The 69,465-nt window shown below is 38.2% G+C and overlaps 4 protein-coding genes across 4 annotated transcripts; 1 reads left to right on the top strand and 3 right to left on the bottom strand.

Annotated features, from left to right (window-relative positions):
• Positions 1–3,195: 3,195 nt before the first annotated feature.
• Positions 3,196–3,714, bottom strand: LOC145957346 (putative mitochondrial protein AtMg00820). Its single transcript, XM_083073582.1, has one exon. The coding sequence runs from the start codon at positions 3,712–3,714 to the stop codon at positions 3,196–3,198; it is 519 nt and encodes a 172-aa protein (XP_082929708.1).
• Positions 3,715–19,847: 16,133 nt separating this feature from the next.
• On the top strand, positions 19,848–20,456 carry LOC145957345 (uncharacterized). Its single transcript, XM_083073581.1, has one exon. The coding sequence runs from the start codon at positions 19,848–19,850 to the stop codon at positions 20,454–20,456; it is 609 nt and encodes a 202-aa protein (XP_082929707.1).
• Positions 20,457–34,676: 14,220 nt separating this feature from the next.
• On the bottom strand, positions 34,677–35,823 carry LOC109817917 (maternal effect embryo arrest protein). The gene is made up of 2 exons (XM_020383273.3): positions 35,574–35,823; positions 34,677–35,476 (listed from the first exon to the last, which is right to left on the bottom strand). The coding sequence occupies exons 1-2, from the start codon at positions 35,579–35,581 to the stop codon at positions 34,891–34,893; spliced, it is 594 nt and encodes a 197-aa protein (XP_020238862.1). The 5' UTR covers positions 35,582–35,823; the 3' UTR covers positions 34,677–34,890.
• Positions 35,824–39,576: 3,753 nt separating this feature from the next.
• LOC145957344 (uncharacterized) lies at positions 39,577–44,671 on the bottom strand. Its single transcript, XM_083073580.1, has 6 exons — positions 44,152–44,671; positions 43,391–44,055; positions 43,133–43,276; positions 42,136–42,391; positions 41,626–41,680; positions 39,577–39,706 (listed from the first exon to the last, which is right to left on the bottom strand). Exons 1-6 carry the CDS (start codon positions 44,669–44,671, stop codon positions 39,577–39,579), a joined length of 1,770 nt encoding a protein of 589 aa, XP_082929706.1.
• Between the last annotated feature and the right edge of the window lie 24,794 nt (positions 44,672–69,465).

Genomic DNA, 69,465 nt, shown 5'->3' with positions numbered 1-69,465 from the left:
ACGATAATGAAATTAGTCAAAATCTGAACGTCCACAATACATTAATCAAACTCAAGATGGGTCACTCCCCAAACATGCACAAAATTACTAGACTAGAAGGTCGAGTAATCTAACCTCATCAAAAGGAAAACCAAAAATTAACCAGGGGCAAAGGGAGAATAAGAAAGAAGTCCTAATAAAAAAAATCTTGTTAGGATACATCCTAAGAAAAATTAGGGAATTCCCAGATTAAAAATCAAAAAGTGATTTGAATATTCTATCAACAAACCCAAGCCCCCCCGATGAATCCATCTAGAGGAAAATACGCAATCCAAGAAAACTAGGAGAATGACTACTTTTTTTCTAAAAGATATGTTTGTTTGAGCCTAGACATCAGCCTACCTTAGCCAACCCTTCTTACTAAATCCCTTTGTAATCCTCGCTTTAAAACTTTTGATCCTAGTAAGGACATCCTTTCTTTTCATTTCTATTGACCCTGCAAAAATGACGTATTTTATTAATGATTGAATGAAATCGAATGAGTAAAAAAAATGAATAAGAAAACAATCCTGTGTGAACCCCTGACAGGCAGAAATGATATAAAATGCATTAGGGCTCTAGAAGCTAAAAATGTGATGATGAATGAAAATGAATGAAAAACAAAAAATGAAAATGACCCGTTGGGATGAAAACCCGCAAAGGGCATCCTAGGAAAAAATTAGGGCAAAAGAAGAGAGCAAAAATACCCGCTAGGATACATCCTAGGAAAAAGTTAGGATTTCTAAACACACAAAAAAAAGAGCCCCAAGACGATTCAATACATCAAATGGCCAATACAACTAATGTTGTGCATCAATCGAAGCAGAATATTCGTGGGAAGGAGAAAAGGAAAGCCACCTTCTAAAAAACTGAAACCAAACATGCATTGCATGCATCTAGAAGCATTTCACACACTTAGAAAACATTATTTATCCAAGGGAAATTATACAAAGTATGAAAAAAAAACTACCATCCTGCATGAATAGGCATTCAACATTTTTGCATCCCAACAAGAGGCAAAAGCAACCTGAACTAGGGGCATCAACAATCATCAATCAGGAAAGCTCAAATAATCAGTCATCAACAAACCAAAAAGACTCCGTGACAAATGCCTAGAGAGGCATCAGAATTCTCGTCACACACACATCCTCAAGGAACACGCCTGGAGAGGCATCACAATATTCACATGGTAGGGGCAACACCAAAATCCCTGCCATCCATTCATTCCTCTGCCCACCAACATAAGGGCACGTCAAACACCTCCCAATCTGGTACACGACAAAATCGTAAGGAAAAGGTCTAGAGAGACGGTGCTCACCTCCCAAGGTAGTATACGACAAAGCCGTGAGGGAAGGTTTGGAGAGACGATACTCATCTCCTAATCTGGTACACGACAAAGCCATGAGGGAAAGATATGGAGAGACGGTACTCACCTCCCAAGGCGTTATACGAAAAATGAAGTTAGCAGAAAAACACACAGAAAGGGGGGATGAATGTGTGTGTTCTGATTTGAAGGAAAATTTTAAAGTTATTTTCACAAGCGTATTTTTGGTTGGAAGATTTAAGAAAAATTTTTGTCTAGTGATTTTTTGTTTTACCAAACCTAGTTTTCACTATAAACGATTAGATAAACAGGTTTTTAGTTTGGAAAACATTATCATCTGATCAAGTAGTTTTAATAGAATCAAATAGACTTTCGTCCAAAGATTTGTTGAAAACCGAAGTAGATCAGGTGCAGAGTATGAAATGCTGAAAAGAAAAAAGAATGCACAGACAGTTATACTGGTTCACTCAATCTGAGCTACGTCCAGTTTCCTTCTACATAAGGGTTCCACTAATCACACAAGATTACAAGTATTTTCAGCCACTTCTGGCTCGTCAACTCGACGCTAGTATTCTTAACCACTTCTGATTCTACAAGTACTCTCGACCACTTCTGGCCCGTTGGCTTCACTTACCAACGCTAGTATTCTCAACCACTTCTAGTTCACAAGTATTCTTTCTACTAGCCTCTTCAAGCTTTACAGCAGTTACAGGTTTTGAGTGTGTCTATAACTCTCATAGAAAGGGTATGGTAATTTCCACACTCACTAAGGTGTGTAACCTTATTTTTTCAGAGAACAGTGTCTGAGTGTTTGGTAACTCTCGTAGACAGGATGAACTATTGGAAACACTCACTAAGATAAGCTATCTTAGTTTCTACACAGATATACAGGAAGTGCTTTTAGAAGGAGAATGGTTGAAGCTTTGAAACTTTTGTCTTTCCTGATTTATTTCTTTTTCGTTCTCTATCTTCTTCTTCTTTGTCTTGATGTTTATATACATCTGATAAATCTGCCCGTTGTTTAAATTTGAATTTGGTCGTTGGAGCTTAATCTTTTTCTTGATGCAGATGAAGGCTTCGTTCATGTTCATGCAGATCTTCTCATTTAATGCATTTGATCCTTGCATTAAATGTTTGCTTGTATTTGTGGAGCTTTTTTGTGTAGTTGATTTCTTTGATATCTGACTCCAATCATGGTCTAGGTATATTTGTACTTTTCTGTCAGTTTAGCCGCTGCGGTGCTATCTTTTCTTGAAAAGTAGGTGTCCTTTCTCTGACGCACTCAGCATTGACTTGTGAATCCATGCTTGCCCTAATTTTCATTTTCGATGATGTCCTTTTGTGCTTCTTGTATAATTCCTTTCAATGTGATTAGTGGACTTTAGATGTGCTTTAGCATTCTTGACATCGTCTGGTAACAAGATACTACGCCTGATTTTGACTATCCTTTTCGTCTGGGTGTCGAAGTAATAATTTTGTCATTTATATTGGACTTTTCCAATGGTCACTTCATGTTGATTCCTTGGCTAATTTGCGTCTAATGCTCCAGGCTTCTTTTTGATAGACTTTGTATTTGATTTGAGTCTAAAACAGCCTGATGCTGGTCTTCCTATTGTCTGATGTTTTGTCTAGTCAGATTTTACTTGAACATATTCCAATATTTGTACTTTTCGTTGTCCGACTGAAACACTAATGCACTTGTTAGAAGCAACAATATGTATTATATTTATCATTTTTAAAACCTTAGTGGGAATTGTGAAATGTACTTCGTGTGAGTTTACTTTCTCATACCAAGCACGAGGTGCTTGTTTTAATCCATATAAAGCTTTGTTTAGCTTGAAAACATAAGATGACTATAGTTCATTTTCAAAACCTGGAGGTTGACATACATAAACTTCTTCTGAAATAGTTCCATTTAAAAATGCACTTTTAACATCCATCTGATATAACTTCATACCAGTACATGCAGCAAAAGCGAGTAAAATTCTAATGGCTTCTATTCGAGCAACAGGTGCAAAAGTTTTAGTAAAGTATATACCTTCATGTTGAGAATACCCTTTTGCGACTAACCTTTCTTTGTTCCTTACCACGTTTCCAGATTCGTCCATTTTATTTTTGTATGCCCATTTTGTTCCTATGATCTTCCTTTCTTTGGGCTTTGGAACAAGTTTCCAGATGTCATTTTTCTGGAATTGATTCAATTCTTCTTGCATGGCCTGAACCCTATTTTTGTCTGATAATGCTTCGTCTATGGTTTTTGGTTTTGTTTGAGATAATAGAGCAATTTGTGCTTGAGTTCTGAACGAGCTTCTAGTTCTTACTACATCTTTTGCTTCTCCAATTATTTGCTCTTGCAGATGATGAGCCTTCATCTACTAGTTATGATGGACTAGCTCTCTATCCTCTCCTTCGTCTTGTTGAGTTGTTATTTCTTCAGACTCAGGCTTTTTCGACTGATCATTGTTTACCTGCATATTCTCAAAGAAGTTGCCTAGCTCTGATACTTTTTTATCAGGCCTGTGTTCGTCAAATTTAACATGAATGGCTTCCTCAACAGTTTTAGTTCTATTTTTGAACACCCTATATGCTCTTGACCTCTCAGAGTATCCAAGTAGAATACCTTCGTCGGTTTTTGAGTCAAATTTTCCTAAATTGTCTTTGGTGGTTAGAATAAATTATTTACATCCAAATGGATGAAAATATGATATGTTGGGTGCTCTTCCTTTCCACAATTCATAAGGAGTCTTTTTCAGTAAAGGCATAATATATATTCTATTTTGAATATAGCAGGAGGTATTAACTGCTTTTGCCCAGAAATGTTTAAGGGAGGAAAAATCGTTTAGCAACATTCTTGCCATTTCTTGTAAGGATCGGTTCTTTCTTTCTACAACCCCATTTTGTTGTGGAGTTCTAGGTGTTGAAAATTTATGTTTTGTTCCATTTTCTTCACAAAATTCTTGAAATTGTTCATTTTCAAATTCTCCCCCATGATCACTTTGGATAGACGCAATTGATGCCCCTTTCTCATTTTGAACTCTTTTACAGGATACATGGAATACCCTAAAAGACTCATCCTTGTGAGTTATGAATAGTACCCATGTCCATCTAGTGTAGTCATCCACAATGACCAATCCATATCTTTTACTACTCACAGATGTAGTTCTAGTGGGACCGAATAGGTCTATGTGGAGCAATTCAAGAGGTCGTGAGGTGGAAACATGATTTTTTCTTTGAAATGAATTTTTAGTTTGTTTCCTTTTTTGACATGCTTCACATACACCGTTCGTCTGATGCACAAGATTCGGTAGTCCTCCTATGAGGTTATGCCTTTTCAGTTTTGAGATTAATCTCTGACTTGCATCACCAAGCTTCTTGTGCCAGATCCACTAAATTTCATATGAAACTAGACAATCAACATTCTGATTTTCTAGTTCATTAAGCATTATTTTGTACAAATTGTTGCATCTGTTAGCCGTGAATAATATGGATGAATCAGGTTGAATCAGTGCATTTATTTTTGTTGAAGGATACTTCATAACCACTATCACACAATTGACTTATGCTTAGTAGATTATGTGTTAATCCTTTAACATACAAAACATTATCAATGGAAATAGAGGAGTTGATACCTATTTTACCTATTCCCATGACATACCCTTTCTGTCCTCCTCCAAATGTGACTTTCCCTCCTTTCTTGGACTTGAGGTCTAGGAACATAGACCTTTCGCCCATCATGTGTCGTGAGTAGCCACTGTCCAGGTACCATGATTGGGCACTTTTTATCTTTGTTAAACAGATCTGCAACAACCACTATTTTAGTTTTTGGTACCCAAATGGATTTGGGTCCATGAATGTTAGTGTTAGAGGTTTTGGAATCCCTCTTCTTATGCATGTGACTGCATTCAGACGTAAAGTGTCCATTCTTTCCATATAAGGAAGATGCATAAGTTTTTGTCTTGGCTTCGGACTTAGATTCAACAAATCCTAATCCTGTTCTATCTTTCCCACTCCTGGAATGTTTTAAAAGATGCTCAAGGTTCTTAGTTCCCAGTGTGAACTTTGATAGGTCAGATCTTAATAAATCATTTTCTTGGGTTAATTTGATTACCTCTTAAGAAGTTGAAAGAAGTTTTGTATTTTCGTCTTTCAGTGGACGGTTTTCTTCAAGTAATTCCAAAATTCTTTTCTTTTGTTCCTTATATGTTGTATAAATTTTTGTTGAATCTGGTAGAAGTTGATTGTATGCATGCTCAAGAATTTTTAAGTCAGATTTAGTTACCTCCTCATTATCTGATTCTGATGATGAGTCTACATCTAGCATGAGACAGATATTTGCTTCTTCGTCTTCTTATGACGATGTTGTGTCAAGATCCTCCCAGGTGGCCATCATGGCTTTCTTCTTTTTGAAGGGGACCAACTTCTTCTTCTCTTTTTCTTTTTCTTTCTCCAGTTCTGGACATTTCGTTTTGTAATGTCCAGGTTTCTTGCACTCATAGCATAATGGTTGTGCCTTTTCTCTAGAGGGTCTATTGTATTTTCTCCATCGTATCCCTCCCTTTTTCTTCATCATCGAATGGATTTTTCTTGACAGGAAAGATATTTCATCGTCTGTGTCACAAGTTCCCTCACTGCAGCTATCATCGGACGTATCATTTATCTTTAGTTCTTTTGAGGAGGATGGTGTTGGTTTTGTCTTTTGCACAGTTAATGCAATAGACTTCTATTTTCTCCCAGCATCATCCTGTTGAAACTCCAACTCATGAACTTTAAGGAGTCCAATGAGTTCCTCCAGGGAGAGCTTCTCCATATTTTTGGATTCCCTCAGAGCGGTGACTTATAGTCTCCATTTTATGGGTAAACTACGAAGTAATTTGTCAATGTGGTCAAAGCTATCATAAGTTCTACCTAGAAAGGAAAGTTCATTTACGATGGTTTGGAATCTTCCAAACATAGTTTGTATAAATTCACTTTCTTCCATCTCAAAAAGTTCATACTTACGTGCCAAGAAGCTTAGCTTGTTGCGTTTTACCTCTAGGGACCTCTCGTAGGTTAGAGCTAGGGTGTCCAACATTTGTTTGGAACCTTTGAAGCTGTGAACTTTAGTGTATTCCTCTTCAGACAGAGCACACATGAGCGCATTGCATGCTTTGGAGTTCAGCATGAATCTTTGCTTTTGCTCTTCAATTCATTGTGCTCTGGGTTTCTCGTTGCCGGCTTGATCTAAAGGAATGTAGTTTCCTTGCTCAACAACGTCCCACATGTCTATATGACATGCATCAAAGAATGCAATCATTATTTGCTTCCAGTAATCATATTTCTCTCCTTTGAAGAGAGGTGGTCGATTTACGGCTTGTCCTTCATTTTCCATGATCGTTACCCCTGCAATGTTAAATGCTCAACCCAAGGGATCAAGCTCTGATATCAAATGAAGTTAACGAAAAAACACATAGAAGGGGGGAGGTGGGTTGAATGTGTGTGTTATGATTCGAAGGAAAATTTTAAAGTTATTTTCGCAAGCGTGGTTTTGGTTGGAAGATTTAAGAAAAAATTTTGTATAGTGATTTTTGTTTTACCAAACCTAGTTTTCAATATAGACGATTAGATAAACAGGTTTTTAGTTTGGAAAACGTTATCGTCTGATCAAGTAGTTTTAATAGAATCAAATAGACTTTCGTCCAAAGCTTTGCTGAAAACCGAAGTAGATCAAGTGCAGAGTATGAAATGCTGAAAAGAAAAAAGAATGCATAGATAGTTATACTGGTTCACTCAATCTGAGCTACGTCCAGTTTCCTTCCACAGAAGGGTTCCACTAATCACACATGATTGCAAGTATTCTTAGCCACTTCTGGCTCGTCAACTCGATGCTAGTATTCTTAACCACTTCTAGTTCTACAAGTAATCTCGACCACTTCTGGCCCGTTGGCTTCACTTACCAACGCTAGTATTCTCAACCACTTCTGGCTCACAAGTATTCTTTCTACTAGCCTCTTCAGGCTTTACAGTAGTTGTAGGTTTTGAGTGTGTGTATAACTGTCACAAAGAGGGTATGGTAATTTCTACACTCACTTGTCGCCACCCACCGAAACGGACATTGGCATTCGCGACGATGGTCGGACTCTTTTTAGTTTTGAAAAATGATGGATTGTTAGAACGACTTATTCTCAAACAGAGACCTCATCGAACTAACAATTTTGTTAAAATGATTCTCACCAATCCATGTTAACCCCAAACGGGACCCTCCATGGATTAGTGGTTTTCGCAAAAAGGGGTTCTTGGAGTCGCCACCAATGTTTTACTCAAAACATTGGAAAAAGACATAAGGCAATTGATTTTCGCAAATCAACTTTGGCCATTACAACCAGAGTTGGGTAAGGGAGTCGATTACGTGCGGGGAAGGTGTTAGCACCCCACAACGCCCCTTTCGGGTTCCCTATGACGGATTATTTCATAAATAATAGCGTAAAATTACTAAACTACCCCTATTTATTGGAACGATTATAAGTAAACTATCTACATGATGAAAGCTTTAAACGTGCAATGCAACAATCAAAAAAGCGATAAATGAAAGCGGTAAAAGAAAGGATTTGGAAAGAAACCTTTGAAGCGTGCTTTTATAGATTCAAAAAGGAATTAGGAGGCTTTTTGGCGCTCCTTCCCACTACACGTTCGCTCGCTCCTTTCCCTAAAAATAATGTTTACTATGGAAATCAAAGAGATTTCCCTTCGACTTGTTCGAGTCTCAAGCTAATGGCTCGTGAACTCAAGAACTTAGTCGGATCGGCTCCCGGAGAGATTTCTAGGGCAGAGAATAGCTCAAAAACCCAAGAATACTCAGCCAGAGGGTGGAGGAATGCTCCAAAAGTGTGGGAGGACGTGCCAATGACGTCCTATTTATAGGATTGAGGCGCAGTACGGCCTAAGGGGTCAATACGGCCCGTACTGAGTTTTTGAACTACAGTACGGCCGTATTGAATTTGGTACGGCCGTACTGAAGTTCAAAAACTTCAGTACGGCCGTATTGATTTCACTACGGCCGTATTGTAGTTCAAATGGCTCAGTACGGCCGTACTGAACCTCTAGGAGGGTGTATTGAGCTCCAATCCTCGCACACCCTTATTCTAAGCTACTCTAAGACTTCTAGACCTACAAAGAATCATCCTAGGGTCTTCCAGGAGTCCTTCCGGCTGACTTTCCTTCGGTCTTCGAGAGTCTTTGAGTCTTATTTCCGACCCGGACAATTTTAGGGGTCTACATCACTAAGGTGCGTAACCTTAGTTTTTCAGAGAACAGTGTCTGAGTGTTTGGTAACTCTCGTAGAGAGGATGACCTATTGGCAACACTCACTAAGATAAGCTATCTTAGTTTCTATACAGATATATAGGAAGTTCTTTTAGAAGGAGAATGGTTGAAGCTTTGAAACTTTTGTCTTTCACGATTTATTTCTTTTTCGTTCTCTATCTTCTTCTTCTTTGTCTTGATGTTTATATACATCTGATAAATCTTCTCGTTGTTTAAATTTGAATTTGGCCGTTGGAGCGTAATCTTTTTCTTGATGCAGATGAAGGCTTCGTTCATGTTTATGCAGATATTCTCATTTAATGCATTTGATCCTTGCGTTAAATATTTGCTTGTATTTGTGGAGCTTTTTTGTGTAGTTGATTTCTTCGATATCTGACTCCAATCACGGTCTAGGTATATTTGTACTTTTTCGTCAGTTTAGCCGTTGCGGTGCTATCTTTTCTTGAAAAGTACGTGTCATTTCTCTGACGCACTTAACTTTGACTTGTGAATCCATGCTTGCCCTAATTTTCATTTTCGATGATGTCCTTTTGTGCTTCTTGTATAATTCCTTTCAATGTGATTAGTGAACTTCAGACATGCTTCAACATTCTTGACATCGTCTGGTAACAAGATACTATGCCTGATTTTGACTACCCTTTTCGTCTGGGTGTCGAAGTAATAACTTCGTCGTTTATATTGGACTTTTCCAATGGCCACTTCATGTTGATGCCTTGGCCAATTTGTGTCTAATGCTCCAGGCTTCTTTTTGATAGACTTTGTATTTGATTTGAGTCTGAAACATCTTTATTCCTGATGCCAGTCTTCCTATCTTCTGATGTTTTGTCTAGTCAGATTTTACTTGAACATATTCCAATATTTGAATGTTTCGTTATCCGACTGAAACACTAATGCACTTGTTAAGAGTAACAATATGTATTATATTTGTCATTTTCAAAACCTCGGTGGGAATTGCAAAATGTACTTCGTTTGACTTTACAACAAAGCCGTGAAGAAAAGGTATGGAGAGACGGTAGTCACCTCCCAATATGGTATATGACAAAGCCATGAGGGAAAGGTCTAGAGAGACGGTACTCACATCCCAATCCAGTATACGACAAAGTCGTGAGAGAAAGTTTTTGAGAGATGGTACTCACCTCCCAATTTGGTACGCGACAAAGCTGTGAAGGAAAGATCTGGAGTAACGGTATTCACCTCCCAATTCGGTACACAACAAAGTCATGAGGGAAAACGTCTGGAGAGACGGTACTCAACAAAATCACAATTGGGATAGCTAAAGCCCCAAATATCAGTCTATCCTAGAGAGGCCGAGCTCAAAATATACTCTCTCTTCAACAAGTTACAAATTAAAGAACACACTACCATGAGACCAGCAGAAGTAGAAGGAAGCATCTACATCAAGCCAGAAGCCTAGATGGTACAATTTACCATCCTTGTCACCCACTGGAGCACGCAACCCAACACTTAGCTACTCCAAAAGGCAAGGACACAGGTAAACACCATCTACTCGAAGGAACGATGTGGGGGCATCTACACTATTGAAGCAAAAGGGAAGATTTAGACACAACAACAAAAGAAGCGACATGGCATAGGGATCCCAAAGCCTAGATGTTATAGTTTATCATCCTTGACACCCGACAAAGCATACAACCCAAGGCTTAGTTTCTCCAAGGGGCAAGGATACAGGTAAACACCATCTACTCGAAGGAAAAAACGTGGAGGCATCTACTATCAAAACAAAAGTGAAGACCCGGATTTCCACCTCACCATCACAAGAGAAGAAATTAGAGCAAATGGCATGGAACATCTACTCAAAGACTGAAGATCAAGTGTATAATTTGTCACCCTTGTTACCTAATGGAGTACACAATCCAACACGTAGCTACTCTAAAGGGAAGGGATACAAGCAAACCTATTTATCCAAGGAAAGCGACGTAGAAGCGCCAGCACAAAGAGACAAAGAGAAGACCCGGATGAAATGTCTACATCTTTACTTGCCTTTGGGAAAGCAACACATAGCTAGCCCAAAGGAAAAGTAAAGAGGGGCAGCTGTAGACACCCAATTTCTTCCAAACCTATAACAAGGAAATGGACCTACATTATGAAAGGAAGGGGCTCTTGAAGTATGGAAACAACATGATATGATAGCAAAGGAGTCTAAAGCCCAACAAGCTCATTTTAGTAGCCTAGAACGGGCTGTTCCAAAACTAGAACGGTCGTTCCTAAACTGGAATAGACTGTTCCAAACTATTAACAAGGCTTGAAAAACCTATTTGAGAACAAGCCAAAACGGGCTATTCCAGCATAGGCTATTATGAGTTAAATGCAAGCCTGGAACGGGTCGTTCTGGAATCAGAATGGGCAATTCTAGATTCAAATTTAACACATAACAAAACGACTCAGAATGGCCCGTTCTAAAACCAGAACGAAACGTTCCAACCAGTTTTGATGTTTATAAATAGTATACTTGGGCACTGCCTTAGTGGCCGGAAAAATTCGTCTAGAAAGTCCTAGTTAGCTCGAAAATTCTCTCTTCCTCTTTTGTATTTCTTGAGAGTTGTGAGGCACATTGTAGTGTGTAAGACTATCACAAAGAACTTAAAAATCTCCATATTTGAAGAATAAATAAAGTTCATTTAAGAGGTATTTCAATCAATATTCTTCTCTTCCTTTTTATTTCTCATCATTAATAGATATTGTGCTAAATTAAAAGAATAATCATGTAGACATTTTAGGGTAAATCGAGTAATTTAAATTTCATGTATATAAATAATCATCAATAAAGGGAATTTAATATTAAAATTATTATTTCTTATTATGCTAGTTTCATCATAGGTTACCGACTAATGGCATTGTAGGGGTGCTTAATACCTCCCCTACACGTAACTGACACCCGAACCCAATTTTGGTTATCAAGGCCATTATTAGATTTTCAAAAACCTCTTCTTTTTCCAATATTTTGAGTAAAAGATTAGTGGCGACTCCTACGAACTATTTTCAAAACTATTAGTTAAGGATTAATTTGGTTTCCGGACATTCCCTAATTAATGAGATTTTTAATCGAAAGTCTAAACCATTAGCCCTAAGCCTAAGAATTTTTTGGGTTATGACACTCACAAGGTTTTTTCATCTATCTTCATTGTCTTCTCTTGTGGTGGTAAGTAACCATTTGACACATTTAATATGAGCATTAAATGCATTTCATCAAATCTTACCTCTTATTTGATCAAGGAGACTACTTATCAACTTTCATACCAAACAGAACTTGTAGAAACAATGTCAGCATAAAACATCTATGATAGTGACTTTATTTGTGTTTTCTTCGTGATTTTTAGGAATTTGGTTCTTTCAGAAAACATGTTTCTTTTCTTTAATAGATATGTGAGTTGCAAAGATCATCTTTTGATCCGATTTATTAAGGAATGAAGCATTCAAAGTGAACTTTATCATTAGTCTTAATAAATGATAAATATTTAATGTATATGAGATAAACTGTATGTTTCGCCTAATTAACTATCGTTTCAAAGATATTTTCATAAACATTTTTTTGAATAAAAATATTTTATTTATTAGTATTAAAACTTTGAATTTAAGACCTATTTTGACATAACATTCCTGACATATATTATTTGTCGATAGATACTTTATATGAATAATATTGTTACCTAAAAAACAATTCACCTTAAATTTTTGTCTAAATTATGTTCATTTTCATTTATTGCTTTTATTAGGTGTGGACACGGATTAGTTTGGATTAAATTTAGGCTATTTTTTTATCCAATTAAATTAAATTTAATTGAATTGATTTGGATATATTATTCTTCTTTAATTGAATTGATTTAGATCAAATCATTAAATTTATCATTTTAAAAAATCAAAAGTTAAAAAATAAATAAATTAATTTTCTATTCATCTCATGCGGTATGAGTGTAGCAAACTTACACTTAAATCTAATTGTAAAATATTGAGGAAGAATAAAAGTATAAAAATGAGTATAGACTGGAGTAGTTATTGAATTATTATAATATTAAGAATGAATGAAAAATTTGACTGATCTTTTAATTCAAACTCTATTTTTTTCCCTTTAATAAATCTTAATTTTTTATAAAAATAAATAATATAGTCTTTTTTTAATATACCAAAATTATTTTTTAAATAGCCAAATATTACACCCCCTTTTATTTACCTAAATATACCAAAACCAAAACCCAAGTGAGAAATCGATTATGAGCGAACCGATTTCTCACTTGGGCCTCCAATTTTTTTTTTAGAAAATTCATTGAGAAATTGATTACTAGGTAATAATCGATTTCTCAACATGCCCATTTTTTTTAGCCTTTTTTTCATTTTTTTAAAATTTGAATATTTATTTTCATTTAATTTAAAATTCAAAAATTGAATATTTAATTATAATATTTTAAATTTAATTTAATTTTTAATATAGAAATTTAATGTAAAAAATATAGATAATTTTAAAAATAATTTTTCAAAAAAATAAAATTATTTAAATAAATCAGTTTAATTTTATTTAAATTTCATAAATAAATTTTTTTAAAAAAATTAATATGTAAAATTTATTTTAAAAATATAGAAAATTTAATATTTTAATTCAATAAATCATTTGTTATATTTTTAAATATGTAAAATTTATTGTATTTTTTATTTTGGTTTAATAATTATAGATAATTAATTAAAAATGAAAAAATATTTTAAATATTTTAAACTAAATTTATTTAATTTTATATAAAACTTTTAAGTTATACAACAAAAAATATGTATATTATGTATTAAATTTTGTATTATAAATGAATGAATGTTAGTATGAAAGTCTAATTTTTTCAATTTTTAGGTGACCTTTAAAAGATGTTCGGAAAATTTTTGAGACTTGAAAGGTGTACTGTTGGATTCATTGACATAAAATCTATAGAAAATAGTAGTGTCAAGGAAAAAATTAGTTTAGTAGAGGCTTAATAAAAGACCACAAAGTGAGTCAATTGATTGGTATACTTTTCTGGTGCGAATAGAAAAGCTTATAACACTTTCATTGAGATGAATAGTTTTGAAATAGTTGTTCAAACAGAATAGGAGATCAAATGATAAGGTAAATAAATAAGAAAAACAACACAATCACAATCCACCAAATTACATAACAGCAAGCTAGGTTAACGGTGTCTACGGCCACCAATTTCAAACCTTGGTAGTTTTCGGTTCCTTGTTTGGTTTCAACGACCAATATGTGGTTGTTCTGGTTCAACTTGGTCCTGATCATGTTCTATTTGAGTATTATCCGTAGTAGGATTCGAGGAAGCATGTCCACTAACCTCAGAGTAAAAAGAAGAAAATAAAGGAAAATTCATACTTTGCATGTAATCATATGCGCTTTGTGGTGTGTATACGTCGACACCAAATAGATTGCTCACGAAGTCCTCCGTGGGTGCTCTTGTTGATGGTGGGGTGTACATGAAATGTTCATGTTGCATATGAATTGGTGGATTCATTGAATAAGACTAGGGATATTGTTCCACATTATAAGGTGGGTCATTATCTCCAACCATTATGGTACGTGATGGTTTTGGATAATGTTCTTGAAATCATATAGTTGTTGGAATTTTTGTTCTTGAAGTGGATGCACCAGATGTAGAATATTGGCTAGAAAGGAATAATTTGAATTTGCACGAAACCATTGCAAATATTCAACAATGTGTTGGAGAGACCCTTGAAGTGGTTGGCCCAAAAGAACATGTTTGCGTTTGTCTTTCCATATGGAAATCTAATCTGCATGTTGTTGAGCCTAATTGGTGTCACTATGTCCTCTCATGTCTATGTCATGCATTTTGTCAATATTATATGCTTCATTGGGAATTGGTTGCCCCACAAGCCAAATTGCAATTGGGCTTTGTCACTTTGATGCCAGACTACAACTACAAATGAAGTTAAAATAGTGCAAGAAGTCCAAATTCTAGAATCCTTGTAAGCACGTCTTGGAAATGTGGACTCAAATTCCCTTTATGGCATCATTGAAACTGAAGAAAAAAAAATTTAGGCTATAAATTAATTGGATAAAAGAGAGTATGTTTGAAACAAGTTGAAATTGTATTACCTCATTGTGATTCATGTTGTCATATCTTAATCTATAGCCAAGTAAATCTTCATGGGGTGTGCTTGTAAATCTTAGCCCTCAATGCAAGGGGATATGTAATTTCCCGTTTGACTCTTGGTTGGATGAAGGACATGCGATACCAAGCCTAAGATTGCAGTAGCAAAGAACATCCACCCATTTTCTTTGACGATGGATAAACTGCTTTACACATTTCCCTGTACATATGTCAAAAAAGTTCTGTATTACAAGATCAAAAAATTGTCCCCAACATTAATTGTTGCACGATGTGTTAACGATGAATGTGGTTGGAGGTGCAGAGTGGCTTTCATAAACAAAAGCCAAAAATGGGAGGTTCGTAGGCTAATAGATGAACATTTTTGTTCATCCCTAGTGATCTCACAAGATTATGTCAACCTTGGCTATGTATATATAAGCAAAAGTATTCTTCCATTGATGGAGAGTGATCCATCAATTTTAATTCCAACAATAATAGCACACATCAAAAGTGCGGAAGGCTACACAATCTACTACCAGAAAGCTTGGATGGCAAAGCAAAAGGCAATTGAAGACTTACATGATAATTGGGAACAATCATACCATGATTTACCCAAGTTGCTAAATGCCATGAAATATTTCTTGATGGATTTGTTGTTGAGAAGTAGACAAGGCCACTATACAACCAACAAGGTGAAATGGTTCCTGATTATGTTCAATTCCATCGAGTATTTTGAACATTTAAACATTGTATCGATGAATTCAAATACTACAAGCCCATTGGTCAAGTTGATGACACATTCTTGTATGGAAAATACAAAGGAACTTTCCTCGTGGCCGTGGCATAAGATGGAAATAACAAAATATTTCCAATTGCTTTTGCCATTGTTGAGGGTGAAAGCAGGTGCATGATATTTCTTTCTACATTACCTAAAAAGACATGTTTGCCCTTAAGATGGCCTTTGCTTAATCTCCAACATGGACGAATCCATAAAAAATGCCTACTCTAGACAAGGCAGTGGTTGGGCACTAGACAATTCAGTGCATGTGTTTTGCATTCGCCACATTGCCCAAAACTTCATGAAGCATTTCAAGAATGCATAAATAAATAAAAATTATCAACATGGGTATGTAGTTCTTTTTTTATGATCAATTAAATATTTATTCATATTTGTTTTACTATATATCAACAATAATAAATTGGTAATTTATTATTATTTAAAATTCACAACTTATGGGATGACTGATCCGAGGTTCAATTACTACTTTAATATATTGAGAAGCGAACTACAAACTAAAGGTGTAATTGATTGGCTCAACACTATTCCTAGAGAACAATGGAGTTTTGCATGGGACGGTGGATGATGAGGGGACACATGATTACCAATTTGGTAGAGACAATTAATTCCATTATTAGGAAAAGCAAAAATTTGCCAAACTTTGCACTTATCGTGTTGACTTATAAGAGATGTAATTCACTATTCATCTAGAGAGGGAAGAAAGTCGACGCTAAACTTAGAGCTGGCCAAGTTTATACTAAAATAATAAATAAGGCCATGAGAGATGCAAAATACAAGGCAAATAGTCATCATGTCCTCGAGTTTGATTGTTAGAATGCACTTCTGGTGCAAGAAACCATTAATCCAAGGGAAGGATGACCAAATGAAACTTTTACAGTAAGACTAGACGAGAATTGGTGTGATTGTAGCAAATTCTAGAAGTTACACACGTCATGCTCTCATGTTCTTGCTGTGTGCATGCTTGTTCACCATCATTACACATCTTACATAGATCCGGTATTCACATTAGAATATGTTTTTAATGTGTATAATAAATTATTTGGTGAACTGCCCAATGAATTTTATTGGCTAGAGTGTGACGAACCGCAAATCATACCAAATCTGAAAAGAAAAAAACATAAATAAAAAAGGTCTTCCAAAGTCATCCCGCATACGAACTGAAATAGATATGGTTGAACTAGGACAACCAAAAAGATGTTCTCTGTGCAGGAATGTAGGTCACTACCGTCAATGGAGTTCAAATCAAGAATCTTAAATCGATGATTTTTCATAGCCTGCATCTCAATTTATATTGTATTTGTTGCGTATTTTCCATCAATATCATGTGTAATTTTATTTTGTCTTTTCATACCAATATTTTTTATTTTTAATAACAAATTTAATATATAATAAAAAATATTACAATTTTTTAATAACAAATTTAATTATCTATAATTATTAACTCAAAATAAATATATTAAATATATTATACATATTTAAAAATATAACAAATTAATTATTAAATTACATCATTAAATTATCTATATTTTTAAAATAAAATTAAAATATTAAATATAATTTTTAAAATTTATATATAATTATAATATTAAATATATAAATTTTAAAAATATTATAATTAAATATTAAAAATAATTTTCATTTTCTGAAATTTAAATTAAATTAAAATAAATTTTCAAATTAAAAAATATAGAAAACAAAAAAAAACAAAAAAACGCCAAAACAAATGGACCCATTAAGGGATCGGTTATCTAATAATTGATATATCAATGTGTTTCCTAAAAAAAATTTTGGGGGACCAAGTGAGTAATCGATTGTCCCATAACTTATTTCTCACTTGGATTTGGTTTAGGTATATTTAGGTAAATAAAAGAGGGTGAGATATTTGGGTATTTAAAAAAAATGGGTATATTAAAAAAAGTCTAATATATAATAATTCATCAGTTAAATCTATTTGGATTAAAATTTTAACATCAAAGCTCGTAATACAATCTAAACTCATTAGATTTTTAGTTTTCGATTCGATCCAAATCAGTCGAAATTTTTCGATTTGAATAGATCGGCTTTCGAGATTTTTCGGGAATCCGTAGCCACCTCTAGTTTTTATCAACATTACTGCTAGTTGCTCTCTAAGACAGGCGCGTTATTTAATATGACCCAAAATTCTTGATCGAAGCTCCTTGACTCTCTTCGTTACTAATCACCTGAAGATGAGAATTGTATAGCAAATTGACCGATATAGGGCATATGTGGAAACTCTTTAAATTATTAATGCGAATCAGTACTCAGTACAAGCAACAATTAGTTGCTTTAGCAAAGTGAATTGAAATCCATTAAATCATCCAAAAAAAAAAACAGAAAAGAAACAGTCTTATATCCTTGTCGTTTTAACTGCATTATTAGTTATTACTAGTAGAAAAATATTTTAAAAACAAATGAAAGCCTTAAGTCCACATCAAACATAATCTCAAGCGTGTGGTTCAGCGGTAGGAGTTGATCCACGCTTAAGCAAGGTCAGGGGTTCGAATTCTGCCTTGTGTATGCAGCCGCGTTAAATCTTGGGGCCAGCTATCCCACCCTTTGAGGTGCCTCCTCGCTATCGGCGGTGGATACTCCAGGGACGAACCACAAAAATAAAAGTTATTACTAGTAGAAAAATATTTTAAAAACCAATGAAAGCCTTAGTCCACATCAAACACATGTAATTATGGAATATGCTATGTGTGTTTGGTTTGGAAAGCTATTAGGACTTAGAGGAGTAAGGTTATGGTATGGATTGGGAGATCTCTTGGTGAGATCAGGATATAATCTTTGGGAAAATATGGAATTTGGGAGTCCCATGGTGAGGATTCCAATATGGAACTTTTCCAAAGATTATATAATAAACCACTTCAGATGTTAGGTGGATTCTGAAGTACTCCTCTAAGTATTCTATTTGCTACCGGTATGAGGGCAAGGTCGAGTCATACCGATGGATGAAGTGGTCGCGATCACCAGGGTTACGTGACGACGTAACCCAACTGTATATTTTCCATGAGAGGTTAGGTGTGTGACATGGGCATGAGACATGTTCACGAATTCAGCACTTGGTTTGGATGTGTTGAGGTCAACATTTGGTTTGGATGTGTTAGCTACTTCATGGGATTATACAGTGGTGTGACTTTGGTTTAGATGTGGAATATGTATGCATTTGGTATGGATTGTATACATTGGTTATGGATTCTTTATTATCATAGAATATGTATGCATTGACATGGATGTGTATACATTGGATTTTGGATTGGTTTATATTTGGCATGGAAATGACTTGTTATAATGTTGTCATTCCCTTGGTATGGATACATACTGTTGATGAATATCTAGTTTAATGATATTTCATTTTATTGTACTATGGTTGGTTTTATACGTGCTAACCCTTATATTTCCATTATATGGACTGTGATGATCTCACTATGTGGGGGAGCAGATCAATTGTGAGGCTTTGGGATGACAAGGCGTGTTTTGGGTAGCTGCTTTGAGAAGTAGCTAGACTTAGAGCTTGACCAGCACTTAGGGTGTCTTATTTTGATACTTTCATGATGTTGTAATTATATTATTTTTGGATAACTGTATAACCTTACTGATGGTGAATCTTTTATAAAATTATATTTTATATGATGAAAATAATTTATACGTTATTGTATATTTACACTCTAGTGTAGTTGGCCTTTGCTCTATTTTCTTTATTATATATTATTTTCTTTTAGTTGTCATATTGGTTGTTGATGTGACGGCCTAAGGCGGGTCGTTACACTTGTTGGTATCACAGCTGGTCAAGTCTCTTTAGGGTTTGTGGGAAATGGTCTTGTTATGTTTCTGTTGTGAGGAAATGGATTTTGAAAAGGAATTACTTATGTGTTTTAGTGTAAACTCATGGGTTCCTTGATCTTTTATCTTGATTAGGATGGTTGGTAGGGGAAACCATTCTATTCCTTCTTCAGGCGTGGATGAGCGGCAGATTACTCAAGCTATGGAGATGATTGTTGCTGCTATTGGACAACAAAATACTTTGTTGGCTCAGATGGAGACCAACCAGGCTGTAGTTGAAGCAGCTAGGGCTGATGTACCTGACGAGTACAGGGGTTTGTCAAAGTTTAGAAAAGGGAATCCTCCTCAATTTACAGGTGTGGACGGGCCTGAAGTTGCTAACTAGTGGATTGAGGAGATGGAGAAAATCTTCATGGTGATGCATTGTCCTGAGGAGAGGAAGCTAGTTTGTGTTGTTTATATGTTGGTGGGTGAGGCTAGTTTCTGGTGGAAAGGTGCTCAAGCTATGATGGAAGCTAGAGGGGAAGTGGTGAATTGGGAGAACTTCAAAAAGGTGTTTCTGGAGAAATATTTTCCAGATAGTGCCAGGTATGCTAAGGAAGCTGAGTTTTTGAGACTACAGCAAGGGAATATGTCAATACAAGAGTATGTGGTCAAGTTTGAACACTTGGCTAGATATTATTCTCAAGTTATCACTGAAGCTTGGAGATGTAGGAAGTTCAGTCAGGGTTTAAGGTATGAGCTGAAGAAGACTATTGTTCCTATGGGAATTGTGGAGTTCCCAGTTCTAGTTGAAAAGGCAAAAATAGTTGAGAGGTTTGAAGGAGGAAATAAAGTGACAAAGGGTCCAGAGGGATCATCTAGATTTGGTAGGGGGAAGCATTCACAAAAGAGACCATCTCAATTTCAGAAGGGGAATGCTAATAAGAAGACAATGGGGACTACTACTACAGGAGCTGTTCAGAGTTTCAGATGTTACAGATGCGGAGGCCCACATTTGATGAGGGATTGTCCCATAAAGGATTATGTATGTTTTAAATGTGGCAAGGTGGTTCACATGGCTAAGGATTGCAATGTAAGAAATACTCAAGTTAGAGGGAACCAGAAAGTGGATTAGCCTACTACAGCAGGTCGTGTTTTTGCTTTAATAGGTGTTGAAGCTGAAACGTCATATGAGCTGGTAAAGGGAAAGGGCAAAGCTGATGGTAATGATATTTCTATTCTATTTGATTCTAGTGCTTCACATTCTTTTATTTCTTATGAATGTCTGGCAATGTTAAATTTGGTTGTGAGTTCCTTGTGTGTGGATCTAGTCGTTTCTACCTCAGCTTTAGGGTCTGTTTTGACTTCTAAGGTTTGTTTAAGATGTCTAGTGGAGTTGGAAGGGCTTTGTTATAAAGTGAATTTGTTTTGTTTACCTTCATCCGATTTGGATGTGATTTTAGGGATGGATTGGCTTTCTTCCAACAGGATTTTGATAGATTGTTCAGAGAAGAGATTAATCTTTCTTACTGTTGAATAGGAGAGATTTATTTCTAGTGGACAGGTGGATGGGTTGTTGAAAGGTGGAGCTCTTGGGTTTATGATCCTATCTTTTATCAGTTTAGAGAATGAAAAGTTGTTGAATAGTATTGATATTGTTAGAGATTTTCCAGAGGTTTTTTCGAATGATGTTCCAGGGTTACCACCAAAGCAAGAGTTGGAGTTTAATATTGATCTTATACCAGGGGCGGGACCAATGTCTATTTCTCCTTATAGAATGGCACCAGGGGAGTTGTCTGAATTGAAGAAGCAGGTTGAGGAACTTTTGGAGAAGCAGATGATCAGACCTAGTGTGTCTCCGTGGGGAGCACCAGTGTTATTGGTAAAGAAGAAGGATGGTGGCGTGAGGTTATGTGTGGATTACAGGCAATTAAATAAGTTGACAATCAAGAATAAGTATCCATTGCCAAGGATAGATGATTTAATGGATCAATTGAGGGGAGCTTCTATTTTCTCCAAGATTGATTTGAGGTCTGGGTATCACCAGATTCGGGTAAAGGAGGAGAACATACCAAAGACTGCTTTGAGGACTCGGTATGGCCATTATGAGTATGTCGTTATGCCTTTTGGAGTGACGAATGTTCCAGCTATTTTCATGGATTATATGAACATGATTTTCAGATCCTTTCTGGATAAGTTTGTTGTGGTGTTCATTGATGACATTTTGGTTTATTCTGAATCTATGGAGGAACATAGAGAACATCTGAGGATAGTTTTGCAGGTATTGAAAGAGAAACAATTGTTTGCAAAGGTGTCAAAATGTGAGTTTTGGCTATCTGAAGTTAAGTTCTTGGGTCATGTGATTTCTGCATAAGGAATTGCAGTTGATCCTACTAAGGTGGAAGCGATTTTGAGGTGGAAGCGATTTTGAGGTGGGAGCGTCCGAAATCAGTTACTGAAGTTAGAGGTTTTGTGGGATTGGTTGGTTATTATAGGAGATTCATAGAAGAATTTTCTAAAATAGTTATGCCTTTGACATAGTTGACCAGGAAGGATCAACCTTTTATATGGACGGAGGAGTATCAGAAGAGTTTTCAAGAGTTAAAGGAGAAGTTGACATCATCTCCTGTATTGATTCTGTCGAATCCTAATAAATCTTTTGAGGTTTATTGTGATGCATATCATCAAGGCTTAGCATGTGTTCTTATGAAAGATATGCGAGTTGTGGCCTATGCATCTAGACAATTGAAGACTCATGAACGGAATTATCCTACGCATTATCTAGAGTTGGCTGCTGCGATTTTCGCTCTAAAGATTTGGAGGCATTATCTCTATGGAGCAAAGTATGATGTGTTCAGTGATCATAAGAGTATAAAATATTTGTTTGATAAGAAAGAGTTAAATATGAGGAAAAGGAGGTGGACTGAGTTTTTGAAAGATTATGACTTTCAGTTAATGTACCATCTAGGTAAAGCGAATGTGGTGGCAGATGCTTTGAGCATAAAATCTCTTCATATGTCTTACATGATGGTTAAAGAGATGGAGTTGGTAGAGAAATTCAGGGATATGAATCTTAATGTTTTGGTTGCTCTAGATTTTATTAGTTGTGGTATGACTAACATTACTAGTGATTTCTTGGAGATGGTGAAACAAAAACAAACTCAGGATGTGGGTTTGAATAAGGCTAGAGAGTTGTTGGGTTCTGAGAAAGCTGAAGGATTTGAACAAGATGTGGATGGGGTTTTGAGATACAAGGGTAGAATTTGTATTCCACAAGATGAAGAGTTGAAGAAGTTGATACTTGAAAAAGGTCATAAAAGCAAGTTGAGCGTGCATCCGGGGATGACAAAGATGTATCAAGATTTGAAGAGAATATTTTGGTGGAATGGTATGAAGAGGGAGGTAGCCGAGTATGTTGCATCTTGCATTGTGTGTTAGAAAGCTAAAGTAGAGCATCAAAAACCAAGAGGTTTGTAACAGATGATGGAAGTGCCAGAATGGAAATGGGATAGTATCGCCATGGATTTTGTTGTTGGTTTGCCAAAGTCTGCTAACAATTGTGATTCTATTTGGGTGCTCGTGGATAGATTAACTAAGTGTGCTCATTTTCTTCCAGTGAATATAAAATGTTCCTTGGAAAAGTTAACTCAGTTGTATGTCAAGGAGATTGTTAGATTACATGGTGTGCCCTCCAGTATCATTTCTGATAGGGATCCTCGTTTTACATCTCAATTTTGGCAGAGTTTGCACCAGGCGTTAGGGACTAAGTTGAGACTCAGTTCTGCTTATCACCCACAGACTGATGGGTAATCTGAGAGGACTATCCAATCTTTGGAGGACTTGTTGAGGGCTTGTATTTTGGATCATCTAGGAAGTTAGGAAGAAATGTTTCCTTTGGTCGAGTTCACTTATAATAACAGTTTTCATGCAAGTATAGGAATGACACCCTTTGAGGCTCTGTATGGGAGTGTCGCAACCCGAAAATTTCCGATCTCGCGACTTATGGTTTAAACATCCTTTTAAAAGTCTCATTAATTAAGGAATGCTCGGACACCAGACTAATCCTTAATTAATGGTTTTGAAAATAGGTTCATGGAGTCACCACCAATGTTTTACTCAAAACATTGGAAAAAGAAAAGATTTTTAAAAGTCCAATAATGGCCTTGATAACCAGAATTGGGTTCGGGGGTCGGTTACGTGTAGGGAAGGTATTAAGCACCCCTACAACGCCATAAATCGGTACCCTATGATGAAAATAACGTAATAAGAATTAATAGTTTAAATATTTAATCCCCTTTATTAATGATTATTTACATGAAAATTAAATTACATGGTGAACCCCTCAGATATCTATATAATTGCGTTTATTATCGTAATATGTAAAATAAAAGAAGAGAAAGATAGAACAAGAGATTGATGAGTAATACCTCCTAACAAGCTTTATTGAATCTTCAACTATGGAGGTTTTAGGTGCTTTGTGGCAACCTTTCACACTACAATTTCCTCACAATATCTCAAGAAATACAAAAGAGAGGGAGAGAGAGAAAAAGAGAGAAATTTCGTGCTCTAAGGAGTCTGGACAAAATTTTGGAGTCCTCAGAAATAAGCCCAAGTAGTCTATTTATAGACTTCAGAAAGGGTCTAGAACGGCCCGTTCCAAAATCGGAATGGCCCGTTCTGGATCCGAATGTTATATGCAAAATTCTTACACTGGAACGGCCCGTTCTGAAATTAGAACGGCCCGTTCTGGACTGCTAGAACGACCCGTTCTGGATTTAGAACGGCTCGTTCCAGCCTAAGGTTTTTAGGCCTTTTTTGTGGCTTGGAATGGCCCATTCCGATTTTGGAACAGCCCGTTCCGGCTTAGGTTTTTAGGCCTTTTTTGTGACTTGGAATGGCCCGTTCCGATTTTGGAACAGCCCGTTCCAGCCTAGGTTTTTAGGCCTTTTTTGTGGCTTGGAACAGTCCGTTCCAAATCGGGAACGGCCCGTTCTGGTTTTGGGAACAACCCGTTCCAGTCTTCTAAAATTAGCTTATTTGGGCTTTTGGGCCTTCTAAAGTCCTGTCTTGTTGTTTGCATGCTTCGGGAGCTCTTTCCCTTCATAACAGAGGTCCATTTCCTTGTTTGTATGCCCCCGGAAGAAATTGGGTGTCTACAGGGAGGAAGTGTCGGACACCTCTGTGTTGGTTTAAAGAGGGAGAATCAATGATGGTGGGGCCAGAGATCATTTTGCAGACTACCGAAAAAGTGAAACAAATTCAGGAAAGAATGAAAGCTGCTCAGAGTCGGTAAAAGTCTTATGTAGACAAGAGGAGGAAACCTCTGGAGTTTTTAGAGGAAGAGCATGTGTTTTTGAAGGTGACTCTTACTACAGGTGTGGGAAGAGCTATTAAAGCTAAGAAGTTGAATCCTAAGTTTATTGGGCCGTATCAGATTCTCAAGAGGATTGGATCAGTGGCATATTAGATTGTATTACCTCCATTCCTGTCTAATTTGCATGATGTGTTCCATGTTTCACAACTAAGGAAGTATATTCACGATCCGAGTCATGTCTTGGAATCAAAGGCAGTGCAAGTTAAGGAGAATTTAACTTTTGAGAAACAACCAGTTTCAGTGGTAGATAAGAAAGTGAAATAGTTGCGAGGTAAATCTATCAATTTGTTAAAGGTTATCTGGGATGAGGTTACTAATAAAGCTACTTGGGAGTTGGAAGATAGGATGAAGGATCAATACCCATATCTCTTTTTGAGTAAGTGAATTTTCGGGGACGAAAATTTTTGTTGTTGGGGAAAGTTGTAACGCCATGGAAATATCGAGCTATTTAGTAGATATACTTATGTGTATATATATATATATATATATGTATATATATATATATGTATGTTGTTTATTTGGATTTGGATTGGATTATGGAGGTGTGGATTTGAAATGTACTTATCTTTGTGCATGTTGTATAATTATGTGTGTTTGATTAGTTTTTTGGACATATTAGTGATTTTCTAGTATGAGATGAGAGGTTTATATAGGCATGTGTGTGCATGAATTTGGTGAATGATGCATTGTACACCATTATACTGAATTGGTACTAAGAGGGAAGAATACTGATCACCTTCCTTCTCATCTTAGTTAAGTGAAGTATTATGGCATGCAACTCATTATTCCAAGCATATGTATCTGAAAGTGATGTTTGTTTGTGTGTTGATACATGTTGTATTTCATATGGTGGTGAGTTGTGAGTATTGCATGGAAAGGAATAGGATGGGTAAGAGATTGAAGGATAGGAACATAAGATAAATCTGGTCTTTTTGAGTGAATTTGAGGGTTTTGTCCAAATCTTGCATTTATGAAGTTTCTAAGGTAAGACTTAATCTAGTATGTATGGGTTTGAAATATCACGTTGATTCCATGATTTATGCCTGATTAAAGATGGATTGAGGGGAAAGGGTTTTGGTTGGGGTTTCTCCATGATTTCCCCGAATTAGTGGTTAAGACTTGATTTCATTGCTTAATATGTTGTTTTTGGATAGTGTTTATGCTTTGTAATGGTTAAAACTTGTGTATTTTGGACTGGGTTCATGTTAGGAAGGAATTTTCGAGGTTTTTGAGGGTTTCTGGTTGTAAATGCGCCGGGCGTGAATTCATCAAGGACTACCATTGCCAAATCACACCGGGCGCAAGGCTAGTCGCGTCAGACGCAATTTGAAATGGGAATCCCTGGGTGAACATTGCCAGGCGTGGGGAGAACCATGTAGGGAGCACTATCAGACGTGGTCCTTGTGTTTTGGTTACTGATATTGTGTCGGGTGTCATCTGAGCACGCCGGGCGTGGAGACTCATTGGGAGTCTCTATCTGGAATTGTGCCAGGTGTAGAATACTTTCGCCGGGCGTAAAGACCTCTGTAGGTCTCTGTTTGAGTTTTGCGCTGGGCGTGAGTATGTTGGTCTTTATGTCTTCATGAAAGTTTTAGCCTTGGATATTAGCTTTCCAATGGTGTTGGAATCACCCAAACAGGAGGTCTAGAACTCCAAATATGACTGTTTTAGTGAACAGGGGTCAATCTGCCAGCATTGGTTATAGCTGTTGCGGTTTTTAGAATTTTGAACAAAGTAGGTGATGGAATTAGGACTTAATGTCTTCATAAGAGTTGTAGGAAATCTTCTTATCATTCATATGAGATAAGTATGAGCATGATAGGAGTAGTATAACTCTTAATATGCTGTTTTATGTGAAGATTGCTATTTCACAAAGGGTGATTTGGTTTTGTTGATAGTTGTTTTGGGTGTTTAATTATTTATGTTGTTATATTGAGTAATTTGGCATGGTTATGGAAAAGTTTGTATGTAATTATTGAATATGCTATGTGTTTTTGGTTTGGAAAGCTAATAGGACTTTAGAGGAGTAAGGTTATGGTATGGATTGGGAGATCTCTTGGTGAGATCAGGATATAATCTTTAGGAAAATATGGAATTTGGGAGTCCCATGGTGAGGATTCCAATATAGAAATTTTCCAAAGATTATATAAAAAACCACTTCAGATGTTAGGTGAATTATGAAGTACTCCTCTAAGTATTCTATTTGCTACCAGTATGAGGGAATGGCTGAGTCATACCGATGGATGAAGTGGCCGCGATCACCAAGGTTACGTGACGACATAACCCAACTGTATATTTTCCATAAGAGGTTAGGTGTGTGACATGGGCAGGAGACATGTTCACAAATTCAACACTTGGTTTGGATGTGTTGAGGTCAACATTTGGTTTGGATGTGTTAGCTACTTCATGGGATTATACAGTGGTGTGACTTTGGTTTGGATGTGAAATATGTATGCATTTGGTATGGATTGTATACATTGGTTATGGATTCTTTATTATCATAGAATATGATGCATTGGCATGGATGTGTATATATTGGATTTTGGATTGGTTTATATTTAGCATGGAAATAACTTGTTATAATGTTGTCATTCCCTTGGTATGGATTGTCGCAACCCGAAAATTTTCGGTCTTGCAACCTATGGTTTAGACATCCTTTTGAAAATCTCATCAATTAAGGAATATCCGAACACCAGACTAATCCTTAATTAGTGGTTTTGAAAATAGGTTCATGGAGTCTCCACCAATGTTTTACTCAAAACATTGGAAAAAGAAGATTTTTAAAAGTCCAAAAATGGCCTTGACAACCAGAATTGGGTTCGGGGGTCGGTTACGTGTAGGGAAGGTATTAAGCACCCCTACAACGCCCTAAATCGGTACCCTATGATGAAGATAATGTAATAAGAATTAATAGTTTAAATATTTAATCTCCTTCATTAATGATTATTTACATGAAAATTAAATTACACGATGAACCCTAAGATATCTACATGGTTACGTTTATTATAGCAATATATGAAATAAAAGAAGAGAAAGATTGAGTAATACCTCATAGCAAGCTTTATTAGATCTTCAAAAATGGAGATTTTAGGTGCTTTGCGGCAACCTTTCACACTACAATATGCCTCACAAAACTCAAGAAATACAATAAGAGAGAGAGAGAGAGAAATTTCGAGCTTTAAGGAGTCTTGGACGAAATTTTTGAGGTCCTGAGAACTGTGCCCAAGCTGTCTATTATAGGTATCAAAAGGGGGCCAGAACGGCCCATTTCGGATTCGGAATGGCCCGTTCTAGGCTAGTCCGTTATGGGTAGAATAAGAATCTAGAACGTCCTGTTCCAAAAGTGGAACGACCTATTCTAGGTTTGAATTTTACTTACAACAAGCTATTCTGGAACGGCCCGTTCCAAACTAGGGTTTTAGGCCCATTTGATGATTTGGAACGGCTCGTTCCCGGTTTAGAACGGCCTCTTCTGGGCAAGTCTGTTATGGGTAAAATAAGAATCTAGAACGGCCCGTTCCTAAAGCAGAACGACCCGTTATGGGTTCAAATCTTGCTTATAACAACCTGTTCTGGAACGGGCTGTTCCGTTTTGGGAACAACCCGTTCTGGCCTTGGGAACGACCCATTCTGGTCTTGGAACAGCCTGTTCTGGGCTACTAAAACCAGCTTATTTAGGCTTTGGGTCTTCTGATATCATGTCCTGTTATTTCCATGCTTCGGGAGCTCCTTTCCTTGATAATAGACTCTATTTCGTTGCTTTTGTGAGCCTAGACGAAATTGAGTGTCTACATGGATACATACTGTTGATGAATATCTAGTTTAATGATATTTCATTTTATTGTACTATGGTTGGTTTTATACGTGCTAACCCTTATATATCCATTATGTGGACTGTGATGATCTCACTAAGTGGGAGAGCATATCAGGTGTGAGGCTTTGGGATGGCAAGGATTCTTTTGGGTAGCTGCTTTGAGAAGTGGCTAGACTTAGAGCTTGACCAGCACCTAGGGTGTCTTATTTTGATACTTTCATGATGTTGTAATTATATTATTTTTGGATGACTGTATAACCTTACTGATGGTGACTCTTTTATAAAATTATGTTTTATATAATGAAAACAATTTATACGTTATTGTATATTTACTCTAGTGTAGCTGGCCTTTGCTCTATTTTCTTTATTATATATTATTTTCTTTTAGTTCTCATATTGGTTATTGATGTGACGGCCTAAGGCGACTCGTTACATATGTGATGGTGTTGGATAATGTTCTTAAAATCATATAGTTGTTGGGATTTGTGTTCTTGAAGTGGATGCACCAGATGTAGAATATTGGCTAGAAAGGAATAATTTGAATTTGCACGAAACCATTGCAAATACTCAACAATGTGTTGGAGAGACCCTTGAAGTGGTTGGCCCAAAAGAACATGTTTGCGTTTGTCTTTCCATATGGAAATCTAATCTGCATGTTGTTAAGCCTAATTGGTGTCACTATGTCCTCTCATGTCTATGTCATGCATTTTGTCAAGATTATATGCTTCATTGGGAATTGGTTGCCACAAGATAAATTGCAATTGGACTCTGTCATTTTGATGCTAGACTACAACTACAAATGAAGTAAAAATAGTGCAAGAAGTCCAAATTCTAGAATCCTTGTAAGCACGTCTTGGCAATGTGGACTCAAATTCCCTTTATAGCATCCATTGAAACTGAACAAAAAAAAAAGATTTAGGCTATAAATTAATTGAAAAAAAAAGAGTATGTTTGAAACAAGTTGAAATTGTATTACCTCATTGTGATTCATGTTGTCATATCTTAATCTATAGCCAAGTAAATCTTCATGGGGTGTGCTTGTAAATCTTAGCCCTCTTCCTGACCATCAAAAAAATTGTACATTGGTTAAAATTTAGCTAGCATGTACTTCTTCGTTGTATTAAAATGGTATATAAGTTAATTCATACCTCAATGCAAGGGGATATGTAATTTCCCGTTTGACTCTTGGTTGGATGAAGGGCATGCGATACCAAGCCTAAGATTGCAGTAGCAAAGAACATCCACCCATTTACTTTGACGATGGATAAATTGCTTTACACATTTCCCTGTACATATGTCAAAAAAGGTCTGCATTACAAGATCAAAAAATTGTCCCCAACATTAATTGTTGCACGATGTGTTAACGATGAATGTGGTTGGAGGTGCAGAGCGGCTTTCATAAACAAAAGCCAAAAATGGGAGGTTCGTAGGCTAATAGATGAACATTCTTGTTCATCCCCAGTGATCTCACAAGATTATGTCAACCTTGGCTATGTATATATAAGCAAAAGTATTCTTCCATTGATGGAGAGTGATCCATCAATTTTAATTCCAACAATAATAGGACACATCAAAAGTGCGGAAGGCTACACAATCTACTACTAGAAAGCATGGATGGCAAAGCAAAAGACAATTGAAGACTTACATGATAATTGGGAAGTGGACAAGGCCACTATACAACCAACAAGGTGAAATGGTTCCAGATTGTGTTCAATTCCATCGAGTATTTTGAACATTTAAACCTTGTATCGCTGAGTTCAAATACTACAAGCCCATTGGTCAAGTTGATGGCACATTCTTGTATGGAAAATACAAAGGAACTTTCCTCGTGGCTGTGGCATAAGATGGAAATAACAAAATATTTCCAATTGCCTTTGCCATTGTTGAGGGTGAAAGCAGATGCATGATATTTCTTTCTACATTACCTAAAAAGACATGTTTACCCTTAAGATGACCTTTGCTTAATCTCTGACATGTACGAGTCCATAAAAAATTCCTACTCTAGACAAGGCAGTGGTTGGACACCAGACAATTCAGTGCATGTGTTTTGCATCCACCACATTGCCCAAAACTTCATGAAGCATTTCAAGAATGCATAAAGAAAAAAAATTAATTATCAACATGGGTATGTAGTTCTTTTTTAATGATCAATTAAATATTTATTCATATTTGTTTTACTATATATCAACAATAATAAATTGGTAATTTATTATTATTTAAAATTCACAACTTATGGGATGACTAAGCCGAGGTTCAATTACTACTTTAATATATTGAGAAGCGAACTACAAACTAAAGGTGTAATTGATTGGCTCAACACTATTCCTAGAGAACAATGGACTTTTGCATGGTACGGTGGATGATGATGGGGACACATGATTACCAATTTGGTAGAGACAATTAATTCCATTATTAGGAAAACCAAAAATTTTCCAATCTCTGCATTTATCATGTCGACTTATAAGAGATGTAATTCATTGTTCATCTAGAGAGGGAAGAAAGTCGACGCTAAACTCAGAGCTAGCCAAGTTTATACTGAAATAATAAATAAGGTCATGAGAGATGCAAAATACGAAGCAAATAGTCATCATGTCCTCGAGTTTGATTGTCAGAATACACTTTCTGGTGCAAGAAACCATTAATCCAAGGGAAGGACGACAGACTAGAACTTTTACAGTAAGACTAGACTAGAATTGGTGTGACTGTAGCAAATTCTAGAAGTTACACATGTCATGCTCTCATGTTCTTGCTGTGTGTATGCTTGTTCACCATCATTACACATCTTACATAGATCCGGTATACACATTAGAATATGTTTCCAATGTGTATAATAAATTATTTGGTGAACTGCCCAATGAGTCTTAGTGGCCAGAGTCTGATGAACTGCAAATCATACCAAATCTGAAGAAAAAAAACATAGATAAAAAAGGTCATCCAAAGTCATCCCGCATACGCACTGAAATAGATATGATTGAACTAGGACAACCAAAAAGATGTTCTCTGTGTAGGAATGTAGGTCACTACCGTCAATGGAATTCAAATCAAGAATCTTAAATCGATGATTTTTCACGGCCTGCATCTCAATTTATATTGTATTTGTTGTGTATCTTTCATCAATACCATGTGCAATTTTATTTTGTCTTTTCATACCAACATTTTTTATTTTTAATACCAAATTTAATATATAATAAAAAATATTACAATTTTTTAATAACAAGTTTAATTATCTATAATTATTAACTCAAAATAAATATATTAAATATATTATACATATTTAAAAATATAACAAATTAATTATTAAATTACATTATTAAATTATCTATATTTTTAAAATAAAATTAAAAAATTAAATATAATTTTTAAAATTTATATATAATTATAATATTAAATATATAAATATTAAAAATATTATAATTAAATATTAAAAATAATTTTCATTTTCTGAAATTTAAATTAAATGAAAATAAATTTTCAAATTAAAAAATATAGAAAACAAAAAGAAAACGCCAAAACAAATGGACCCATTAAGAAATCGATTATCTAATAACTGATATCTCAATGTGTTTCCTAAAAAAAAATTGGGGGATCAAGTGAGTAATCGATTGTCCCATAACTTATTTCTCACTTGGATTTTGGTTTAGGTATATTTAGGTAAATAAAAGAGGATGAGATTTTGGGTATTTAAAAAAAAATCGGTAATATTAAAAAAAGTCTAATATATAATAATTCATCAGTTAAATCTATTTGGATTAAAATTTTAACATCAAAACTCGTAATACAATCTAAACTCATTAGATTTGTAGTTTTCAATTCGATCCAAATCAGTCTAAATTTTTCGATTTGAATAGATCGGCTTTCGAGATTTTTCGGGAATCCGTAGCCACCTCTAGTTTTTATCAACATTACTGCTAGTTGCTCTCTAAGACAGGCGCGTTATTTAATAAGACCCAAAATTCTTGATCGAAGCTCGTTGACTCTCTTCGTTACTAATCACCTGAAGATGAGAATTGTATAGCAAATTGACCGATATAGGGCATATGTGGAAACTCCTTAAATTATTAATGCGAATCAGTACTCAGTACAAGCAACAATTAGTTGCTTTAGCAAAGTGAATTGAAATCCATTAAATCATCCAAAAAAAAAAAAACAGAAAAGAAACAGTTTTATATCCTTGTCGTTTTAACTGCATTATTAGTTATTACTAGTAGAAAAATATTTTAAAAACAAATGAAAGCCTTAAGTCCACATCAAACACAATCCTTGGAAATTTGAACCGGAAAAATCATTTTCTTTGCCTTTCTTCTCATGTTATCATCTAACAAGCAGGGAAATTTTATAATGCATATTTAAAATTAGGGGGCATTCGTGTACCTTGCATGCATTAATGTCAGATCTTAATAAAATGAACACAAATTGGTTAGTTTTTTGAGATCTAATCAAACACATTCAAGACGCAAGAATACACCCTAGCTTACAGAGAGTGCTACTTAACCAGCGCTTATAATTGTTGACATCTTCAACAATTATAGGCTTGAACCTTCAAATATACCAAGTTTAGTTCAGTGGCATTCCTGATAAATCATTCGTGATATTCATGCCTTGTTTGCTTCGAGTTTCAGCTTGCCCAAGCAAACTTATTTGACCAGAAAATTTTCCATTACCATGCACCAAGCAAACTTGAAGCAACTTTTTCCAGCACTTTATGCTATTGTAGCCACTGGGGTGTACTACTGACTTTTAAATACTAGAATTTTGATTGTTATATATAACACAACCAATTATCCAACAATTTTAGAAGTCTTAAGAGGAACCGATTGTAAAATATATCCTAATTGCCTCATGGTACAATGCACTATTCCCGTTAGTTTAGCAAGCCGCTGTACAATGTAGTGCTATGAAATAGAAAGAAAATTAGAAGTGTATCCTTCTGGTTGCTTTTTTGCTACTGCTGGAAGCTGTGAACCAAGCTAATTTTTCTTAGTATGAACTGGATGGAAATTCAAGAACATTAAGTTTATTTAATATCTGATCAACACAAAATCACAACATGCCCTTTAAATCAGTCAACCAGTCGAGAGTAAAAAATGATGTCCTGAAGAATCAGCACCCAAATTCATTAATTCTATCAAAACCAATCTACTGAGCATGAAGTATCCACAACATATTGAACTTTGATTGCTCAGCCATCAAGCTATTAAAAGCATGTTTATTGAAAATCAGAAGTAAAGCTTTGATCACACGCAAAAGGACTGTTTCTCAATTAAAGATTTAATAACTTCCATGAAGTTCTCAACTGTAGTTTGGACCAAAACCTCAATTAAGTCAAAGTAAGTCTCTTTCAGCATTATCAATTTTCCCCTCTCGTGGCTTCCTCAAGAAACCAATTTCACCAACCGCAGTGAAGTCTAAACTTAACTTCTCATATATAGTATCCTTAACTAACACTAACTAAGATGTTTAGGTACACCAGATCTAACAATTAAGAGTTAAGACAATGCGGAATCCTCTTGCACGAAAGTGTGCATTAACCTAATTCAAAGAAATCAATTGACCAAACCACATGGCAATAGACCAAGTTCGACCAATAAAGAGGCAGACAAATCAATAACATACCACGTATTTGAGCATTAACCCAAACTTTTTCCTACACATCATAATTCACACCCATTGAACTTCAAATTCTTTGCCATTAAGCCATTCAAAGTGTTCATTATCATAAAACCAGCACCAGATCTCTGATCACACAAAATCCTGCAACCGCAGTTTAGACCAGAATCTCAGTTTTGTATATATAATCACCAAAATTTCCTCTTGTAGCTTCCTCAAGTAACATGAAAAAACAAAGGAATCTAAACAAACTCATTATCTAAACCAAACCACATTAGAATAGGTTAGGCTTGGAGCTTCTTGTGTGAGATTTCTGTCCAGTAAAATCTTAACCCTTCATTAAAAATAAGAGAGAAATTTATATAAATAATAATAAAAAAATAAAAAAAAAGTTACGGAATCTTGATGGCGAAAACGTTTACCAGAGAGAATCTATTCACAATCCGAATAGAATGCAGCCCAACCAAATAATACATCATCAAATCGAACCCAAACACTTTTAGTTCTCACCTACAAAATCTCATTCCACCAACATTTAAGTAAATTCGTGGCAAAACCAATAACAAAATCAATTTTCCGGAAATATTTCTTTTTTTATCTTCAATAAAAGTAACCAAACAAGAGAGAACCACACTAAATCATGTCTCTCTAGTCCCCACTTGCTCGCTCCAACACGGTTCGAGCAAACCCTTCTCTCTACCAACATAAAACCCCAAAACCATATTAAAAAAAAAAAAAAAAAATCACATAAAACAAGAAATCTAGTCTTGAATTTCAGTGGGTAAAAGCATAAATAGCAGTAGAAATATAAAGCAGGAGAGCGGAAGAGACCAAGACGACCATAACAGCAACAGCGTGCGCGGCGGCTTTGCTTCCGCACGAGAGCATCCCCAAGCGGATCTCGATGACGTTGACCATGGACAGGACCAGGAAGAGGCAGCCCATAACGGACCCAATAGCGGAGCCCAACATGCCGAGCCTGAGGGCCTTGAGGTTGATGTGGGCCCGGAAGGCCTCGTCCACGTCCTTGCTGTTGAGCAGGTTCAGCGCCAGCTTCAGCCCCTGCGCCACCAGCGACGAAAACAGGAAGAAGCTAAACGACACCACTTCGAACACCAGCAGCTTCTTCGCCACGTCCAGGCCCGCGTCGCACGACGACCGGTTCTCCAGGCTCCGCTGGCCCGGCGTCGTCAGAGACAGGCCCACGAACACCGCGATCGTGAAGAGCGAGTTCACGTTCACGAGCCCGTCCAGCGCCGTCACGTGCACGCTCGTCGTGGAGGACGAGCCCGAGGAGGATGCCCTTCTCGTCACTCGCTCGCTTGCGTTCGGGTAATACTCCTTCGGGTATTGCTCTGATCTGTCAACAAAAAAAAAAGAAAAAGGAAATTGTTTTGATTTAGATAATGAGTTTGCTGATGTGTAAACATGTTAGAGGAGATTGAGGAGAGAGATACTCGTCCATGGGAGAATCAATGATTGAATGGCGGTGAAGAGAGAGAAGATGAGAGGGTCGAAGTGCGTGACTTGGTTTCGAGGGTTAAAGATTGTTTGCTTAAGGGAGAGGGAGATGCTTTCGTTTTCGGTCGTGGTTGCTTTGCTTTTCCTGGGATTGTTTCGAAGTTGAAAGGGAAGGTATATGCAAGGACAAGGAAAGTTAATGGGGACAGGACAAGGACATTACAAAATTGGAAAATTGAAACAGGTAACATTAACATGCCTTCACGCTTTTGACATTATCAATTATTAATATTAATTTAACCGTTACATGCGAACAACCTAGTTGCCGTCTTTGTTAAAAATGAAAAACAACAAAAAGTACCCTATTGTAATGTTTTTCTTCTTCTTCCTCTTTTAATTTTTTTTAAGTAATTATTATTTTTTGAGAAATTCTACCATATTATTTAGGAAGGTATCAGTATAGTTGTAATTATAATTTTATTTTATATTTTATATTTTTAATAATTTATTTAAATAATATTTATGATATTTTATTCTTTAAATTTTTAAATTATTTAGTCATTTTATTTTTATTTTATATATTCTAATTTTATTTATAATAATATTAATATATATTTAAATAGTTTAATTTTAATAATTTTTTAAGTATATTTTTTTGACTTTTCACTTAAAATTTTTAAATTTATATATTTTAATTTTAATAATTTTTTAAGTATATCTTTGTCTTTTGTCTTAAATTTTTGAATTTCTATATTGTAATTTTAATAATTTTTTATTTCTACTATTTATTAATTCTTTTTTTTAATGTTTTATAACATTATTAAAATCTTATAATTTTAATCTCTATAATTTTATCTTACTTTTCATTTTATAAATATAATTTGGATTATTCATTTTATAATTAAATTAATTTTTTTTATAATTTTTATAGGTTTACATAAAAGAATGTATCGAAACCCTTCAATCTTTGACGGTACCGTAGCAACTCCCTTATTTTTTATATGCTTTTTTTTTTCTATTTTAACTTTAGATATATTGGTGAAAAAAAATTAGAATGTAAATATAAGAATATAATTATTTTTATAAAGTGAACACTGAAATGTTAGTATAAAACTACCCTAATGTTTTTCTTCTTCCTCCTCTTCTATTTTTTATTATTTTAAAAAATATTTATTATTTTTTATATGCATTTTTTCTATTTTAATTTTAGATATATTGATAAAAAAAATAGAATATAAATATAAGAATATAATTATCCTTAAAAAGTGGACACCAAAAATTAATATATATTAATATAAATTTATTTATTTACTTATTTTTTAATCTATATTCATATTAATATCTATATTAAATATATAAAGAAATAATTTGTTTTTGGTATATACAAATTTGAAATTATCTTGTCTTTATAACTCCCATGTATGTCATTCAGTTATGAAAATCAATGTCTCTGCATTCTCTGTCTACTCTTTTCTATTATTATTATTTATTTATTTAGTTTGTATTTTCCTCTCTTTTTTTTCCTTGCAAATAACTAACCAATCATCTATAATTTATTTTTTTAGTTTTTAAATAACAAGATGTGTTTCAGTTACCATTCCATTGAATGTAACCCTTTTTTTTTCCTTTCAATTCATCAGTGTTTTTGTTTCTTCATTTTGTGTTTTGAAATGTGCAAACAAATATTTGTTGTTTTTCTAACAACAACCCAAACACACACGAAATAACTTTTCCTCATTAATTTATACATAAAAAATAAAGAAAATAACAGTTGCTCTGCTTAAAAAAATAAAATAACAGCTGATTATTAAAAAAAAATGGTCAAACATCTCTAAAATTTTAATAATTACTTTTTAAAAAGATTAATAAATTTCTGTTTATATCTTTATGTTATTGACATTTTTATTAATAATTAATTTATGTTGCAGAAAAAAATCGTCAATAAAATTTATTAATAATTTAATTTATTAATTTATTTCGTGTAAAAATATTGTGTCATGAAAATTGTCAAATATCACTTTCTAGATACAAATATAAAATTATCTTACAAATTTAAATAAGCTAATTTGTATTCTCTGTGTCTAATATATAATATGTAATTTTGTTCTCTTAATTTTTATAATTTTATTTATGCGATTTTATAAAATCTGAATTTTGAATTCTATCATTAAATTTTCATCAATTGAATGTTAAAAATTATATAATTAAAAATTAAGGGATCAAAATTATGAAATAAATATTATAGGAAGACTAAAAGTACATTATAACCAACAAAATATTACATGTATGGTTGGTTTGGAAGATTTTTGAAAGAAAAAAGATAGTGTTTTGGATCATGATTTTAAAGGATTTTAAATATAAAAAAAAAAAATCTTGTGATATTCAATAAAGATTTTGTTAAGTCAGACGAATAAATTCCTAACAAAGTTTTGAACATGACAAATATAATGCATTTTATTATTTCTAACGTGTGTGTTAGTGTTTCAAATAAATATAAAAACAAACTAAAAAATGAAGTACGCGTTATTGCACATACCATGTTTGGTTGAGCTAAACGAAACATCAGATGAATTGATCAAGCATCAAGACTAAGCTTGAGAAAGCCAGATGGAAATACAAGACAAGGCATACTACCAGTCAAAATCTTGAAGTATTAGACAAAAGGCCAAAACAAGCATCAAACAAGGTGTAACGACCCAGCTGGTCACTACACACGGCACAGCACACTGGAAACACCAGGCAGATAGAACAAGTATATAATATAGGATCTAGAATATATGTATATACAAGGTTCCAAATCCGACTAGAGTTAGAGTGTACAACCAAAAATACATCAAAGCTACTACACCTAGTAGCTAAACAACAAAAACATCTAAATAGATCAGCTTCGTCTGCCAGCTACAGACCCTACACCAGCCACCAACCTATCCTTGCTCTGCTCCTATACATAGTATGATCATTGCAGTCCAAACATCATGGAAACAACAAAGGGTAAGCTAGTATAAAGAAATCAACATACACATATAAATATATGAATGGAAACATCTATAGCTATCAGCACACCCGCACAGCTTATACTACACCACAACAATTCAGCAATATCAGCACCGCTCAGCGGCTATAACAGCACCACAATAGTGGCTAACAGCACCGACATAGCGGCTATAACAGCACCACAATAGTGGCTAAAACAACATACAGCTCAGCATTTCACAGCACAGCACAGCACATCAGTATACAGTACAGCACAACAAATCAGCATTCAACACAGCTAAGTAGTATTCAACACAACTTACTACTCACAACTCAGCTCATCATTCTAGAGCACAGCAATATCATATAAGACATAATTGAAAATCATCAATAACAGCCCAGCTCAGCACAACATTAAACATCTATCACAACTTAACATCATATTTTCAGCATCAACAACTAATCAACACATCATATCATCAAATTCAGCTTAGTTCAGCATAAAACAACCTTTCTCAGCAATTTCAGCAAAGTTTAATAGCTAAAATCACATCAAGTCAACATCCTCGTGCGCGCCCGGCGCACCCATGGTTGCACCCGGCATGGCACATCCAGAGGAACCAGGGGGCCAGCGCGCCCGACGCAAGTGTGCTCGCGCCCGGCATACCTCAGCCAGAGAGTCCAAGGCTCTCTCGCGCTTGGCGCAACACCCAATTGCACCCAGCGCATGCTAGGCAGAGACTCAAGGGGTCTCATGCGCCTGGCGTGGCCTAACCCGTGCCCAGCGTGGGAAAGGCAGAGACCTACCAAGGTCTCGCACCCAACGCAATTTCAAATTACGCCTGGTGCCCCCTCTGGCAGAGACCCCCAAGGGGTCTCCGTGCCTAGTGCGACAAAACTCGCGCCCAGCGCAGCACCAGATAACCCAAAATATGCCACCACTGTCATCGCGCCCGGCGCAGTTCAAGTCACGCCCAGCGAGGGCCAGCCAAAGACTCTCATTTCCAAGCACGCCCGGCGCATACATCATTGCGCCCGGCGAGATTGCTCAAATGGAGTCTCCTGGTGGTCTCGCGCTCGGCGCGAAGAACAGCGCCCAGCGCGAAGCTCAACAACAGCTTCTCCAAGTTCGAAAATTGCCCCAAAACCTGCAAAACTTCACATATCCAACACATGCAAACCAGCCAAAATACCACATTTTCAACATAGAGTCCAAAAATACTATCTTTTCACCCATGCATGCAACAATCAAGAAAAACCCAAATTTCTCAAAAACCCCAAAAACCACCAAAGTTCATTTTTAGCAATCACAATCAAGGATCATCAATCATCAACCAGCAATTTGAGTTTCTAGAACTCGTTTTCAGCCAAAAACGCAACAAAACTAACTTTCCTTACCTCGGGCAAAGATTTCCGAGCTTCCGGGAACTTGAACGGAGAAGAAAAAGAGAAGGAATGGAGCTTGAACGAGAAAGGTCAACTTGAGCAACTGATTAGAAGAAGAAGAGCCCCGATTCACCTACTCAACCACACCACCTTGAATCCAAACAACGGAAGTGAAAATTAGTGAAGTGAGAAGAAGAGAGTAAGGAGAGTATGAGTGAAGGGAAAAATGAGAGTGAGTAAGCAAAGAGAGTCGGGGGTAGAAAAGGAAAAGGGAGAAAGGGGTCTCACAACCTCCCCAACAACAAGAGTTTTCGTCCCCGAAAACAAACTTACTTGGGAATAGAAACGGATACCGCTCCCTGCACTGCTGCTCCACCTCCCAAGTAGCCTCACCAGTAGCTGCATCCCACAATACTTTCACTAGAGCAATGGACTTGCCCCTCAACTCTTTCAGCTTATGATCGACCACAACTATTGGCAACTTCTCAAAATTAAGGTTCTCCTTCACTTGCACATCGTCCAGCTCCACCACATGACTCGGGTCGTGAACATACTTCCTCAGCTGGGATACACGAAACACATCGTGTAGGTTTGAAAGAGACGGTGGCAAAGCCAACCGATAAGCAACCAGACCCACACGTTATATTATCTGGTAGGGACCCACAAACCTCGGTGTCAACTTCCTTGCCTTTAGCGCTCTGCCCACACCAGAAGTTGGAGTCACTTTCAGAAACACATGCTCCCCCTCAGCAAACTCCAAAGGCTTACGCCTTTTATCAGCATATGATTTCTGCCTACTCTGAGCAGTCCTCATCTTCTCCTGAATCATCTTCACTTTCTCAATAGTCTGTAGGATCAACTCCGGTCCCACAACCACTGACTCACCATCCTGATACCAGCATAGAGGAGTCCTACATCTTCTGCCATACAAGGCTTCAAACGGCGCCATTCCAATGCTAGCATGAAAGCTGTTGTTATAAGTAAACTCCACTAGTGGTAGGACGTCCTACCAGCTACCCAAGTGGTCTAACACACAAGCCCTCAGCAGATCTTCCAAGGACTGGATTGTCCTCTCTAACTGACCATCTGTCTGCGGATGATAAGCAGAAGTCAGCTTCAGCTTCGTGCCTAGAGCTTGGTGTAGACTCTGCCAAAATCTAGAAGTGAACCTCGGATCTCGGTCGAAAATAATACTGGAAGGCACCCCGTGCAACCGTACTATCTCCCTCACATACGTCTGTGTCAGCTTCTCTAAGGACCACTTGATGTTGACAGGCGAGAAATGTGCACACTTGGTCAACCGGTCAACAATCACCCAGATAGCATCACTATTCCTAGCTGACCTAGGCAACCCAACAACAAAGTCTATAGTGATACTATCCCACTTCCATTTCGGAATCTCTATCCGCTGCATCAACCCGCTCGGCTTCTGATGCTCAACCTTTGCCTTCTGACAAGTCAGACAGGCCGCCACATACTCGGCTATCTCTCTCTTCATACCAGACCACCAGAACGTCTTCTTAAGGTCTTGGTACATCTTAGTCATACCTGGATGTATGCTAAGTATGCTCTTGTGGCCTTCCTCCAGTACAGCTCTCTTCAGCTCAGCATCCTGAGGTAGACAGATTCTGCCTTTGAATCTCAAGATTCCATCTTCTCCCAGCTCAAAACCCACCGCCTTCTCGGTACCCAACAACCCAAGAAGCTTCACCAACTCCACATTCTGCAACTGCTTTTGTCCAACCTGCCTCAAGAACTCATTAGTTATGGTAAGCATCCCACAACTAATGTGATCCTGAGCTAACTCCACACAGAGATTCAAATCTCTGAACTCCTCAACCATCTCCAGCTCTCTTACCATCATACTTGACATGTGGATGGATTTCCTACTCAGCGCATCTGCCACAACATTGGCTTTACTAGGATGATACATCAACTGGAAATCATAATCCTTTAGAAACTCCATCCACTGCCTCTGACTCATGTTCAGCTCCTTCTAATCGAACAAGTACTTCAGGCTCTTGTGATCACTGAAAACACTGAACCGAGCACCATACAAATAATGCCTCCATATCTTCAAGGAAAACACCACTGCTGCTAACTCCAAGCCATGAGTGGGATAATTCCTCTCATGATTCTTCAGCTGCCTTGAAGCATATGCCACCACTTTCTTGTTTTGCATCAGCACGCACCCCAGACCCTGGTGAGAAGCATCACAGTATACATCAAAAGGTTCACCAGAATCCGGCAACACCAACACAGGAGAAGTAGTCGACCTCCTCTTCAGCTCATCAAAACTCCGCTCACAAGCATCAATCCATATGAACGGCTGCTCCTTCCTCGTCAGCTGGGTTAAAAGCGCCACTATCTTGGAGAATCCTTCAATGAACCTCCTATAGTAACCCGCCAGACCCACAAAACTCCTGATATCTGTGACAGTTTTTGGACGCTCCCACTGCAACACCGACTCGACCTTAGCCGGGTCAACAGCAATCCCCTCAGCTGAGATCACATGTCCCAAGAACTTCACCTCATCCAACCAGAACTCACATTTTGAAAGCTTAGCGTACAGCTGCCTCGCCTTCAAAATCTCCAGCACTACCCTCAAGTGCTCTCCATGCTCTTCCCGGGTCCTTGAATAAATTAGAATGTCATCTATAAACACCACCATGAATTTATCCAAGAACGGCCGGAAGATCTTGTTCATGTACTCCATGAACACTGTAGGGGCATTAGTCACACCAAACGGCATCACAACATATTCATAGTGACCATACCTAGTCATGAAAGCAGTCTTCGGTATGTCACCCTCCTTCACCCTAATCTGGTGATAGCCTGACCTTAAGTCAATCTTCGAGAAAACGGATGCTCCCCTCAGTTAATCCATGAAGTCGTCTATCCGGGGAAGTGGATATTTGTTCTTAATGGTCAACTTATTCAACTGCCGGTAATCAACACACAGTCGACTACCTCCATCCTTCTTTTTCACCAACAACACAGGAGCACCCCACGGCGATACACTCGGCCGCACCAACTATTTCTCCAACAGGTCCTCCAACTGACCTTTCAGCTCAACCAACTCAGCAGGAGCCATCCTATAGGGAGCCACCGACACTGGCCCCGCACCTGGAACCAAGTCAATGCTAAACTCCATCTCCCTAATAGGAGGCAACCCAGGCACCTCATCCGGGAACACCTCAGCAAAATCTCGCGCCACAACAATATCAGCTAAGACCCTTTCGGTCTCCACACTCATAGCAACAAGCAGAAGACAACACTCTGCTCCATCTCTTAGCAATGATTCAGCTTGGCCAGCTGAAATAAACAGCTCATCCTCCACCTGAGGAAAAATCAGCCTCCTATTGGCACAATCTATAATAATATGATTGGCAGACAATCAATCCATCCCTAAGATTATGTCAATATCCACCAAAGGCAAACAAATCAGGTTCACCTTGTACCTCTTCTCATTCACCACAATCGGACAACCAGCACACAACTCAGAAGCAACTACCGAAGCAGAAGCGGGCGTCAACACTAGCAGTCTCGACCCCAAATCACACACAGGCACACCCAGCATAGCAGCACATGCATAAGATATAAAAGAATGAGATGCACCAGAATCGAAAAGAATCGTCACATCCTTACCAGCAGCTCTACCCTTTCCCTTCACAAGATCTGAGGAAGTAGAAGCTTCAGCCCCAGAAAAAGAAAATACTCTACCAGCTGTAGTGGGTCTGTCACCCCTCTGAGTATCACCCCTCTGGGCACCACCCCTCCGAGCATCACCTCCCTCCGGTCTACCTCTAGTAGGACAGTTGGCCGACTCGTGGCCCATCTGGTGGCATCTGAAATAGTGGCTCTCAGTGTGCAGGCAATCCCTGACCATGTGGGGCCCAGCACACCTATAACATCTTAGAGTGGCACTTCCACCCTGCCTCCCTCCACCTGCAGCACCAGAAGATTGCCTGCTGACAGGACCCCCTTGTTGTGGTTGGGGCCTATCATACGGCTTCCTTTGGTTCCCTCCTTTCTTGGACCCAGATGGCCCTTCAGTAGTCTTCACCTCGCGGTTACCACCTTCCAACCGCTCAACCACCTTCGCCTTCTCCACTAAGGCTGGAAACTCCGTGATGGCCATAGGCACCACCACCCTCTTCAGATCATATTTCAGACCCTCAGTAAACTTTCGACATTTCCAGGCCTCGGCTATACCCTGCGAATAAAAATGAGCCAGGTGCTCAAATTTCATTGCGTACTCGGAAACAGTCATCCCTCCTTGGTGTAACCGCATGAACTCAGCTTCCTTAGCATGCCTCACACTCTCAGGGAAATACTTCTCCAGGAACACCCTCTTGAAGCATTCCCAGTCAACAACCGCCCCTCTGGCAGTCAGCATGTGATGGGTACTTCTCCACCAATGCTCTGCCTCCCCGACCAGCATATATACATCATATGCCAATCTTCGCTCCTGTGAACATCCCAACACAGTAAAAATCTTCTCAAGCTCACAAATCCAGTGGTCAGCCACCTCTGGATCTGCATCCCCTTTGAATTGTGGAGGATGGCACTTCCGGAACTCGGCTAGGTCCTGACTCTCCTGTGACCCAGTGGGCCTTGTTGCACCAGCAGCAGTTCTATCCGCCTCTGCCCTAGCAAAATAGGCATTCTGTTGCTGCATAGCCATGACCATCATCTCCATGGCACGGGCTATCTGTTCGTTGGCTCTATACATTGTCTACAAAAGTAACAGCATCTTTAGTACACAATAACTAGACCAAACCACAAACAACAGCACAACAAACATCACAACAGTCAGCATAACAAACAACACAGCAAAACAGCACAACACAGAGTTCAGCACAACAAAAGCCTAAAGGAACCACCCCCCACAGAGTGTCCACTAGACTCGAACTGCTCTGATACCACTAAAGTGTAACGACCCAGTTGGTCACTACACACGGCACAGCACAATGGAAACACCAAGAAGATAGAACAACTATATTGATGGAAATCTAATCCCCAAGGATCCATTTGGAAGAGGTAAGACCAAGAAGGGTGAAGGGTGATCCAAGGATGCTCACACTTGAAGACCATTGGGCCTTTAACTAGGTCCATGGTTAGGAGGCTAGAGGAGGCTTCTAGAGAGGAGGTGCTTCTTAGACCTATGCTCAATATGAGTATTGAGTATGATTCCTCTTGTTAGTCTCATAGTCTTTATTGTAAATACATTGTATAGTTTGATTTCTTGTAGCTTGTATATAGTAGATACTTGTATAGGTGTATTTTTGCCTTTGTATTTGTGAGGCACTTTATTTCCTTTTTAGTAGCTATTGTATATTGTTTCTAGGGTAGGTTACTTGGGCACTTTGACTCCATTTAACCTAACCTAGAAATACATTCTTTTCTTAGTTTTCTAGTAGTAGGATTGGGAGTGGCATTAACAAGCTAGAGAGTGCCATTAGCAAGCTAGAAAGTGTTACTAGTAATTTAGCCAAAAGGTGGTCCTAGGCTAAAATTTACATATTGGACTCATTTTACTCCTAATTTTTCATAGATTTGATTTAGCTAGGTTCCATTCACATTGGATGAACCTAACTAAACCAAATTATCAATTTCAAAACCGGTTGGAGTAAATTAAGTCCAAAGAGCCGCCCACCTAGATGTGTTCACACTTGTGTTCACACTTGTGTTCACACTTGGCCAAATAGCTTGGTTCTTCTCAAGCTTGGAAGCTTGAAGCACAAGCTTCTCCTTAGCTAGCTTACCAAGCAAGCTAAGTGAGGAGCTTTCTCTCCAAGCCTCTAGACCATGGGTGGTTAGCTAGACCTTACCATGGTTCCTAGTGAACCATGGTTAAGACTAGCTTACTCTCCAAGCTTCCTACTCCTATATTTTCATTTTTCCCTCTTTGTAAAACACTTTTGGATTAATTGAGATTGTGTATTCTGAATTGTGTTTAGATTTTCTCTCTTCTAAAAGTCCCTAAACCTCTTTGATACTATCCAATTCTCTTATCCCTTCCATAGAAGAGTGTGGTGAGAATTGAAGGGGCTTATCTCTTCTTCAAGGAGTGGCGCCTCTTGGGAGAGTTTCTCCACCAACCGTGGTGGTCTTAAGGCCTCCTCCTCCTTAGGATACCTTAACCAAGGCTAGGAAGAATCAAGGAGTTCAAGATCTAGGGAGGAGCTTGAAGGAAACTCAACATCAATCCGGGTTTCCAAACAAGTTTCCATCATTTGGTATCAAGAGCTAGGTCTCCTTGGTAAATTCGTTCCTATGCTTCTTTGTCTTGTTTGTTCAGTTCATATCAATCTTGTATTGTGTCTAATCTGTTCTCACATGTATTTCCTTTTTGAGTCTTGAGTTTGTGTGCCTTGAGTGGTTCTTGTGTCACAACCATAAATCTTTAGAACACACTCACTTTGTCTTGCTTTTCTTGATTCATTTTATAATTTCTTGTGAATCAATCTTTGTATGTGCCTTTAGGTATTCTTTGTATGTCTTTTTGATTGTTTTAGGATTGCTTTTATCTCCCTTTGAACTCCTATAATTTTCGGACTTAAAAGAAACTCCAAAAAGAAACAAGAATACAAGCTTTTTACATTTCTTAATCTACTAATTTTGTCTTAGAGTCATGTGTAGTTCTTTTACTTGTCATTAAATCCTTGTTGTGCCTTTTTCTTTTTGAATCTTAATGTGTTAACCTCTGTTCTTGTATGGTGTTATTGCTGGTTGGACGTTTATAATCTTAGAGTGCTCATAAAAAGATTCCAATGCATGTTATTATACCTAACATGTTCTAGAGTCAATTTTTGTGAACTTCAATTGCTATTTGTTTCTTAGCAATTTGTGACCAGCAATTCCTTGTGTGTCTTGTGCTTGTTTTGACAAAATAAAACAGAGGTAGAAGTGTATTGAAAACAAAAATTAAAGTGTACAAAAGAAGTGAACAAACTAGTACTAAAACTAGTAACATTTTGTGTTGAAACTTTTGACTAGTACACTTACACTTCTACTCTTCTTGTTCTTCTTTTCTCCACCACTTGGAAACCTCTTTATTAATTGTTTGGCCTCTGTTTGAAGTGATTACTCTCTGTATTGAAAGAAAATAAAGAAAGAAAAGAGACAAAAAGAAAAGAAAAAGAAAAGAAAACAAAAGAGAAAACCTAGAAAAATCAAAGTGAAAACAAAACAAATTTAGTAGCACTTGGCCTTGAATTTTTGTGTGAATTTTTGTGAGGTTTGCTTGCTGTCTAGTGGTTGGAAAAAGACTTTAAAACCTTCAAAACAATAGCACAAATTTTATTTTGGTTTTTGTAATCCATTCTAGTACCATTCCTAGGTTTAATCTTTTGTGTGCTAGCTTTTAAAAATTTGCCTTAATTGTTGCTTTGTGTCTTCTTGGCTCTCTTTGGTTTTGTCATATTAAATTCCTATTAGAGTGTAGCCTTTCTAAATTGTGCTTTTCAGTTTTCATTCTTTGGCCTCTACTCTCTCTTGTTTTGGTTGTTAAGCCTTGGTGAAGCCATAATCCTTTTTCAAGCCATCACACTTGGAAGGAAGGAATAATTTGAGACATATTGGCTAATCTCAAAAGGGTCTATACTTGAAGGAGATTGAGGTACACCTAACCTGAGTGAAACACCTTGGATAGGCTCACTTGTTTGTTGTTTTTGCAGCCAAGAATTGTTTTGATTTTTAGGTTAACTTTAGAGACGGATTTTGGAAGCCATTGCTGATGGATTTGGAGAAACTAGTGACGGATTTGGAGAACTTGGTAAAGGCTTGGTGGAGACCAACTTGGGGCGTTTCATCTTGACTTCAAGGCTGTTCCAAACCTGTCCTAACCGCCCTTAGTGGAAATTCTTCAAGAAGTTTTGATTTAGAATTGTTTCCTTTGTCTTGTAACTCTTTAACCCTACTTGGGTTAGTTTTGTTTAAATTTACTATTGTATACAAACCTACATTTAGGAGTGGTTGTTTGGGATATTGTTTAAGTCCCACCACTTCCTAAATAGTACTAAATAAAGACTCCTAGATTCGGTTAGTACATGTGGAAGGGTCCCCAAAGGCTTTAAGTGCCATTTGGGCTTCCATTAGGACACGCCTAGCTTTACTTGCTTTCCTACTTCGTTTAGAACTTGTGGAAGTGTCCCAAAAAGCTTCAAGTGCCACTTGGACTTCCACCCTAGGACCCGACGACTAGTATATGTTTTAATTGCTTTCCTTAAACTTGTTTAATTTCTAAGTTCGTTTAGAAGGCTTCCTTTGCCTACTAGGGGTTTCGTGCACACACACACAACTACTTAACTTGCTTGTGTGAAAAATTTGTTTTGTAAGAAAGGTATAAGGGGGTTTAGTAATTTCCACTTGAAAAGGCTTGGTTATTAAGTGGCTCCTTGTAGCTCACCTCCCTTGATAGTGCAACTTGTATACTTAGACCTCCAAGTACTTAGTATTACACCAAAAAGAGAAACTCTTTTGTGAAAATCTTTATCACTCACTTGCAAAATTCTTTAAGATTTGTGAAAACCTTTTCTCTTGCAAAAATGAATGATCATTCTCATGAGAATAGTGTGCATGGTCATCATACTCCTAAGAGTCATAAAAGCACTAAAGATGAGCTTAGAAAAATTAGGGAATATATTAGAAAAAAAGACATAGAAAATGAAAAAAACAAAGAGACAATCAGAAAGTTGTTGAATAAACTTGTGGTGGGGGTGAGACTAGAAAACCCCATGCCAATGAGGGTCATGGGCCTTCTAGGCCCAAAAGACATGATGGTGAAGGGCCTTCTAGGTCCCATAGACATAAAAATGAGGAAACACCATGTGAGGGTGATCTATTAATTTCCCAAAGGTTATTAACCAACCAATTAAAAGAACAAGATCAATTACAAGGAGAAAACCTTTTTCATTCTAGATGCAAAATTTTCAAGAAAACATGTTCTCTCATTGTTGATAGTGGCTCTTGTAACAATTTTGTAAGTCAAAGGTTGGTTGATAAACTTCACTTAACTACTATAGCCCATCCTAAATCTTATAAACTTCAATGGCTTAATGAGGATGGACCTATAGAAGTTAAGGATCAAGTAAATGTGCCTTTTTCCATTAGAAAATACAAAGATGAAGTTTTATGTGATATCATTCCAATGAAAGCAAGCCACATTTTACTTGGGAGATCATGGCAACATGATAGAAAAGCCATTCATGATGGTGTCACCAATAAAATCCGCCTAGTCCATCTAGGCAAGAAACATACTTTGACTCCTCTTACACCTTCCCAAGTGTTGGATGATCAAATATTCATGAAAAAGAAAATTGAGGAAGAAAAAAAAAAGGAAAAGGAAAAATTAGAAAAAAGAAAACCTCCTAAGTCTTGAAAAGGAGGAAGAGAAGTTTATAGAGTTGGAAGGAAGTGTCCCTTCCAAGGAAGTTGTTCCTAGAAGTCAATTTTCAATAAATCATTCAATAAAACAATGTCTTCTAATTGAACAACCTCTTTTCCTTCTTAATATTAAAAAGACACTACTCTTGGAAAAGAGTAAGGAGGATAGTGTCTCCTCCAAAAATCTTGTGCAAAAGGAAAGTCACTTTTTAATTCAAAATGATTGCAAAAAGACTTTTCTTCTTCACAAAGATTTTAACTCTTTTTCTATTGCTGCCACAGACTTAGAGCTTAAGAGCCACAACCTAAATAATTTTGAAAATAAAGGATCTCAAGTTCTTAGTCTAGTGAAGAAAAAGTGGACTTCACCTAGTTTTACTTCTTATGCTACTACTTTGGTGGTGCCCAAAGTAGACAGCCATTGTCTATTTAGGACTTCTCTTACTTTAGTTGTTCTAATAAAGCACCCAACCTTTGTTTTATATTGTTTACTAGATACATCTCATGGTGTCTTATTTTCTATTTTTGATCTTAAGGGAAGTTCAAAATTCTTTGAACTTAACTTGACTACTTCCCTTCAAGACCAAATTAGATTCTATGACTTTTTTAAACTCTTTACACCCTCATCCATGATGTATCTAACATATAATATGATCAAGGGTTGTCTAGGTAGTTTCCTTATTATTTTCACTTTGTTTTCTTATAGAAGCCTAGGTTACTACATAGGGTACTTTAGGCAAGATACCTTAGTATGTAGGAGTACTTCATTAGTTTCTTATAGTTTTAGTACTTTAACATTTTTAGGATTTAGTTTTACACTTAGACTACACTATAGTGAGGATCCTATTCTTATGCTTAGAGAACCCGTTCATCCAAGTCTAAGAACCCTTGGTAGGACTATAGAAGGGATTCCTCATAGGGTGCACTTTCCACATGTATTATATGCATATTTTATTACTAATGCTTTGCTTCTTATTTTTGTAGGTGATGCTATCCTTGTGGAAGGACCACGGGATTTAAGGACAAATCCTTTCGAAGGGCGAGGGTATGATGGAAATCTAATCCCCAAGGATCCATTTGGAAGAGGTAAGACCAAGAAGGGTGATCCAAGGATGCTCACACTTGAAGACCATTGGGCCTTTAACTAGGTCCATGGTTAGGAGGCTAGAGGAGGCTTCTAGAGAGGAGGTGCTTCTTAGACCTATGCTCAATATGAGTATTGAGTATGATTCCTCTTGTTAGTCTCATAGTCTCTATTGTAAATACATTGTATAGTTTGATTTCTTGTAGCTTGTATATAGTAGATACTTGTATAGGTGTATTTTTGCCTTTGTATTTGTGAGGCACTTTATTTCCTTTTTAGTAGCTATTGTATATTGTTTCTAGGGTAGGTTACTTGGGCACTTTGACTCCATTTAACCTAACCTAGAAATACATTCTTTTCTTAGTTTTCTAGTAGTAGGATTGGGAGTGGCATTAGCAAGCTAGAGAGTGCCATTAGCAAGCTAGAGAGTGTTACTAGCAATTTAGCCAAAAGGTGGTCCTAGGCTAAAATTTACATGTTGGACTCATTTTACTCCTAATTTTTCATAGATTTGATTTAGCTAGGTTCCATTCACATTGGATGAACCTAACTAAACCAAATTATCAATTTCAAAACCGGTTGGAGTAAATTAAGTCCAAAGAGCCGCCCACCTAGATGTGTTCACACTTAGCCAAATAGCTTGGTTCTTCTCAAGCTTGGAAGCTTGAAGCACAAGCTTCTCCTTAGCTAGCTTACCAAGCAAGCTAAGTGAGGAGCTTGCTCTCCAAGCCTCTAGACCATGGGTGGTTCGCTAGACCTTACCATGGTTCCTAGTGAACCATGGTTAAGACTAGCTTACTCTCCAAGCTTCCTACTCCTATATTTTCATTTTTCCCTCTTTATAATGTCGCCACCCGCCGAAACGGACATTGGCATTCGCGACGATGGTTGGACTCTTTTTTAGTTTTGAAAAATGATGGATTGTTAGAACGACTTATTCTCAAACTGAGACCTCATCGAACTAACAATTTTGTTAAATGATTCTCACCAATCCGTGTTAATCCCAAACGGGACCCTCCATGGATTAGTGGTTTTCGCAAAAAGGGGTTCTTGGAGTCGCCACCAATGTTTTACTCAAAACATTGGAAAAAGACATAAGGCAATTGATTTTCGCAAATCAACTTTGGCCATTACAACCAGAGTTGGGTAAGGGAGTCGATTACGTGTGGGGAAGGTGTTAGCACCCCACAACGCCCCTTTCGGGTTCCCTATGACGGATTATTTCATAAATAATAGCGTAAAATTACTAAACTACCCCTATTTATTAAAACGATTATAAGTAAACTATCTACATGATGAAAGCTTTAACCGTGCAATGCAACAATCAAAAAGTGATAAATGAAAGCGGTAAAAGAAAGGATTTGGAAAGAAACCTTCGAAGCGGGCTTTTATATATTCAAAAAGGAGTTAGGAGGCTTTTTGGCGTTCCTTCCCACTACACGTTCGCTCGCTCCTTTCCCTAAAAATAAATATTAACTATGGAAATCAAAGAGATTTCCCTTCGACTTGTTCGAGTCTCAAGCTAAAGGCTCGTGAACTCAAGAACTTAGTCGGATCAGCTCTCGGAGAGATTTCTAGGGCAGAGAATAGCTCAAAAACCCAAGAATACTCAGCCAGAGGGTGGAGAAATGCTCCAAATGTGTGGAAGGACGAGCCAATGACGTCCTATTTATAGGATTGAGGCGCAGTACGGCCTAAGGAGTCAATACGGCCCGTACTGAGTTTTTGAACTACAGTACGGCCGTACTGAATTCAGTACGGCCGTACTGAAGTTCAAAAACTTCAGTACGGCCGTATTGATTTCATTATGGCCTTATTGTAGTTCAAATGGCTCAGTGCGGCCGTACTGAACCTCTAGGAGGGCGTATTGAGCTCCAATCCTCACACACCCTTATTCTAAGCTACTCTAAGACTTCTAGACCTACAAAGAATCATCCTAGGGTCTTCCAGGAGTCTTTCCGGCTGACTTTCCTTCGGTCTTCGAGAGTCTTTGAGTCTTATTTCCGACCCAGACAATTTTAGGGGTCTACAGCTGCCCCCCTTTACTTAGTCGAACGGCTTTTTTTGGTGTACCGGTTGACAAGCAAAGGAGTTGACCCAATTGTCCAGGGAGTAAGCCATCCTTCCGACTTGTAGTGTCTTCAGGTGGGAAAATTGTTGAGTAGCCTCTCCAGGTTGAGTTTGCCCTCTCCAGGGTGAGTATTAGTCGTCGCCTCTCCAGGCTCGTGCATACCTCGGTGTTTCTGACGACCTCGGTAGCGTGAGTTTGCCCTCTCCAGGGTCTGCATGCCTCCGTGTTTCTGACGACGTTGGCAGCTGCATACCTCCGTGTTTCTGACGACGTCGGTAGCTGAGTATTAGTCGTCGCCTCTCCAGGCTCGTGCATACCTCGGTGTTTCTGACGACCTCGGTAGCGTGAGTTTGCCCTCTCTAGGGTCTGCATGCCTCCGTGTTTCTGACGACGTTGGCAGCTGCATACCTCCGTGTTTCTGACGACGTCGGTAGCTGAGTATTAGTCGTCGCCTCTCCAGGCTCGTGCATATCTCGGTGTTTCTGACGACCTCGGTAGCGTGAGTTTGCCCTCTCCAGGGTCTGCATGCCTCCGTGTCTCTGACGACGTTGGCAGCTGCATACCTCCGTGTTGCTGACGACGTCGGTAGCTGAGTATTAGTCGTCGCCTCTCCAGGCTTGTGCATACCTCGGTGTTTCTGACGACCTCGGTAGCGTGAGTTTGCCCTCTCCAGGGTCTGCATGCCTCCGTGTTTCTGACGACGTTGGCAGCTGCATACCTCCGTGTTTCTGACGACGTCGGTAGCTGAGTATTAGTCGTCGCCTCTCCAGGCTCGTGCATACCTCGGTGTTTCTGACGACCTCGGTAGCGTGAGTTTGCCCTCTCCAGGGTCTGCGGTTTGCCCTCCCCAGGGTTGCATACCTCCGTGCTTCTGGTCACTTTGGTAGCGTGAGTTTGCCCTCTCCAGGGATTTGTGATGATTTTGTCTCCACAGTCCACGATGCTGCTTCGACGGTTGTTTTTGATTTTGGTGCCGCTGAGGGCTGGATAACGCAGGGATCCGTCTAGGGGATGTGCAGTTACTCATAGGTTCTTATGTCCCAACTTTCCATTGCGTAGATGGTGCCCACTGGGGAAATTCTGATTCCTTGGGGATGCAGACACAAAGATGCTCTTTCTGAGGTGAGCGATGCCTTATGATTGGCTGACGTCCTTTCGACGTTGGTGGAGTATCCCGGTTATGGTTATTCGGGTGACTTTTTTGATTTTCTGGTTTTGTTGCCTCTTCGTAGGCTGTTATCCGCTGGGGGAATCTGTCGTATTGATCTTGATTGGCCTCTTCTGTTAGGCGGATTATCTTGACGTTCGGTGTTTAGCTGAATACCGAATTCCGCTTGGGGAATGGTTATTGATCTTTTCGGATTTTCTCTTTTTGAAGGAGTGCCTCTGAGTAGGCGAATGGGGATTGAGGATCTTATGTATCCCAGAGTATTATTTAGAAAGCCTCTTCAGGCTTAGCTTCACTCGTCGCTCGAGTTGGAAAGCTATCTTCCACTGAGGAAGTCTAAGTCCTTTGACTCGGATATTTTGTTTGGATGATCATGCTTCCATTGGGGAATCTTGCTGATCTTGCTCTGATAGCTTTCACTGGGAATTCGGCCCAAGAGTGCAAGCTGAGATGTCTCTGGGGAGTGTTATTTCGGCAAGCCTCTCCAGGCTCAGTTATTCTGTACGATTGTTGGATTTTCTGAATTTTTTGCCTTTTTTGTCGATTTCGGCTTTTTCGGCTTTTTCTGTACAGAAATTAAAGTGCTAAAGAATTTTGAACTCGAAAGTGGAAAATTTCATTAATCAAACGGAATGAAATTTGTACAATGATGATAAAAAGAGTGGGGCACAGCCCGATCAATCAAAATAAACAAAAAGCAGGAAAACACAGCAAATGGCCGGTCTTCATTTCTCTGCCGGCGGATCCTGTGGAGGGTCTGGGAAGCGACGATGCAGTCAGACTGACAGGTTGTCAAAATCCTGTCTCAGGGCGTCAATGTTGTGCTGCGCATTGTCGAATCGGGTGTCGATGCTCTGCTGCAACGCGTCGAAACGAGCATCAAAGTAGGCCATGTCTTGCTGCGAGGTGTCAGCCTCTGTCTGCGGGTCCCCTTCACCCGGGAGCTCGATGTTCTCGAAAAGCTCACTGAAGGTGTCGTGGGTGGTCGCACGTACATATTGCCTCCCTGCCTTAGCAATGATCTTCATATTGAGCAGGGTGGCAGCATTGATAGGCTTGGGCGCCAACTCCCCCGCATCTACGCCATCAGGGCACCCCCAAGTCTCGGCGAGTCGTGAAAGAAACGTAGAGACCAAAATGTATCCTCGCCGAGCGTCGCTGCCCTCTCTTGCCCCCAGATTCTTTATATGCTCGAGAAAAAAGAATCCGGGGTTGGCCTTCTGCCTGGTGGCCATGCAGTAAAGAGCTAGCAGATCCTGCCGCGTTACTGACTCTGGACTCTTCAGTCTGGCGTGGATGGAGCCGGTGATCAGCTTGTGGCAAATCCGGAGCGCAGTCGGGAGCCGGGTACCCTTTACTCCAGCGTGATAATCCATCTGACCCGTGACCTCTCTCCACATCTCGGTCGGGGTCAGATTATCAGGGCACTCACAGACGGCGTCCCGATATTCCAACTGATCGGCTCGCCGAAAGAAACCAGCCTGGACTTTGAATTCATCCAGTGTCAGGGAGCGGTATCCTCCCTTCATCCAGAAGTCTACAGAGTAGATCGTTGCGCCGTAGCTGTTCGTCGACTCTGTGACACCGACGGTAGCCAGAAATTCCTTTGTCGCGGTCGGATAGATCTTAGGGTGGGGATCAAGGAGGAACCCCCATCCTATGGCATCGATGTAGCCTCTGACCTCATCTTCCCATTCCATTGCCCGAAGGATGCTGAAGTCGAGCACCCTTGACGGCTGGAAGACGAATGACTCGAGGAAATCCAACCTCTCTTGGTGCCGCGCGGTCATTTCAAGTTGCGCACGGACCCTCTGCCTCTTCCTTGAAGACTCGACCATTTTTTCGAAATCGGAGGGATCTCAAACACACTCACAGATAAAGTATGCAGAGGAATGAAGATGTTGTGATGAATGAGAGGAGGAGGGACGTATTTATAGAAAAAATTAGGTCAGTACGGCCCGTACTGAATTCAGTACGGCCGTACTGATCTTACTGTTGATGTACAAAAGAATGGGCCAATACGGGCCGTATTGAATTCAATACGCCCGTATTGGTGTGGACGTTATGGCCAATACGGCCGTATTCATTTCAGTACGCCCGTATTGAGTTGAAAATTTGTTCATAACCCTAATTTTAGTACGGGCGTACTGAACATGGTACGGGTGCATTGTTTTTTCTGAAGTTCATTTTTTTTTTTCAATAAACAGAGAATAAGTGATCTTCCAGTACACCTATCATCTGTATGCATGTATGCGGTATGATGCACCTAATTCTATTTGATTTATTTTTCAAAAGAATTAACCGATGCGTTTCTTTGCTTGGATTTTTGCCATTCCTCTAGACGGGCTGTGCGCTGCCGATTTCTGTAATCGAGGAATGATGCGTGTTATATCGAGATTGGTGTCATCAACCCAGTGATCCTTCCCTTCCTTTAGAAGACGTATCAACCTTCCTATTGACCACTATATCTCCATGTTTCCACTAGATTATTCTAAAATCGTTTGGGACAAGAGAAAAGAAAGGAAAGATATTTTTGTTCAAAAGTTTGTGATTTAGAGGGGATTATTATTGTTTTGAAAACGGTTTTTGTAAGAATGGCTGGCCAAGGTAGGCTCATGTGTTTAGGCTTGTTTGATTAAACACTTATGAAGTTAAGAAAGTCTTGTTATTGACGTTGTGATTCGACAACTTAGATAGTTTCCCTTGAACCTTTCTTTTTGAATTCAGCTCATGGTACCATCATGGATTTCTTTTGCTTTTTGATTGTCCTTATTTTTGCCTAAAACACCCCTTTGTGGCGTCTCAGCGGACCTTTGTTTTTGTTCATTTTTGTAACCCTAATTTTTGCCTAGGTCACCCTTTCGTGGGATTCCTAGCGGGTTCTTTGCTCTTATTTTTGCGCAGCCCCCTTTTTGGGTTTCCTGCTGAGCTTTTTTTGTTTTTAGGATTTTGTCCTTAAAGGATTTCTTTTTTATCCATGATGGCACTTGTCGAGGCCAAGGAAAGGTGCTCCAAGTTGTCACACACACTTCCACATAAAAATGATGCGGGTTTATTGTTATTAAGACGATTTTAACCTCATTCATGCTTATTCAAACAGGGTTAAAAATAATGTGGTCTAGAAATTTATTGCAAGCAAGAAAAGAAGCAATAAGAACTAATAAAGAACGATTTTATTATAATTCTAGCGGAAACATGTGCCCTATCGAGGCTCGGGGGTCGGGCTGTCCCCGAGGAGTGATCTCTAACAATCATCAGGTCTATACATCCCTATCGGAAGAAGAAGAGCACTTGATGACGACGACCGGCCCTGACGCTTGTGAACCGACCTTCCTAAAGATCTGGCTTAAAGAACGTCGAGAAGGATCTTGGTTCCTCTTCGTCCTTTGATCTTTATTAGGGTTGTATCCTAACCCTTGTTTCCCCAGATTATCCTTAATAATGGGTAGCTCGGGAATTCCTTGGGAATCCTTGCCAAGTCCTTGTCCAGGCAAGTATCCGTTCTTGGTGAGCATGTAGGCTACCTTCTTCATTTCTCGGGGAAACGTTTCGACATTGGCAATCTCCAATGCTTGGAAGGCGGTCTCTAGAGCTTCCTCTGCTGCATCCACGTAAGGTATGGCAGATGGCTTGCTGATGAGTATGTCATCTTCGGCTTGTACGGTCACCAGCTTGTCACCCACTATGAATTTGACTTTCTGGTGGAGCGTAGAGGGAACAGCTTTCGCATCATGAATCCAAGGTCGGCCGAGGAGACAGCTGTACGCGGGAGTAATGTCCATCACTTGAAATTCGACATTAAAGATGGTGGGTCCAATTTGGATTGGAAGATTGATTTCTCCCACCACTTCTCTTTTAGAACCGTCGAAAGCTCGGACGATCATGTTGCTCGGGCGCATTTGGATTCCCTTGATTGCCACTTGATCAAACGTTCTTTTTGGCATCACATTCAAGGAAGATCCATTATCCACCAAGACTTTAGCGATGTGATATTCCTTGCACTTTACAGAGATGTGCAAGGGCTTGTTGTGATTCGGTCCCTCAGCGGGGATTTCTTCATCGGTGAAAGTGAGGTGATCATTAGCCGTGATGTGACTAACAATCCCCTCAAACTTGTCTTGGGAGATAGTGTGCGACACGTACGCCTCGTTCAAGACTTTCAACAGAGCTTACCGATGCGGTTCGGAGCTTAGGATCAACGACAACAGAGTAATCTTTGCTGGCGTCCTATGAAGTTGATCCACGATGGAGTACTCGCTCTGTCGGATATATTTTAACAGCTCGTCAGTCTCCTCCTCGGATTCTTTATTTTCCTCAGTTTTCTCTTTTTCTTTTTCCTTTCCTTTATTCTTGGGAGCTTTATCATGAAGATCTTCGGGAGTGTAGATCCTGCCACTCCTAGTCATGCCCCCAAGTCCAGCGATGTTAGAGATATCGCTGTCGGCAGAAGAATGGATGTCGTATATCCATGGCACAGCTTTATTCGATTCGTAGGGAAAACGTCTTGGAGCAGTGATCTTCAACGGTGTCGGACCTTCCCCTTTATTCGTCTTGATTACCAACAACGGAGTTGATGTGCGTTCGCTTGGCGCGGTTGTTGGCTTACACTTAATAACAAACGGCGTGCGATCCATTCTGAACATACGCATCGATTAATCCTTTCTTTTTATTAATGTTATTAATGAATTACTAGGAGAGATGTATGCAAATGAATGACTATGAAATGCAAAGGCAATTGAAAGATTTCATAGATCTCAAAAATTCGATTTATTAATCAAAGAAAGTGTACAACTCATTATACAATGCTTCGAAGCAAATTTTTACAAAATGAGAAAAGCCGATAGAAACCCACAGGCGGGTTCATGTTTCTTCTCCATTCAACTTCGGCTTCCTCTACATGACGGGCCATTGCTTCGGCTTGCGTATGGACCGCTTGGCTCATATTATCACTAATCTTTTGAGCGTCCTTCGCCTTTTGAATATAGTAGTTAATCATGGCTTGCAGCTCATTAAGCTCGTCTTCGGCTCGATCCTTCTCCTCTCGGAGCTTAGCCATATGTGCTAATCCTTCCCTTTCCTTCTTGCAAAAATCGGAAAGGCTTGCGGTTTGTTGTTGAGCAACTTCCCGCCATTGCTGCGCATCGGATCGAGTCAAGAGTAGATCATCTTGCATATCCTTGATCAACTGTGCCTGCCTTGCGTACTCGGCTTCAGGGCGTGCTATCTTTGCGTCGACATCTCGGAGTTGACTACTCGGTTCGACCTTTGGCATTTTGGATGCCCGAATAGCCTTCTCATTAAGGTTAGCACACTCGTCCTTGAGCCGCTCTATCTCATGGTCTTTTTTCTTGCACTGCCTTTGTAGACCGTCAATGGCGAAACTGGATTCTTCGCTTTTCTCCTCAAGAACTCTCATCTGAACTCCCATGATTTCCAGCTTCTTGGTCAAGGCATCGACTTGTTCTTGCAGCAACCTCCTCGTGACTGCGGTTGCGCAAGAGGTGGATGGTTGGGGCACTCCCCTCTCGCTCCTCCAAGTCTCGTAGTCGGTGGAGACGGATACCCGAGGCTTTCCAAGCTCTCGATCTCCCTCGTAGATTGGTCTCTCCCATGTTCTAACGACAGCGTGCATGTCCCTTTGATGCTCGGAATCAAAGGAGAAACACAATCCTCCAAGCTCCTCTTTAGTAGGAACAATCTGAGTCCTCATAAGTTGCCTCATAGCCAATCTAGGTGAATAAGCTATGCAACCTCTGAGGCCCATCAAAGGTACGCTTGGGTAACTGCCGCATCTCATCAATACGTTGCTCGGACGGAACCAAGGACAAACCCATGTGAAGTGCTCGATGCTCCACTGTTCCATCTCTTCCTTCCATTCGGAAGCATAACGGCGGCATACGGGGATCTTCGAAAAGCTCCTCAACGGATCGGGGAAAGTCCCCATGTGACTAGAGGCGTAGAAGTGTGTGATGCTCCACACATATAACAAGGAGGTGCAGCATCGGATAATCTTCCCTTGCTTCTGCTGAGATATGTTGACAAAAAGCAAGGTGTCGGCAAGAATGGCAGGCACGAGACTCTTCATGTGCACGTCCCATGCGAAGAAAGCATCCATAGCGGCATGGTCCACTGTGTTAGCGTGAAAGGGGAATAGGACTGTCCCAAACACGGCTAACGCTAGAGTCTTGTTGAAAGCTAACCAATCTCCCTCACCAGCTAAGGAAGAAAGGTGATCCTCAATCATAGCGGGCTTCCAACCTTTGATACTGCCGTTCCCCACTAAGGCAGATGATCGTGATGGTAGTTTGACTTGAGTAGCGGCCCTCTCCACGGCCACATAATTACCATGAAAAAAATAGACTCCTGCTGATTTGGCCCATCGCAGCATGAGCTCGTACTCCTCGAGAGTAGGAACTAAGTCAAACTGGGGGAACTCGAAGCAATGCAGATCGAGACTCCAAAAGTGAACCAATGCTCTCAGAAAGGCCGGATCCACACATATCTTCATCAAATCGAGGACTCGTCCATATGATTTCTCGAACTCAACACGAGCCTCATGTGGCATCAAAGAACAGAGGTGGTCCAACCTCTCGGCACGGTATAACAAGAAGTCCACTTTCTTCAACTGCCCTTGCACTCCCCTAGATCCCTCCATGATCTTCGATAAGAATGCATGATATGAGATGATGGCGTTGAATATGCATGCATTGTGTTTATTCAACTAAGCATTATCATGTTTTCAGGATGCTCCTAAGATGATGCATGATATTGCTTGGTTTGGATAAATAACTTTTTTTTTTTTTGGGTATTTTGTTTTTTGTATTTTTTGGGTGAAAAGGGAAACTACCTACATGAATGTGATGAGGGTAGATGTTAACACCATGTAATGGAAGATTCTTATTCCTATTTATTCTTATTTTAAAAGGGGAATGTTGTATGTTTAAAGAATGCAATGTATGCTCAAACAATGTCACATAAACAATGCACAAACAATTCACTCATCCACGAACAGTCACGAGCGAATCACGAGGTAGGGGTATCCTGCAGACAAGTGCATATTCAAGGAGGTTCTAACTGTTCTCACCGGTCTAAGGCCCCCAAGGTGCCCCCATTATAGGGACCCAATCCCTTTCGTCGTAAGTCGATGGAAAGCTCCAACGCACTGTCGGACTTGAGTTCATGGTTTTCACCTTGAGTGATGCTTTCCGACAACGGTCTACGAGCACCTATAGACCCATTCGACAACCGGCCGTACTAGCATCCACTCCCTATGGCTTTCCACTCATGCCCCTGGGTATAGAGGGAACTGTTGTGTGCAAAGGTTCGTGTGCAGTTTATATTTCAAACAATTGTGAAAATTTAAACACCCAACAGTTATTAAAGCCAATTAGGTAAAACAAATTATCATACAAGCAAGGGGTAATGAAGTAATTTTAAACTATCATTTTAGAAATAATCCATCACTAAATGGGACTGACTCTCGAGGCTTCCCCAGTGAAGTCGCCATCTGTCGCCACCCGCCGAAATGGACATTGGCATTCGCGACGATGGTTGGACTCTTTTTTAGTTTTGAAAAATGATGGATTGTTAGAACGACTTATTCTCAAACTGAGACCTCATCGAACTAACAATTTTGTTAAATGATTCTCACCAATCCGTGTTAATCCCAAACGGGACCCTCCATGGATTAGTGGTTTTCGCAAAAAGGGGTTCTTGGAGTCGCCACCAATGTTTTACTCAAAACATTGGAAAAAGACATAAGGCAATTGATTTTCGCAAATCAACTTTGGCCATTACAACCAGAGTTGGGTAAGGGAGTCGATTACGTGTGGGGAAGGTGTTAGCACCCCACAACGCCCCTTTCGGGTTCCCTATGACGGATTATTTCATAAATAATAGCGTAAAATTACTAAACTACCCCTATTTATTAAAACGATTATAAGTAAACTATCTACATGATGAAAGCTTTAAACGTGCAATGCAACAATCAAAAAGCGATAAATGAAAGCGGTAAAAGAAAGGATTTGGAAAGAAACCTTTGAAGCGGGCTTTTATATATTCAAAAAGGAGTTAGGAGGCTTTTTGGCGTTCCTTCCCACTACACGTTCGCTCGCTCCTTTCCCTAAAAATAAATATTAACTATGGAAATCAAAGAGATTTCCCTTCGACTTGTTCGAGTCTCAAGCTAAAGGCTCGTGAACTCAAGAACTTAGTCGGATCAGCTCTCGGAGAGATTTCTAGGGCAGAGAATAGCTCAAAAACCCAAGAATACTCAGCCAGAGGGTGGAGAAATGCTCCAAATGTGTGGAAGGACGAGCCAATGACGTCCTATTTATAGGATTGAGGCGCAGTACGGCCTAAGGAGTCAATACGGCCCGTACTGAGTTTTTGAACTACAATACGGCCGTACTGAAGTTCAAAAACTTCAGTACGGCCGTATTGATTTCATTATGGCCGTATTGTAGTTCAAATGGCTCAGAACGGCCGTACTGAACCTCTAGGAGGGCGTATTGAGCTCCAATCCTCACACACCCTTATTCTAAGCTACTCTAAGACTTCTAGACCTACAAAGAATCATCCTAGGGTCTTCCAGGAGTCCTTCCGGCTGACTTTCCTTCGGTCTTCGAGAGTCTTTGAGTCTTATTTCCGACCCGGACAATTTTAGGGGTCTACATGTAAAACACTTTTGGATTAATTGAGATTGTGTATTCTGAATTGTGTTTAGATTTTCTCTCTTCTAAAAGTCCCTAAACCTCTTTGATACTATCCAATTCTCTTATCCCTTCCATAGAAGAGTGTGGTGAGAATTGAAGGGGCTTATCTCTTCTTCAAGGAGTGGCGCCTCTTGGGAGAGTTTCTCCACCAACCGTGGTGGTCTTAAGGCCTCCTCCTCCTTAGGAGACCTTAACCAAGGCTAGGAAGAATCAAGGAGCTCAAGATCTAGGGAGGAGCTTGAAGGAAACTCAACATCAATCCGGGTTTCCAAACAAGTTTCCATCATATATATTATAGCATCTAGAATATATGTATATACAAGGTCCCCAAATCCGACTAGAGTTAGAGTGTACAACCAAAAATAAATCAAAGCTACTACACCCAGTAGCTAAACAACAAAAACATCTAAATATATCAACTTCGTCTACCAGTTACAGACCATAGACCAGCCACCAACCTATCCCTGCTCTGCTCCCATACATAGTATGATCATTGCAGTCCAAACATCATGGAAATAACAAAGGGTAAGCTAGTATAAAGAAATCAACATACACATATAAATATATGAATGGAAACATCTACAGCTATCAGCACACCCGCACAGCTTATACTACACCACAGCAATTCAGTAATATCAGCACCGCTCAGCGGCTATAACAGCACCACAATAGTGGCTAACAGCACCGACATAGCGGCTATAACAGCACCACAATAGTGGCTAACAGCACCGACATAGCAGCTATAACAGCATCACAATAGTGGCTAACAGCACCGACATAGCGGCTATAACAGCACCACAATAGTGGCTAAAATAGCATACAACTCAACATTTCACAGCACAACACAGCACATCAGTATACAGTACAGCACAGCAAATCAGCATTCAACACAGCTAAGTAGTATTCAACACAGCTTACTACTCACAACTCAGCTCATCATTCTAGAGCACAGCAATATCATATAAGACATCATTGAAAATCATCAGTAACAGTCCAGCTCAGCACAACATTAAACATCTATCACAACTTAACATCATATTTTCAGCATCAACAACTAATCAACACAGCATATCATCAAATTTAGCTTAGTTCAACATAAAACAACCTTTCTCAGCAATTTCAGCAAAGTTTAACAGCTAAAAGCACATCAAGTCAACATCCTCGTGCGCACCTGGCGCACCCATGGTTGCGCCCGGCGTGACACATCAGAGGCACCAGGGGGCCAGCGCGCCCGACGCAAGCGTGCTCGCGGCCGGCGTACCTCAACCAGAGAGTCCAAGGCTCTCTCGCGCCTGGCGCAATACCCAATTGCGCCCAGCGCATGCCAGGCAGAGACTCAAGGGGTCTCATGCACCCGGCGTGGCCTAACCCGCGCCCAGCGTGGGAAACACAGAGACCTCCCAAGGTCTCGCGCCCAGCGCAATTTCAAATTACGCCCGACGCCCCCTCTAGCAGAGACCCCCAAGGGGTCTTCGCGCCCAGCGCGACAAAACTCGCGCCCAGCGCAGCACCAGATAACCCAAAATATGCCACCACTGTCATCGCGCCCGGTGTAGTTCAAGTCACGCCCAGCGAGGGCCAGCCAGAGACTCTCATTTCCAAGAACGCCCGGCGCAGACATCATTGTGCCTGGCGAGATTGCTCAAATGGAGTCTCCTGGTGGTCTCGCGCCCGGCGCGAAGAACAGCGCCCAGCGCGAAGCTCAACAACAACTTTTTCAAGTTCAAAAATTGCCCCAAAACCTGCAAAACTTCACATATCCAACACATGCAAACCAGCCAAAATACCATATTTTCAACATAGAGTCCAAAAATACTATTTTTTCACCCATGCATGCAACAATCAAGAAAAACCCAAATTTCTCAAAAACCCCAAAAACCCCCAAAGTTCATTTTCAGCAATCACAATCAAGGATCATCAATCATCAACCAGCAATTTGAGTTTCTAGAACTCGTTTTCAGCCAAAAATGCAACAAAACTAACTTCCCTTACCTCGGGCAAAGATTTTCGAGCTTCCGGGAACTTGAACGGAGAAGAAAAAGAGAAGGAATGAAGCTTGAACAAGAAAGGTCAACTTGAGCAACTGATTAGAAGAAGAAGAGCCCCGATTCACCTACTCAACCACACCACCTTGAATCCAAACAGTGTAAGTGAAAATCAGTGAAGTGAGAAGAAGAGAGTAAGGAGAGTATGAGTGAAGGGAAAAATGAGAGTGAGTAAGCAAAGAGAGTCGGGGGTAGAAAAGGAAAAAAGAGAAAGGGGTCTCACACAAGGCTAAGTTAAGAACAAGACAAAGTTGGAGCTTAATGGTTAATCTAAGATGAAGAAACATTCTAGACGAAATTAAAAGTCTTCCATCTACACAACTGACTAGACGAAAGGAAAAGTCAAAGTTTATCTCTTAGACGAAGAATCAAATTCTAGACGCAGTCGAAGAATATTGAAAAGCGTCATGAAGTCCATTATTCACAACAAGAAATATCATATATCGTCTACACTCATAAGAAGAGCACACGAAGCCATCAAAAGTGTGAAAAGAAAGAAGAAGAATAGACGAGCGCGAATTCACAAATCACATATGCGAGTATCAGAGCAAGTACACCTACTTTTCAGAAAAAGACAATTTCTCTGCACCTACACTGACGAAAAGAGAAAAGAAATACCTAGGTTATGATTGAAGCTAGACATAAAAGAGAACAAACTATGCAAAGGACTTCACGTAACACAGATTCAGTAAGCAAACATTTAATGTAAGATCAAATGCATTAAATGAAAGATCTACATAGCCATGAACAAACTGTTATCTACACCAACGGGAAGCTCTGCATCAACGGACACATTCAAATTCAAAAAATGGGCATATTTATCACAAGGCTATAAATATCAAGACCTGAGAAGAGAAGACAGATAGACGAGAAGTGAAGCAACTAGCAAAGCGAACGTTAAAATAATCTTACATCTCTTCTTGTACAGTCTTGTATATTTATGTAGAACTAAGATAGCTTATCTTAGTGAGTATTGAAATTATCCTATACTCTCTATGAGAGTAATATACACACTCAAAAACACATCTCTATAAAACTAAGGCTGTATACCTTAGCGAGTGTAGAAACCATCTTATCCTCTTTGTGAGAGTTATACACACACTCAAACAATCCATCCCTTGTAAAGCCTGAAGAGGCTATTTGAAAGAATACTTGGAGAACCAGAAGTGGTTTAAGAATACTAGCGTCGACGAGTGAAGTTGACGAACCAGGAGTGGTTGAGAATACTCGGGGAACCAGAAGTAGTTTAAGAATACAAGCGTCGACGTGTGAAGTTGACGAACTAGGAGTGGTTGAAAATACTCGAGGAACTAGAAGTGGTTTAAGAATACTAGCGTCGACGAGTGAAGTTGACGAACCAGAAGTGGTTGAGAATACTTGTAATTCGTTGTGATTAGTGGAACCCTTTAGTTGAAGTAGACTGGACGTAGCTCAGGTCGAGCGAACCAGTATAAAACTCTTTGCACTTCTTTATCTATTTTCAGACGCAATTTTATTTAGCTGTTATATTATATTGAAAATTTTGTCTACTAATTATTTTTACCTATAACTATTTTCAGACGAAAAACACACTTGTTCAACTCATTATCTAAAGAAATATTTTATTCATAAGAAACTTCCTTTCTTCAAGTAGAGGATAAGCTCTCAGAAGAAAAATCTTTTTCTGGGCCAACCTTACACCGTTTCTAAGTGCTCAAAGAAATATTCTTATTAGACGAAAAGGAGCCATTTTGTGAAAACGGTTTTAAAATTCCTTTGTTCTCGCACACACACATTCAACCCCCCCTTTTATGTGTTTTTCCGCTAACTTCAGATTTTTTGTTTAATTTAAAAAATTTATGATATTTAATTAAGACAATAAAAAATATAATAAGAGTATGTCAAAATTTGATAATGTTTAATTAACACTTTTCACTTAAAAAAATATGTTGGTATTAAAAATATAAAGATCTTAATGGATTATTTTGTGAGACTTTTTAGTAGAATTTACTTCTAATTCCAACAATCTTAATCAAACTTTTGAGATTTTATGTGACTTTTTTCTTCGTCTATTTTTCCTTTCCTCTCCCTTGACTATCTTGATTCTCTCTTTCATCTTTTCTTTCTCTTTTTTGTTTCATCTCTCTTATCTCTCTCTATTTTTTCTCCTATTTTTTTATCTATCAATATTAATGTATAATTTATCAATATTTTTCATAATTATTAAATATTCAAAATTATTTTTGAATTAATAAAAATTATCTATTGTTAAATTTTTGAATTATTAAAAATTAACTAATGTTTGTTTTAAATAAAATTTAATATGAAAATTTCAAATTCTTAAACAAATATTAAAAAAATTGTATATGGTGAAAATTAAGTTGCTTGTTTAAATTAAATATTTAAAATTTAAGAAATTTAAATTAAATTATTCAATCAAAATAATTAAAATTTAAACTATCTCAAATTTTAAATTTCCTCATATGAACACAATCCATAAGTTGTATGCGATATCAAGTTAAATATTTATAATGTTAGATTAAAAAATGATTTTGCTTCCCTTGGGGTAGCAGTTTTAATGATAACAAGTTTAGACATTTTTTAGATAATTTTTTTTCGTATCATACTATAAGACAAGTCATTATACAATGTGTTTGGATTACAGTTGAACTTTAACAAACATATATTCAATTTAAAAGCAACTCCCCTTTACTTCTACATTTTTTGCTTTGGAAAGTGTGAAATGTCGTTTACACTGTGTGAAACGTATCCCCAAACATACACATAGACAATTAGTTATGATGATGTGTAGTATCTCAAATGAATTACTTCATCTAAGAAAAATGCATTTAATATATATCATTTATGATATCTGATAACCAAATTATATTTGTCTATGATATTCTTCAATAGATTGAAAGGAATTAAAAGCTTTTTTGATACTCGCACTTCAAAAAGGAATGAAGAAATGCTTTGCATAAGAGAAAAGACAAACAAATCTCTTGAAACATACAAAGTCTTAGAAAAAGTTGTTCCTAATTGACACATTCAATAGTTCCTTCCATTTGATACCATAAAGATGATAAGCAGCCTCCTTAATTAGATACGAAATGATAATTTGGTGAAACACATTTAATAATCACAATTAAGGCACAAACAAACACCTATTCTCACAAGGCAGAAGGATGAAGACAGGCGAAACAAGTTTGTGAGAAATATTCAAGGATTTGTAATGGACATCTTTATAAAGCCCTTATATAAAGAAACTTAAAGATTTAAAAGAAAAAAGATAGAACAATCATTGTAAAAAATATATACTCATTAATTTGGTTGTATCACATCTTGATAGTAAGACAAAACAACAAGTGAGACAAACCAATATAAAAATACTTTATGTTCTTTGTTGTTAACTCTTTGTCTACACTTGTAAAGTTTTTTATTTGGCACTACTTCACTGTTTAAAAAATTGTTGGGTTTTTTTATTAACATTATTCAACCCCTTCTAGTGTCTATCTCTTCTCCATAATATGGCATCAGAGCATAGCCTTTGACATAGTTGACCATTTAACTATGCTAAAGGAAAAAATCCTAAGATGGGAAGTAATGAAGGTCAATACCTATCTGAAGGAGCTTTTCTTACAAGGTCACCAACCTTTAATGGAGAAGACTACCTATATTGGAAAGACATGATGGAGATGTTCATTAAGTCTACCAATATCGTCTCTAGAAGATAATCATAAGTGGTGATGTTCTTATAACCAAGCCAAAAAATGAGTACACACAGGAAAACTATAATATCTTACAACTCAACATAAAGAAAAAATATATCTTAACTAGCTCTTTGTAAAGAATGAAATATAACAAGTTCTATAGTTGTAAGTTTGTAAAAGAAATGTGGAAAGTCATCATGGTAACTTGTGAGGGTATTGAAGATGTAAGGCTTAGACGAGCTACAACTCTTCATAATCAATATAACTCGAAATCATTGATGAGATGTTTAAAAGATTTCAAACCATTCTCAATGGGCTAAAATCCCTGGGAATTGAGTTTTCTATATCTTAAAACAATCTCACAATCTTGGCTAGTCTTCCAAAGATTTGGGAACTAAAAGCCACTACTATATTTGAAGCTCATGACCTTAAAACTTTTACACTAAACAAGCTCTTAGGAGCCTTAAAAGTCCATGAAGTCCATCTAAACAAAAGGGATCATTTGAAAGCAAATGATTTTGTTGCTATAATGATGGAAACTTTAGGAGAAACAAGATTAATGTAGCTTCTCCTTCAACCTTCTAAGGAAGGATCTTCACTTCTTGAACTCCTTCAAGCTCTTTCAATGGCTTCCATAGATGCTAGAAGCCAATTTCATCATATAAGATGATGAAAAGAGTTTCCTTGATGGCGCCACACTCTTGAAGAATGATAAGACTCTTCAATTTCTCACCATACTCAATAAAGGGTAAGAGGAAAAAAAGAATTTTAAAAGGATAAACAAGCTTTGAGAGAGAGAACTTGGAGAGAAATTTTGGCCAAATCATTATACAATCTCAAAGTGAGTACAAAATGGGTCAAAACTCCTATATATATAGCTAGGTTGCTTGGAAAGGAAGTCAAACATCTAAGAGACAAGGAGAAAAGACTTAGATCTAGTTCCACCAATCACAAACAAGCCATGTAGACATATTTGAGACATGTAAGAGACGACTAGATCTAAAAAAGTCAATGAACAAGTGCCAAGTGTCTTCTTGTCTCTAGGTGGTTTGAGAAGTAGTCCAAGATAGAGAATTATTCAAAATGGGTAGCCAAGGTGACCAATGCTTGTCTTGGCCAAACCAAAAACTAAGGAATTGGTTTGCTTTGGTTAACCAAGGTTAAACCAAGCCAAATTAACTCCTTAGGCCAAGAGAAGAAAAACTAGCTCAATATTACTTTTGGTTATTTTCACAACATCACCTAGAATGGCTATTACCACACCACTAAAATAATTATTTCCACTTCAACTAATAAACTCAAAAAACTAAATATATGGTGACCATGAATATAGGGTCAAATGGAATATATTTCAAAAAGGAATATGCC

This window comes from Cajanus cajan, chromosome 4 (assembly GCF_000230855.2).
Source record: "Cajanus cajan strain Asha chromosome 4, NIPB_CcT2T_4, whole genome shotgun sequence".
In the NCBI taxonomy this organism is placed as follows: domain Eukaryota; kingdom Viridiplantae; phylum Streptophyta; class Magnoliopsida; order Fabales; family Fabaceae; genus Cajanus; species Cajanus cajan.
The sequence above is the reverse complement of the archived record's forward strand: the minus strand, read 5'-3'. Positions and strand labels throughout refer to the sequence as shown.

Excerpts from the sequence above, each read along its gene's own strand:
- LOC145957346 (XM_083073582.1), bottom strand. The coding sequence starts at position 3,714 with ATGAAGGCTCATCATCTGCAAGAGCAAATAATTGGAGAAGCAAAAGAT.
- LOC145957345 (XM_083073581.1), top strand. The coding sequence starts at position 19,848 with ATGGAAGCTAGAGGGGAAGTGGTGAATTGGGAGAACTTCAAAAAGGTG.
- LOC145957344 (XM_083073580.1), bottom strand. The coding sequence starts at position 44,671 with ATGTATAGAGCCAACGAACAGATAGCCCGTGCCATGGAGATGATGGTC. Across the intron at positions 43,277-43,390 it reads TGAATGAGAAGAGGTACAAG|GTGGAGGATGAGCTGTTTAT; the intron begins GTGAACCTGATT and ends ATTTTTCCTCAG. Across the intron at positions 39,707-41,625 it reads GAAGCTTCTTGGGTTGTTGG|TTTTGCAGGTTTTGGGGCAA; the intron begins GTACCGAGAAGG and ends GGATATGTGAAG.